At 38.3% G+C, this 72,089-nt stretch overlaps 1 protein-coding gene and 3 long non-coding RNA genes across 8 annotated transcripts; 3 read left to right on the forward strand and 1 right to left on the reverse strand.

Moving 5' to 3' along the window:
- The first annotated feature begins 12,166 nt into the window (after positions 1-12,166).
- LOC143715204 (uncharacterized) lies at positions 12,167-18,751 on the forward strand. The gene is made up of 3 exons (XR_013195683.1): positions 12,167-12,516; positions 17,818-17,919; positions 18,045-18,751. It is a non-coding gene; the product is annotated as an uncharacterized LOC143715204 (long non-coding RNA).
- A 6,878-nt stretch (positions 18,752-25,629) lies between these two features.
- LOC143715225 (uncharacterized) lies at positions 25,630-31,071 on the forward strand. The gene is made up of 2 exons (XR_013195693.1): positions 25,630-25,820; positions 30,558-31,071. It is a non-coding gene; the product is annotated as an uncharacterized LOC143715225 (long non-coding RNA).
- lhx2b (LIM homeobox 2b) lies at positions 30,526-39,681 on the reverse strand. Of its 5 annotated transcripts, XR_013195692.1 has the most exons (7): positions 38,998-39,681; positions 38,587-38,749; positions 37,101-37,303; positions 35,628-35,998; positions 32,627-32,832; positions 31,587-31,939; positions 30,526-31,447 (listed from the first exon to the last, which is right to left on the reverse strand). XR_013195692.1 is itself a non-coding variant. In XM_077206868.1 (6 exons), exons 2-6 carry the CDS (start codon positions 38,704-38,706, stop codon positions 31,649-31,651), a joined length of 1,191 nt encoding a protein of 396 aa, XP_077062983.1. In that variant the 5' UTR covers positions 38,707-38,749; positions 38,998-39,680; the 3' UTR covers positions 30,526-31,648. The 5 variants fall into 5 exon arrangements, 3 of the variants coding, with proteins under 3 accessions (XP_077062983.1, XP_077062984.1, XP_077062982.1); XR_013195691.1 differs by having other exon boundaries at positions 38,587-39,680; XM_077206868.1 differs by having other exon boundaries at positions 30,526-31,939; positions 38,998-39,680.
- An 8,052-nt stretch (positions 39,682-47,733) lies between these two features.
- LOC143715205 (uncharacterized) lies at positions 47,734-51,356 on the forward strand. Its single transcript, XR_013195684.1, has 3 exons — positions 47,734-47,916; positions 50,407-50,467; positions 50,542-51,356. It is a non-coding gene; the product is annotated as an uncharacterized LOC143715205 (long non-coding RNA).
- The last annotated feature ends 20,733 nt before the right edge of the window (positions 51,357-72,089 follow it).

A 72,089-nucleotide genomic window follows, 5' to 3' on the forward strand; every position in this document is an offset into this window, starting at 1 on the left:
ACAAATGCTCTTGGGAACATTCTTATGAACATAGAACTTTCTTAACTCGCTTCTTTAGGAGATTTTCATGAATCCACATGACATCTGATCGTATAGAAAGTTCCAGATCCAATTGCCTAATTTTCCCTGAGCACCTTTGGAACATCTCTTTTTATTAAACATGTTTTGTCTAATTTGATTAAGCTTTCAGATGCCAGTAGTTTAGTGAATGTCTCTAATTTTGTCACGTTTCATTAATTTCTGCAGATTTTCCCCCTGAAATGACCTCCATCCTAACTGAATGTGACAGAGTTGCATGTGCATCTAAACAGAATTCATGTATGTACTTGTAAGTACTTTAATCTCTTTCATGCTATGTTTGCATTAAATGTGCATTTACTTTAAATGCATGTTTCAATTAGTGCATGTTACTTACCTTCATCTGTACTTTACAAACATGCACTGGACGTATGTCTCATCTCTGTTTTACACTGTGGTTTTAGACACTGTATCAAGTTAAAAGAAGTTTGGAAGACCTGCATTATGTTGCACTCCAGTGCTGTTTTTACACATTCTGTGTGAGCAACCTTTAAGGTAAAGCATTATATTAACGCCCGTTCACACCAAGAACTATATAAATGTCCACATCAACGCACAACATCTGAGCCTGTAGAAAAGATTTTCTTTTCATGAAATATTTCAGATACCATTAGTGTAGTGCAGTGCTGTGAAACACATTTTACAATAACGGCTTGTTAAAGTGCAATGCTAAATGAATGCAAAGGTCTAAGAGATCAAATATCGAATCTGAGCTGCTCAATTGGTGCAGAAAAGAAGAAATCAAAAGCAGCTCCTATCAAATAAGTTACCCTGATGACTTTTTCACTGCATTAGCATTTTTTCAGCAGGGGGTTCTGGAGCTGGAGAGCGAGGAGAGTGCCGTCATGTGTCCGGGTCGGTGCTGTGATCGTCCCACTGAGGGTGTGGAGGTTTTGGCAGTTCTAGAGCCGCGGTGCCAAAGCCCGAGGCCACCTTCCATCTCACACAACATGACTTTCATGCTCAACTTGAGCTTCACACATATTGTAACCCAAACCATCGAATAAAGGACGGAGAGGAGTGCAGAAAGAGACGGAGAGAGGCCTGACCTACAGCTACACTTGGCAAGAGCAGCCGTGTGTTGCGTATGGAGAAGGATATAGCACATCTGTCAGCTCGGAGTTAAAGATCTTGTCGTAAGCCCCTCTCTCAACGGCTCTGTGTTAATGCATCTAGAATATATCTCACCAGATCAAAACCTCACTGCCTATGGCTCTACTTATACTATAGGCTCTCGGGCAACACGGCTTGAGTTTCCCCGGCTTAACGGGTAACCTTGACTTGGCCCAGTTTCAGGCGAGTCTGAGGGGAAGCGTAGAGGAATTCTGCCTCTTTAGGCTGAATTACTAATGTGAATAATACAGCGTTAGTGCAATTTCCATGTTCACTGTATTTGAGTATCAAGTTTAAACAATCTGGCAGTGTGTATAATCCCAAAGAAAACCCATTATAATGCAGGAACTTTAATTCAAATTAATGCAATTAGTGCATAAATGCTTTAAATAATAATGTCATATATATATATATATATATATATATATATATATATGACATTATTATTTAAAGCATTTATGCACTAATTGCATTAATGCACTTACAGTTTAAGCCTAGGCAAGCAAGCAACATCATGGATAAACACTATCAATGCACAATTTATATGCAACAATTAAAAACAACTAATAGAATCAAATTTCTTGAATTTATCTTAAAGGGGTCATCGGTTGCCCATTTTCCACAAGTTGGTATGATTCTTTAGGGTGTTCATGTAAAGATTGTAATATTTGGTTACAATTCCTCAATGGTTGTGTAAAACAACACCCTTTTTACCTCCTCAAAAACAGTTTTGTTTGCATCCGATGACCCCTTTAAGAAACATCTTAGCTCCTTTCTTAAGATGATTTTGTGAATTTCAACATTACTGTTGAAAGTTTTGCAGATTCAAATCCCTAATTTACACAGAACATCTTTTTCTTAACCCATCTGTTAACACATCTGTTTAGCTGTGCATTTACTGAATGAGCACTGTACCACTGTTTGTCCGACTGTTTGTACTGTATTTTATTTTATGTTTTAATTATTCTGATTATAATATTATATATATTTTGATTATTTCTGTATTTTATCTTTTATTCTAAACTGTTTTAATTATTCTGATTTCTTTTGATTATTTTAATTTCTTCTATGTAAAGCACTTTGAATAACCATTGTGTATGAAATGTGCCATAAATAACTTGCCTTGCCTTGTCTAACCTTTTAACTGTCAACAACCCCCACCCCCCCCCCCACCCCCCCCCCCCCCTTTCCGCATAGACATGAAATTCACTATCCAAACTTAAATGGTTGTAATTCAGGAATGCTTTTGGATTATAGACATATGGTTGGTCTTGTTTTAAAGAAGACGTTTGGCAGATTATTGTAGAAGTGAAATAAATTATGAAAGTGAAACAGAAAAATTTTATGAAAATGTACAATGTAAAAATATAATTATTTATATTTTATATAAAATATATATTTTACTCTAAAACTGCCAGAAAATAAAAGCCAAAAATCTCAACAAGTTGTGTTCCAAATTTTAGGTTGATATCTCAAAAAATGAGCTTTCAGTAAGATTTTATTTAGGCGTAGTACCAAACTTCTTCACTAGATGGACAGCCAAGCTTCCTTACAGACCATATAAGGGCGCTTCAATTTTCATTTATGTTTTGAGTGATTTGAACCATGTATTTCCATAATTTTCATACAATTTATGAAGTAGACATCCTATTCAGAAGTAGTATGGGTGGTTCGGCAGTATTGATTTGAATTCGACCTCTAATAAACGCATGCAAAGAGCACATCGAGAATCCATAATATTTTTCTTTATATTTAAAACATTTTCAGACCTTTTTTCCCATAAAATTGAATTGTGTTATCTTTTAAACTTTTGGCATGAAAACAAACTGAGGTTTCTACCAATCGTTTATGATTTTTCATGTTTATTGCTATTTCAAAATAAAGGGCTAAACACGCCTAATAAGTATGAAATATTCTTGTTGCAAATTGATAAATTACTGCTCCTCTGTAATTTATTTTAAAAAACAGCCACCAAATTTGACACCAAGAGATTGTAAGCTTTCAAATGATATATATATAGTTTGTCAATATTACTTTAGGTTTTTTACTAAGATATTATTGTTTTAAATATATAATGGCAACCGGTGACAGTTAAAGGGTATGTTTTGGCTAATTTGATTACACTTTCAGATGCCAATGTTTCTTACCTCGCACGTCATTGTTTCAAGCATTATGTTGCACTCTAGTGCTGTTTTTATATACATTCTGTGTAACATGTTATTAGTGTCTGAGCTGATTGACAGAATGCCACTGATGCATTACAACAATATTAGGCTGAAGAAAAAAAAAATGGAATATTCCTTTATTAGATAAGTGTGAGTTATTAATTGTTGTTTCTCTCATCGCCAACTGACCTCTAAATATGGCATATGATTCGTTTTTCACTGTGTATTTCTTATTGTCGGACTATTGTCTGAACTGTTTCTGAAGGTCTTTCTGGCATCTTGTAGCATTTCACTAAATTATGGAGTTTCTGCTACTCAAATACATCCAGAACACTTTCCACACATGCAGAATCGAGTAATGCACTAAACGTAGCCAACATACTAACCATGCTGTACGTTTCTGTTAACAGACATGGTGATTCTGTGTTTATAACGCTGCATTTAAATGACCCTGAGCGGCGGCTTCTGACTGTAAGGTCATCATGTTAGCAGAGGATGAAAGGAAAGCCATGTACATCCCTTTAAAATTTTATGTCAGATTTATAGACTTCAGTGCTTTTCTTTCATGTATTAATAAGCCTGTGAACATCTGAACATCAGATATTAAACTCATTATGAATGTCTGCTTGTGCTAATGTGATTCAGACTCGTCTGAATGTTGCAGCAGAAATCCATCAGACTCATCAGACCAGGCAACGTTTTTCTGGACAATCTTGTATTTTCCAGTTTTGGTGTGTCCGTTTGAAATGTATAGCCTCAGTTTGTGTTCTCAGCTGACAGGAGTGTCACCGGTGTGTTTCTTCTGCTTCCAGGTTTGGTGTGTTGTGTGTTCAGAGATGCTCTTCTGCTTCCAGGTTTGGTGTGTTGTGTTATCAGAGATGTTCTTCTGTTTCAAGGTTTGGTGTGTTGTGTGTTCAGAGATGCTCTTCTACTTCCAGGTTTGGTGTGTTGTGCGTTCAGAGATGCTCTTCTGCTTCAAGGTTTGGTGTGTTGTGTGTTCAGAGATGCTCTTCTGCTTCAAGATTTGGTGTGTTGTGTTTTCAGAGATGTTCTTCTGTTTCAAGGTTTGGTGTGTTGTGTGTTCAGAGATGCTCTTCTGCTTCAAGGTTTGGTGTGTTGTTTGTTCAGAGATGCTCTTCTGCTTCCAGGTTTGGTGTTTTGTGTGTTCAGAGATGCTCTTCTGCTTCTAGGTTTGGTGTGTTGTGTGTTCAGAGATGCTCTTCTGTTTCAAGGTTTGGTGTGTTGTGTGTTCAGAGAAGCTCTTCTGCTTCAAGGTTTGGTGTGTTGTGTGTTCAGAGATGCTCTTCTGCTTCCAGGTTTGGTGTGTTGTGTGTTCAGAGATGCTCTTCTACTTCAAGGTTTGGTGTTTTGTGTGTTCAGAGATGCTCTTCTGCTTCCAGGTTTGGTGTTTTGTGTGTTCAGAGATGCTCTTCTATTTCAAGGTTTGGTGTGTTGTGTGTTCAGAGATGCTCTTCTGCTTCAAGGTTTGGTGTGTTGTGTGTTCAGAGATGCTCTTCTGTTTCAAGGTTTGGTGTGTTGTGTGTTCAGAGATGCTCTTCTGCTTCAAGGTTTGGTGTGTTGTGTGTTCAGAGATGCTCTTCTATTTCAAGGTTTGGTGTGTTGTGTGTTCAGAGATGCTCTTCTGCTTCAAGGTTTGGTGTGTTGTGTGTTCAGAGATGCTCTTCTGTTTCAAGGTTTGGTGTGTTGTGTGTTCAGAGATGCTCTTCTGCTTCCAGGTTTGGTGTGTTGTGTGTTCAGAGATGCTCTTCTATTTCAAGGTTTGGTGTGTTGTGTGTTCAGAGATGCTCTTCTGCTTCCAGGTTTGGTGTGTTGTATGTTCAGAGATGCTCTTCTGCTTCCAGGTTTGGTGTGTTGTGTTTTCAGAGATGTTCTTCTGTTTCAAGGTTTGGTGTGTTGTGCGTTCAGAGATGCTCTTCTGCTTCCAGGTTTGGTGTTTTGTGTGTTCAGAGATGCTCTTCTGCTTCCAGGTTTGGTGTGTTGTGTGTTCAGAGATGCTCTTCTGTTTCAAGGTTTGGTGTGTTGTGTGTTCACATGCTCTTCTGCTTCCAGGTTTGGTGTGTTGTGTGTTCAGAGAAGCTCTTCTGTTTCAAGGTTTGGTGTGTTGTGTGTGTTCAGAGATGCTCTTCTGTTTCAAGGTTTGGTGTGTTGTGTGTTCAGAGATGCTCTTCTGCTTCCAGGTTTGGTGTGTTGTGTGTTCAGAGATGCTCTTCTGCTTCAAGGTTTGGTGTGTTGTGTGTTCAGAAATGCTCTTCTGCTTCCAGGTTTGGTGTGTTGTGTGTTCAGAGATGTTCTTCTGCTTCAAGGTTTGGTGTGTTGTGTGTTCAGAGATGCTCTTCTGCTTCAAGGTTTGGTGTGTTGTGTGTTCAGAGATGCTCTTCTGCTTCCAGGTTTGGTGTGTTGTGTGTTCAGATTTGCTCTTCTGCTTCAAGGTTTGGTGTGTTGTGTGTTCAGAGATGCTCTTCTATTTCAAGGTTTGGTGTGTTGTGTGTTCAGAAATGCTCTTCTGTTTCAAGGTTTGGTGTGTTGTGTGTTCAGAGAAGCTCTTCTGTTTCAAGGTTTGGTGTGTTGTGTGTTCAGATTTGCTCTTCTGCTTCAAGGTTTGGTGTGTTGTGTGTTCAGAGATGCTCTTCTATTTCAAGGTTTGGTGTGTTGTGTGTTCAGAGATGCTCTTCTATTTCAAGGTTTGGTGTGTTGTGTGTTCAGAGATGCTCTTCTGCTTCCAGGTTTGGTGTGTTGTGTGTTCAGAGATGCTCTTCTGCTTCAAGGTTTGGTGTGTTGTGTGTTCAGAGATGTTCTTCTGTTTCAAGGTTTGGTGTGTTGTGTGTTCAGAGATGCTCTTCTGCTTCCAGGTTTGGTGTTTTGTGTGTTCAGAGATGCTCTTCTATTTCAAGGTTTGGTGTGTTGTGTGTTCAGAGATGCTCTTCTGCTTCCAGGTTTGGTGTGTTGTGTGTTCAGAGATGCTCTTCTGCTTCCAGGTTTGGTGTGTTGTGTGTTCAGAGATGCTCTTCTGCTTCAAGGTTTGGTGTTTTGTGTGTTCAGAGATGCTCTTCTATTTCAAGGTTTGGTGTGTTGTGTGTTCAGAGATGCTCTTCTGCTTCCAGGTTTGGTGTGTTGTGTGTTCAGAGATGCTCTTCTGTTTCCAGGTTTGGTGTGTTGTGTGTTCAGAGATGCTCTTCTGCTTCAAGGTTTGGTGTTTTGTGTGTTCAGAGATGCTCTTCTATTTCAAGGTTTGGTGTGTTGTGTGTTCAGAGATGCTCTTCTGCTTCCAGGTTTGGTGTGTTGTGTGTGTTCAGAGATGCTCTTCTGCTTCCAGGTTTGGTGTGTTGTGTGTTCAGAGATGCTCTTCTGTTTCAAGGTTTGGTGTGTTGTGTGTTCAGAGATGCTCTTCTGCTTCCAGGTTTGGTGTGTTGTGTGTTCAGAGATGCTCTTCTGCTTCCAGGTTTGGTGTGTTGTGTGTTCAGAGATGCTCTTCTGCTTCAAGGTTTGGTGTGTTGTGTGTTCAGAGATGCTCTTCTGCTTCCAGGTTTGGTGTGTTGTGTGTTCAGAGATGTTCTTCTGCTTCAAGGTTTGGTGTGTTGTGTGTTCAGAGATGCTCTTCTGCTTCAAGGTTTGGTGTGTTGTGTGTTCAGAGATGCTCTTCTGCTTCCAGGTTTGGTGTGTTGTGTGTTCAGATTTGCTCTTCTGCTTCAAGGTTTGGTGTGTTGTGTGTTCAGAGATGCTCTTCTATTTCAAGGTTTGGTGTGTTGTGTGTTCAGAAATGCTCTTCTGTTTCAAGGTTTGGTGTGTTGTGTGTTCAGAGAAGCTCTTCTGTTTCAAGGTTTGGTGTGTTGTGTGTTCAGATTTGCTCTTCTGCTTCAAGGTTTGGTGTGTTGTGTGTTCAGAGATGCTCTTCTATTTCAAGGTTTGGTGTGTTGTGTGTTCAGAGATGCTCTTCTATTTCAAGGTTTGGTGTGTTGTGTGTTCAGAGATGCTCTTCTGCTTCCAGGTTTGGTGTGTTGTGTGTTCAGAGATGCTCTTCTGCTTCAAGGTTTGGTGTGTTGTGTGTTCAGAGATGTTCTTCTGTTTCAAGGTTTGGTGTGTTGTGTGTTCAGAGATGCTCTTCTGCTTCCAGGTTTGGTGTTTTGTGTGTTCAGAGATGCTCTTCTATTTCAAGGTTTGGTGTGTTGTGTGTTCAGAGATGCTCTTCTGCTTCCAGGTTTGGTGTGTTGTGTGTTCAGAGATGCTCTTCTGCTTCCAGGTTTGGTGTGTTGTGTGTTCAGAGATGCTCTTCTGCTTCAAGGTTTGGTGTTTTGTGTGTTCAGAGATGCTCTTCTATTTCAAGGTTTGGTGTGTTGTGTGTTCAGAGATGCTCTTCTGCTTCCAGGTTTGGTGTGTTGTGTGTTCAGAGATGCTCTTCTGTTTCCAGGTTTGGTGTGTTGTGTGTTCAGAGATGCTCTTCTGCTTCAAGGTTTGGTGTTTTGTGTGTTCAGAGATGCTCTTCTATTTCAAGGTTTGGTGTGTTGTGTGTTCAGAGATGCTCTTCTGCTTCCAGATTTGGTGTGTTGTGTGTTCAGAGATGCTCTTCTGCTTCCAGGTTTGGTGTGTTGTGTGTGTTCAGAGATGCTCTTCTGCTTCCAGGTTTGGTGTGTTGTGTGTTCAGAGATGCTCTTCTGTTTCAAGGTTTGGTGTGTTGTGTGTTCAGAGATGCTCTTCTGCTTCCAGGTTTGGTGTGTTGTGTGTTCAGAGATGCTCTTCTGCTTCCAGGTTTGGTGTGTTGTGTGTTCAGAGATGCTCTTCTGTTTCAAGGTTTGGTGTGTTATGTGTTCAGAGATGCTCTTCTGCTTCCAGGTTTGGTGTGTTGTGTGTTCAGAGATGCTCTTCTGTTTCAAGGTTTGGTGTGTTGTGTGTTCAGAGATGTTCTTCTGCTTCAAGGTTTGGTTTGTTGTGTGTTCAGAGATGCTCTTCTGCTTCAAGGTTTGGTGTGTTGTGTGTTCAGAGATGCTCTTCTGCTTCAAGGTTTGGTGTGTTGTCTGTTCAGAGATGCTCTTCTGCTTCAAGGTTTGGTGTGTTGTGTGTTCAGAGATGCTCTTCTGCTTCAAGGTTTGGTGAGTTGTGTGTTCAGAGATTTTCTTCTGCTTCAAGGTTTGGTGTGTTGTGTTCAGAGATGCTCTTCTGCTTCAAGGTTTGGTGTGTTGTGTGTTCAGAGATGCTCTTCTGCTTCAAGGTTTGGTGTGTTGTGTGTTCAGAGATGCTCTTCTGCTTCAAGGTTTGGTGTGTTGTGTGTTCAGAGATGCTCTTCTGCTTCAAGGTTTGGTGTGTTGTGTGTTCAGAGATGCTCTTCTGCTTCAAGGTTTGGTGTGTTGTGTGTTCAGAGATGTTCTTCTGCTTCAAGGTTTGGTGTGTTGTGTGTTCAGAGATGCTCTTCTGCTTCAAGGTTTGGTGAGTTGTGTGTTCAGAGATGCTCTTCTGCTTCAAGGTTTGGTGAGTTGTGTGTTCAGAGATTTTCTTCTGCTTCAAGGTTTGGTGTGTTGTGTTCAGAGATGCTCTTCTGCTTCAAGGTTTGGTGTGTTGTGTGTTCAGAGATGTTCTTCTGCTTCAAGGTTTGGTGTGTTGTGTGTTCAGAGATGCTCTTCTGCTTCAAGGTTTGGTGTGTTGTGTGTTCAGAGATGCTCTTCTGCTTCAAGGTTTGGTGAGTTGTGTGTTCAGAGATGCTCTTCTGCTTCAAGGTTTGGTGTGTTGTCTGTTCAGAGATGCTCTTCTGCTTCAAGGTTTGGTGTGTTGTCTGTTCAGAGATGCTCTTCTGCTTCAAGGTTTGGTGTGTTGTGTGTTCAGAGATGCTCTTCTGCTTCAAGGTTTGGTGTGTTGTGTGTTCAGAGATGCTCTTCTGCTTCAAGGTTTGGTGTGTTGTGTGTTCAGTGATGTTCTTCTGCTTCAAGGTTTGGTGAGTTGTGTGTTCAGAGATGCTCTTCTGCTTCAAGGTTTGGTGTGTTGTGTGTTCAGAGATGCTCTTCTGCTTCAAGGTTTGGTGTGTTGTCTGTTCAGAGATGCTCTTCTGCTTCAAGGTTTGGTGTGTTGTGTGTTCAGAGATGTTCTTCTGCTTCAAGGTTTGGTGAGTTGTGTGTTCAGAGATTTTCTTCTGCTTCAAGGTTTGGTGTGTTGTGTTCAGAGATGCTCTTCTGCTTCAAGGTTTGGTGTGTTGTGTGTTCAGAGATGTTCTTCTGCTTCAAGGTTTGGTGTGTTGTGTGTTCAGAGATGCTCTTCTGCTTCAAGGTTTGGTGTGTTGTGTGTTCAGAGATGCTCTTCTGCTTCAAGGTTTGGTGTGTTGTGTGTTCAGAGATGCTCTTCTGCTTCAAGGTTTGGTGTGTTGCGTGTTCAGAGATGTTCTTCTGCTTCAAGGTTTGGTGAGTTGTGTGTTCAGAGATGTTCTTCTGCTTCAAGGTTTGGTGTGTTGTGTGTTCAGAGATGCTCTTCTGCTTCAAGGTTTGGTGTGTTGTGTGTTCAGAGATGTTCTTCTGTTTCAAGGTTTGGTGTGTTGTGTGTTCAGAGATGCTCTTCTGCTTCCAGGTTTGGTGTGTTGTGTGTTCAGAGAATGCCTGATGCTCAGATTGAACTTCAGCAGATCGTCTTGATCATATTTACATGCCTCAATGCATTGAGTTGCTGCCATACGATTTGCTGATTAGATATTTGTGTTAATGAGTAGTTGAACAGGTGACCTAATAAAGTGTCTGGTTAGTGTATATAACATGGTATTTGCAGTGCTTCAAGGAATACTGTTATTTTCATGTTACATGTCCAAAGCATTACAATATTACCATGGTAGTTTTCGCCCATGCAGCCCTACTGTTGATTGTAGTATTGCAGGTGTATATCTTTCAGTTTAAACTCCTATGCAGGTCCCAGAATCGTCTGTCTCTCTTGGGTCTTTTTAAGATATTAAAAACCGATCTGCGTATAACACCACTGTAACATGCAGACATGAAATGGTAACACAGGAGCATGATGGGAATTGCTACAAAGACTGTACATGTTTCATTCAAATCAACACAACCACGCCGTTCCTCTCGAGACGGATGAACATCACACACACCCGGCAGATTGGGATGCATTTTTATACAAATATCTCACAGCAGAAGAGATGTGAGCGGAGCCTGGAGCGATTATCTGACTGATCAGCATCTTTAATATCTCAATAGTTTCTCCTGCACAGCACTGAGAGAAAATTCAAAACAAACGGAGACTTCTCTTTAAATCTACTTATGTCCTGAGAAAAAGATCGCAGTAATCTTACAAGAAATCACAAAACTGTCTCAAACTGTGCTCAGATTTGCCAAGATGCCAATTAAAAGTCAGAGATCTCTCTATAAACTCAAACATTTCTCATTTAAAGGTGCATTGTGTAATATTTAGGAGGATCTGTTGACAAAAAATGCAATATCATATACATAACTATGTTTTATATTAACAAGAAATAATATTCACAATAACATTGTTTTACTGAATAATTAAGTAAACCTAATTTCTTAATTTATCTTTGTAAAGAAACCTCATTGCGTAACATGCTACTCTCTGCTGTCTCGACGACGACATCTTCTCCCATTGGCCACCATAACTTCTGTTGGTTGCACTTCGCAACATCAACACTAGATGCCACTAAAAATTACACACTGCACCTTTAACACAAATCCACATTGATTTCATAGACTCATTTGTGGCTGTTTTTATTTCTCCACAGGACTTTTAGGAGAAACATCTGAGACACAGGTAAAATTCCAGAGCAGTGTTTTATTTTTGTATTATGTATGTAATATTAGAGTATTTATTAATATTTTGCTTTTATTTTATGCTTTTTGCTTTTATGAATTAGCTTTTATTTTAATATTTTCAGTTTTCATTTTAATTAGGTTTTAGCAATTTTATCAAGTGCTTTTTTAGTTAGTTTTTGTTGTTTTTTTAAATTGTTTTTTTTTTTTTTTTTTGACTTATTTTATTTTAGTTATCTAACATTTATATTTTATTTCAGCTTTATTTTACTGAACAAAACTTATGTTTAATAGTTTTAATTAACAACAACAACACTCTTCTAGAGCTATCAAATGGTCACCTGAGCAATGGAGAAAATCTTGGAGATTTTCTTGGAGAAAATCTAGTTTTAAACGATTTGTTGGACAAGACTAATTTTTCATAGTACACTACTGGTCAAAAACACTGATCAAGCACTATTTGAGTTTAAGTAGCCAAATGTAGTTGAGCGCCATGAATGTTGAAACCATAGATATATATACATAGATGCCATTAGTTGTTTCAATGGGTCGCTATCAGGTCAAAACCAGTCCGTGAAAACTCAAGAGCAAATTGTCTGAGCGTCTGCAACAGTTGTTTAATGCATGTATTAATATCTATATCTGCAATAGACTTCAGCAGATAATTTTGCTGAAATAACACAATACAAACAGATGGAGGCGTCAGCTAACCCAACATTAAAAAGTTACCATAGTTTGAAAACCTTTATTATTAAGTTACATATGCATATAAAAACACAAACCAGCACATTCTCAACTGTGAAGGTTATCCCATTTCTTCGGGAATTTAAATCTATAGGCGGTTTCACAACCAGAAGCTGTGCAGTGTTGTTGCATCATTGTGAGTAACGACACGCTGACTGTTCCAAGATGGTGGAAGCAGGCAAATGTGGATCTACATATACATATCTATGATTGAAACCATCAGTACAGTAAGTCTACCTGAAGGAGCGTCGTTCAGTCCTCATGTTTTTCTGCTTTTGTTTTTGCATCTCCTCCGCAGGTCATGGCTGGGGTTGGCGGGTATGAATGTTCAGATGCCTCCGTCTTCATTTCCATTTCCACAATTGTCCTCTTTCATCACTGAGCCAGTAGCCATTTACCTCCAAACATCACTTGAGTTTTCCCAGAGGAGCTCCGTCACAGGACCACAGGCCTGGCTTTGATCATCACAAAGACCCCAGAGTCTGTCAGGGGGACTGGTCTCTCTTTCACTCTTTCTTCAAATCTCTTGTTTTCCCCTGAGAAACGCTTGTCTCGAAGGACGAAAAGGGCCGTGGTGGTGAACAGTGAGGCAGAAGCGGTTTCTCCCAAGTAACAAACCAGATCGTTTTAGTCGTCTCTTCGTCACAGATTGGGTAAACTGAGAACATTTGTTTGTCACATTATGTCTTTGTTCAACATCATACACGTATTTATTATTCCCACTAGTCAAGGCTTTTTGCACCCAAAGCAATCGTATTTATATAATAATTTTCCCTCCACTTTCTGACCGTTTGATGCCATTGACTTGCATACGTTGTGTGTCAGAAGGTTGTTGGACGTTCGGAAACAAACCATTTTTACAGCTTAGTTTCAATAGATGGTGGTTTTACACAAGAATTGTGTAAAAATACTTTCTGTTCAAAAGTTTAAGGTCGGTAAGATATTAATGTTTTTGAAAGAAGTCTCTCCCATCACCAAGACTGCATTTATTTGATAATATAATAAATAAATATAATAATAAAATACAGTAAAAAAAGTAAATATTGTGAAATATTATTACAATTGAAAATAACTGTTTTCTATTGGAATCTATTTTAAACTGAAATTTATTCCTGTGATCAAAGCTGAATTATCCGCATCATTACTCCAGTCTTCAGTGTCACATGATCCTTCAGAAATCATTTTATGAAGATGATTTGCTGCTCAAAAAATAATTCTGATTATTATCAATGTTGAAAACATAGTTGTGCTTCATTTTTCACGTGATACATTTTCTTTTTCAGGATTCTTTGATGAATAGAAAGTTCAAAAGAGCCACATTTATTTGAAATAGAATCTTTTGTAACATTTTAAATGCTTTTACTGTCACTTTTGATCAATTTAATGCATCTTTGATTAAAAGTATTAATCTTTCTGACTTTTTATGTACACAAACAATGAGAAATTTCCCAAATCCCCCTTTATTTCATTAGTCCGTGCAGAGACGTCAGCTGTTAATGCTCTCAGGGCCTTCCGACGGTAATCAACATTAATTTCACACTGAATGAGCATGGAATTGTTACCAAACTACAAATCCAATTTGTCCAATATAATCAGTCCATGTAGCCTCCTAATTGTCATGCGTTTAATGTTTCCTCTAATCAGTAATTGACTGACAGTAGAATATCGGTCTCACTGTTTCAGTGTGATCTGGCGATGTGTTAAATTTGTTACTAAAAATATCTTTTAGTCTGTGATGCTGACATATTATGATGTGTTTGATGACAGACTTTTAGTATTTGGACTTGCTGAGATTTCTACCGCTTTCTCTTTCTCTAGCTGTGTTTACACAGGTCAGTTTTGTATATAAACAGCAAAAATCCCATTTAATTTAATATTTGTAATATCAATTGTATAATTGAAATTGAATACATTTTGCACTACTGATGTCATCAGCGTGAATAATAAATGTGATATGTTACATTCTTACAATGCCGTGAAAGTATACTAATTTATGAGTTGCACGATAAGTTGTATTGCACAGGAAATTGTCGAAATGTTTTAATATTTATGTACATAATCAGTATCAGGAATGCAATGTGGGATTGGTGCATCCCTAAAACTAATGCATAGATATGATAAGTTCTTCTAATTTCATATAATAGCAAATATTGTCGTGTTAAATGAACATGCCAGTTTTAGAGTAGCCTAATTTACACATGCAAGTCAGCCTAGAAGTATTGACTTGAAAAGATAGGAGAACCTCACATAAAGGGCTGATTTGAGCAGAAAATCATAACTTGGCCCTTTAGCTTCCAGTGTTTTTCTCTCTGATGAAATCAGACATGAAGTCTATGCAAACAGGATGGATGTCACAGCTAAACTTTGCAATATATAATAATAGCCAGTGAAGAAATCCGTGAAAGCAGATCTCGGGCCCTTGTGTCTTCTGAGATCATTATGTCCCATTATGTCTCTCAGGGCTGCTCACCGCAGCAGCGTTCGCCTTCAGCTGTATTTCAAGGTGGAAAAAAGGAAAGCTCTCCTTTATGAGAATAATTTATCACTATTAGAACAGTGCCTCTCCAGAAAACAGGCTCAAACGCTTTTCCAAAAGAATTATGTATCAGAAATTAAGAATGCAGTGGTTTGCCAGAGCGCTCCAGCCCGTGGGGAACCATTTACGGCCCTCGAAAGAACCCGCGCTGCCAGGACGGCGTAATAAAACATTTGTGCTTCTAAGCCGCTCAGAATGGCTCTCGTTTTCCTTCCTGTCAGCGAGAAACATGGTATAAACACGGCCGTGTGTGCGTCGCCTGTAAATGCTTTCATAATTCATATCGGTGCAACTGGAAGTTGTTTTGGAGATCTTCAGCTTTGTGTGGATAATATATCGCTGGTCTGCAGGTAGATTTGTTTAGTTAATAGCTTGATGTTGGAATTACTGGATCATAAATATATATCTTTCTTTGGAGTGCTCTTAGTCATAGTTTTATATGTCCTTCATGTTGCTGAAAGTAAAACCTGATTCTTTTTTAAACGTATAGTTCACCCAAAAAACAAAATTCTGTCTTTATTTACTCACCCTAAAGTCTTTCCAAACCTGTATGCATGCATTTCTTCTGCAGAACACCAAAAAAGTAGTTAGTTACTCAACAGTTTTGGTTCCCATTGACTTCCATTTGTATTTTTTGTCAATAAGAACCAAATCTGTTTGGTTACCAACATTCTTAAACATTTTTTCTTTTATGTTCCACAGAACAAAGTCATACAGGTTTGAAAGGACATGACAATTATAATTTATTTTATAATTTATTTTTATTTTAATATATACTGAAGAAGAAGAAGAAGAAGAAGAAGAAGAAGAAATATATATATATATATAACTTGTTATTTTGTCTTGTTTTCCAGGACAAATATCTAAACTTTCTTGAATCAAGATACCAGTACATTAACTTGAGAAGCAAACTGACCAAAGATATTAAGTCTTGTGTTTTGAACACTTAATATTCAACAATATTATTGATCTGTCTGCATTGACAGCATTATAAGGGAACTGAACTGAGTTGGACGATGTCATCACTGTTTTCTCCAGAGCGGCTGTATATATAAATTAACTTTTTTCAACAAAAATGAAACATCATTGAACTTATGATGCCATTTTCTTCTAGATTTGCTGTGCAGACGAAACAAAAGTTATTTCATTATTTTCCTGTTATAAAAGTAAAGCTGCTTTGAAACAATCTGTTGACTTTACTTTAAAAAATGTACAAAAAGGATTATGCTATGCTAATAAAGTTTATTTTTCTAACCCCATTGGCAAATGTTTTTTTCTCTCTCTTGTTTTAAAGGGATGATTCACCCAAAAATGAAAATTTGTCATCATTTACTCAACCTCACGTTGTTCCGAACATGAATGAGTTTCTTTTGAACACAAAAGAAGATATTTTAAAGAATGTTGGTAATCAGACACATTGACGGTACCCATTGACTTCCATAGTATTTTATTTTCCTACTATGGAAGTCAATTAGTGCATGCAGTCAAATGTCTGGTTACCAACATTCATTTAAAATATCTTTGATGATAGGCTACAATTTTCATTTTTTAGGAAACTATCTCTTTAAGCTTAAACCCACCACATTTTGATTGATTTTCTCAGAAAACGACTTAATATCTTGTCATTTTGTTTGTATCTTTATTTAAGAATGTTTCGATAATTGTACAATATTTTTTTTGCGGTATATCCCTTTAAATGATGATGTTGTTTTTGGTCAGTTTGGCGTAATAGTAAATGAAACTGAAGATTGCAATGCAGTATGTTTGCAAAACTGTGCAAATGTAGATTGTATTCCCTGTTTTACCTATTTTCTGTTTTACACCAACAATTGTCATAATCAGGCCAGTTTACACCAAGAACGATGACTGATTGGCTGTCAGTGTTTTTATCGTTCATCAGCTGGAAAAAGTCATTCCAACTATACTGTTCATTATCATTATAGTTGTGGTGTAGACTCATAGAACTAGAATAATGAATAAAACGTTATAGTTATTGTTAAAGGGAGTGTGAATGCGGCTTTAGTGTTTGTTAAATGATTTGAACAACCTCATAACCCTAACTGCTGTCCTTTTTGCATTCTCCATAAAATGTTAAAATATGCTTTTGTTTGCATTCCATACAACTTTTGTGACATTTTGCACTGTTGAGTGGTAATGTTGGTGGCAAGCCCCCTCTGTAGTGCACTAGATGAACTGCTCCGTTGAGTGCTTGGATCTGTGATACAGAGACACAGGATTGTGGATCTTCTCTGCCGTCAGCTGCTAATGAGAGATTTACTCGCATGTTCTTTAGTTTGATGCTGTAAATCACCAAAAGGAGTTTGTATTATACCATCTGAGTTTGTGTCTTGTTAGATTAGTCTTAAAGGGATAATTCACCCAAAAGATTAATATTCTGTCATCATTTACTCACACTTTATTTTTGGAACGTAACGGAATCAACATAACATTGTACCCTGTTGACTTTCAATGTATATGAACAACATCATTTTTCTAAATATTTTTTCCTGTGTTCCACAAACTATAGTTTTGAATTGCATGAGGATTGTACAAAGATAAATGACGACAGATTTTTCATTTTTGGATGAACTGTTACAGCAAGTGTGATCAAGTAAGATTGTGGTTTGCAGTTCTTTTACATTTTACAAAAAATACTTATGGACCGTTATGGACAAAAAATACTATCACGATTTCTTTTTCAACAATATTTTGCAATTTCAATTTAATCATGTTTTTGAAACAATATTTTGTTACACACACACTTGTCTATATAATTCTTTGGAAGCCGTGACAGCGCATGACACCGGCTTTATTGGCTTTATATTTGTGGGCACCATGTCTTTGCATAAATGCAGTGATGGCCTTTGCTATGTTTCACTTGAGACGGGCCTGGTAACAGAAGGTTATCACGTCACGCGAAACCGGGGTCTCTGTGTGAGTTTTGTTTTTAATATACATAAAGGATAGCTAGTTAAGCTATATTATGAGCAAGAGTGATGTTTTCCCGAATGTCAGCATGTTTGCAAACGTCATATTGTTTTTATACAACAGTTCAATAAACTGGAAGTTAATAGGTGACTTACATTTTAGACTGTTTTTGCTCTATTTTGCCAATAAAAATGATTTCAAACAAATCCAAGTCCGAGCAACACAGTGATGTTTCGTTCCTGAATGAATCAGCCGTTTTGAACGAATCATATGACTGAATGATTCAGTGACTCACTTGTTAAGACAATGAGTTGGTAGTTTAGTTTCATATTTAAAAGTATTATTTCATCTTGGTTAAAGAGACAGGATGCATTTATAAATAGACTAGTTATTACGAGTGAAATATGAGAGAACATTGTTGAATATAACAGAGATAATAAGTAATTGCAGTCGCAATGCATAAAATGCTTGTCCTTTTTTTCTCATATAGGGGGCTCCAACTGTTTCTTGGCCTCCGGATTGCAAAGGCCGATTTGATCAACACGCAGGATTTGAGGAATCATTCAAACGCTGCAGGGCGATCCAGTTAACAGTTAAGTATGAACTTGGCTTAGCAAAGACTACTAATTATTGCATTGGGTTGGAAGTGTTTAGTGGCGCTGAAGTGGCCACATACCCAAACACAAATCCTCAAAGCCTGTTGGGATTTCTTCGCAGAAAGGAAGCCTCGAAGTCACGCTTCTGTTTACAAACAGACATGTCTCTGAAAAGCGAAAGGATACACCTGGACGTCTTCGAAGGACACCCTTCCCGCTGAATGGACGCAGAAATCCTCCTCATTGTATTTTCTGCTACATTTCGGATGCTAAATTCATGAGGGAAAGGAGTTCGAAAGAAAGAAAGTCTGGCCTCAATAAACATGCGAGTCGTCGTCCATTCAGGCGGCGAGGAGCGTATTGTTTGTTTGCTATGGCCTGGTTTCCAGAGACCCCAAGAGTGGCCCAGTGAAGAGGGTTCAGAGAACAATGGTGCTCCTCATTGAACGGGGCGAGGACTGAACACCCTTTCTGGAAGTATGGCCCGGCCCGGCCGCTCTCTGCTCACGGATGAGTGACAGCTGAATCGCTGGGCAAGTTTTTCCCAAGCACGGGCTCATAGAGCTTCACTGCACAGGCCGAGTATGTGTGTGTTTGAGTGAGCGAGTGGAACTAGGATGAAAACGTGTGTGTGTGTGTGTGTTCAGGCTGCAGCTGCGGATCTGGGAGGTCCTTTGCCATTGTCAGCCACACACAATGGTAAGAGGAGCAAGAGATGTTTCTTTACAAAGCAACTGCACTCGCTGCCACAGAGCGCCGAGCGCCAGGAGAAAAGAATAAAGATGTCATTGATGTACAAAGAGGCTGCATGTGATGACTCATGTGAATCTGAGACGCTCACTGACTCAAACACACACTCGCAGAGAGGTGCGTCTGCAAACACTAATCCATAAGGAACGTACTTGGCCTTTTTCTTTCTTTGATTAAAGATGATTTTTGGAACTTAGTATTAGTTTAGAAGTAAAAGCTACTTTGAAAGCAAAGCCTTAATTTTACCGTGCCAATTTAAATGTTAAAATACTTTCTCATATCACAATTTATGTAATGTATATATATTTATTTATTAGATTTTGCTTTGATTTAAACTTTTATAAACCACTATATGTTATTTTATTTATATATGCTATCGTTCAAAAGTTATGGGTTTTAATGTTTTGAAAGAGGTCTCTTATGCTCACCAATCCTGCATTTCTTTTGATCAAAAATACAGTAATAGAATTTAAAACAAATGTTTTCTATTTGAATATATCTTCAAATGTAATTTATTCCGGTGATCAAAGCTGAATTTTCAGTATCATTACTCCAGTCTTCAGTATCACATGCTCTATACGAAATCATTCGAATAACTAAATATTTTATGTTAAAATGCTTTCTCATATTGCAATTTAATATGCAAACTCAACTATGTTTTTGGGGCAGGACTACCCGTTATTCGACCTGTTGGAGACGGATGAGTGTTTGGAAGACCTGTATGAAAAACATCATTATTTTATCAATTATGCGCTGCAGAAATTACATAATTAAGATATAAAAGACTAAACAAATAATTTGTACCTCAAAAAACAACTCATCCAAAGCAGAAAACACTGTCATCATTTGCTCACCATTATTTTGTTTCTTCTATAGAAACACAAAGTTTAGCAGACCGTTTCATGCATGGTTTTTTTTCCATACAATAAAAGCATCACTAGCTGTCAAGCTCCAAATGTATCCTAAAAAAGTATTCTATAAAACTCCTGTGCTATATTCCAATTCTTCTGAATTCATACGATAGTTTTGTGTAAAAAAACAACAACAGACTGCCGTTATTCGCTCAAACTTTGCTCTTTGTTGCAGCTCTCACATGTCATTCGCCCTTCTGCATGTTCTTACTTGGGACGTCACAAGACACATGAAAGACGCCGTTCGACATCAAACCTGGTTTTCACCAGCTCAGGTATGATTACTGAGGTTTAAGAACTGTGACAGAGGGAAGATACCTGTCCAACTGCTCATTAACACAAATATCTAATCAGCCAATCGTATTGCACTCCTGTCAGCTGAGAACAGAAAACAGAGGCTACAATTTACACAGACTCACCAAAACTGGACAATACAAGATTGGACAACATTGCCTTGTCTGACGAGTCTGTATTTCTGCTGCAACATTCAGATGAGGGTCAGATTCAGAATTTGGCGTAAACCACATGAAAGCATGGATCATCCTGTCTTGAATCAGAGGTTCATGCTGCTGCTGCTGTAATGGTGTTATATATTTTCTTGGCTCACTTTGGGCCTCTTGGTACCAACTAAGCATGGCTTAAACGCCACAGTCTACCTGACTATTGTTGCGGACCATCTCCATCTCTTTATGACCACAATAGACAATCTTCTGACCCTAACACACATGTCGCAAAGCTCAAATCATCTCAAACTGGTTTCTTGAACATGACCGTGAGTTCACTAAACTCAGACGGCCTCCACCATCACAGATCTCAATCCAATAGAACAGCTTCGGGATGTGGAGGAACGAGAGATTTACATCATGGATGTGAAGCTGATAAATCTGCAGAAACTGAGTGATGCTTTCATGACAATATGGACCAAAATCCCTGAGGAATGTTTCCAGCACCTTGTTAAATCTGTGCCATGAAAATATAAGGCAGTTCTGGAGGCAAAAGGGGTTCAACCCAGTACTAGCAATGTGTAGACTACCTAATAAAGTGGCTGTTGAGTGTGTGTTATACTGTACAACATATAAATATGTTGTTTATCTTATGCATGTTTTTTTTTTAATTTCCATATTTATCGCTCTGTAAGGGTTGTAGGAACTATTTGGACAGCAGAGGGGCAAACTGACATGGGTGTTGCAAAAGTAATTGGACAAATGTAGAAATTTCTAAGTGTTTTCTCCACCCGAGACTCAAGCATGCTGCTCAAGTAAAATTCTTTCCCTAAAACCATAAACCACTCAGAAACATGAAGTGCATTTCTCCAGCTTTTTTTTTTTTATGGTTCTTCTTATTGTGCTGCTTTCGCCGTTACCCAGGTGATGTATGCTGTGGTTCTCCATCGGCCCGTCCTGACCTCAATGCAGCTCCATGGATCAGCACCAGCCTAATAGCAGAGGCAGCGGCGCATGGCCTTTAAGTGTGCGTGGGATAAAGTTCAGGTGTCAGTAGTTCAACTGATTTATAATGGCGAGGCGCATCTTGATTAAGTGCTGATGTCACCGGATTCCTCAGCGCTCATTTGCCGAATCAAGCCGTGCAGATCCAACAAACAAGACAAATGGTCGAGTGAGTTGTGGTAACCTTTGTGTTTCCCTTTCAGGCTTCATCCAATCATGTGCCAGCGGAAGTGCAGCGCTCTCCGATTTGTTTTATTTATGGCTTTGCTCCTCGCGTAATGCGCAGGGACTTTGGGCGGGAAGCACATACAAATGAGCCGTGTGTTTTCATGCACGTGTGTGTTTTCTGCTCCGCAGACCTGTCACGCAGACAATAATCAGCCATTTTTTAAAAAAACCTCGTTCTCCTCTAACTATCACCCCGCTATTCCCGTGTAGACAGACAACTCATCAACGTGTCGGTGTCTGCTGCCGTCAACGTTCAATTATTCTTCCCCTTCCTAAAGCTCCTACAAAGAATACATCACAGGCTCATTCGAGGGGGGAAGTATGAAAATACAGCAGCGACACCGATCGGTTGCCGGCAGTGTCATTTGTGAATAAACAGCATGTCAGTCTGACTGTTTTTTTCCTCTGGTTGCAGACAGGCCTGTCAGATCCTGGAGGAGAGACACCTTTCTCCTGACAGCTGGAGATAACCAGAGCACCATCACACCACTTCACCAGTTCGACTCACGCCGAGGCCTGGTCACTGATGATGACCCTGCTAACACGGATTAGAGCGGGTCAGTTTTTTTTTAATACAGTCTTTATTGTTTTCTAACCTGTTTATTGAAGACTGATGTTAAATGGATAGTTCTCCCAAAAATGAAAATGCATAAAAGACAGACTGGAAAGCAATTTGATTTGACTGTAGTTTACATATTTTTAAAGCGATGGTTCACCCAAAAATGAAAATTCTGTCATCATTTACACACCCTCAAGTTGTTCCAAACCTGTATGAGTTTCTTTGTTATGTTGAACACAAAAGAAAGTATTTTGAAGAATGTAGACGGTGGATGGGCCTCATTAGTATGGAAAAGAAAATAATTTGGAAGTCAATGGTTCCCCACAACTGTTTGGTTACCAACATTCTTCAAAATATTTTCTCTTGTATTCAGCGGAAGAAGGAAACTCATACAGGTTTGGAACAACTTGAGGGTGAGTAAATGATGACAGAATTTTCATTGTTGGGTGAACTATCCCTAAGAACTACATTCAAATCAGTAAACTGGTTTTTAGCTTGTCTTTTAGGTTATGTTGCCTAAGAGTAGTTGCGTTACATTAGAAAATTATGAAATTTAACCATGTGAAAAATTCGCAGCATTCTTTATTAAAAAATTGGTTTTTACAGAAATAATATACTTTAAAAGAATACACAAGTGTGAGCTAAATGTAATGTTTGGACACTTAATTGCATGTTATTTGCAATCAAATTAAAATGTATTATAGTTTAAATTTAGCCTATATTAAACGCAATTAGCTGAACTTTAGAATGCTTTTTTTTGCGGTTGACCAACTTAAGTACATGTATGTAATTTTATAATTAATTCTAGTGTCTTTGAATATTGCTAAAGCTGAATGTATTGACCAGCATTTATGGTAAACTCAAATATTCATCAATGTCATTTCTAGTGAAACTTGAATGTCATGCATTTAAATTTGTGATTACACGTTTTTAATGATGAAGTTGCAATTTAATACACAAAATATACTAACTTGTACTGTAATATCAAATAACACTGCAGTTTTAGCTTTACATTTATTCATTTTGCAGACGCTTTTATCCAAAGCGTCTTACAATTGAGGAATACAGCAACAACGAGTTATCGTGAAGAGGCAAACAAACAGTGCAGAAGTGCTAAAAATACAAAGTTTCAGACATTGCTTAGAGTATTTAAAACTCTTTAATTGCTTAGAGAGATTTAAAATGTACTTTAAAACTTTTAATTTGGCATTATTACAAAATGTGTTTAAGTGTAGTGTGTTAATCATATTCATTAAAGTGAACTTTTAGACTTATAAAACCTTTATTTCATTAATATTATCTGCAGATACAGTTTTTAAAATATATATATATTTAAGATCTGTACACGTTCAATACAATTAAGCACTTCTTTTTCACAAGGGCATGCATCATCTTACAATACATAAAGTATTATTAATACAAACAGATAGTTGGGATTTTCGTCTCAAGTGAAATTTGTCAGAAAGATGCGGAGAGGACTCGCCACTTAAACGCTCCCGTTTGGCTCCCATTGTCCTGTCTGGAGATGGGAATGACTAATTGGTCATAATTGTTGGTAATTCCCCATGCGTCCGTCTCCTTTAGGCCATTCCTGTGTGGTCAAGAAGGAGATATCCGTTATTGATGTGACAACGCAAAATTGAAAACCTTTGGCGGCGCGTCAACCTCTAATTAATCGCTCTAATTTCATCTCACCACGGCTCTTCAGCCATCAAATGAATGCGATTACGGTGGCGAGAGCCATTTTGTTGCTCAAGCACAGGAGGTTACTCATGCTAATTAGCGGCTAGCCTGGAGAAGACAAGGGCCTGAGGGTCGGCCAGAAGAGTCCTAAATAGAGCTAAACGGTCACATAATGACCTCAGGAACACGTAGCCATGCTCGTTCTCATTTTCATAATGTATTACACTCAAGTCCACTTGGACACAATGGGGCAAGAGGCGATTAGCAAACGCTGGCCTCAACCTTGAGGCCGTGCAAACTGATACTTAGCCTCCGTTGAGTCACACGGCGCTCATGTTAATGAATTTTGGTCTCATAAACTGGTCATTATATGAAATGGACGCCTAGTTTGATATTTAAAGTTCATTTTTAAACATGTCTATCTGAAAAAAATTTGTGTTAATACATTTATAGACTCCATTGGGATATAATATGCCTGTTAGAAAATGAACTGTTTAATTTGAGATTACAAAACACAAGGACAATTTAATGCTGATATTTCTACTATTGAAAAGTGTCCACTATTAAGTTACAATATTATCATATATGCATCTACTATGCAAGTTCATGATGACAGAATTGACATTTTAAAATCTTCCCATACTGACAAACATAACGTAACATACTGTAGAAAAACATAAGATAATGTGTTCAAAAGATTAGTTTTCTTGTTTTTTTTACAGAAATTTATACTTTTATTCTTCAAGGATGCATTAAATTGATCAAAAGCAACGGAAATGACATTTTGAATGTTACAAAACATTTCTATTTCAAATAAATGCTGTTCTTTTGAACTTTTTCAAAAAAACCAAATTGTATCACTATTTCCACAAAAATCTGAAGCAACACAACTGTTTTCAACATTGATAATAATCATAAATGTTTCTTTGGCAGCAATAATCATATTAGAATGATTTCTGAAGGATCATGTGACACTGACGACTGAATTAATGATGCTGAAAATTCACCTTTGATCACAGGGTATAAATTACATTTCAATTCAAATTTATTTGTATAGCACTTTTCACAATACACATTGTCTCAAAGCAGCTTTACAGAAAGTGCATTTCGGAAATGTACATAGAAAAATACAGTTAGTTAATCAAGTAGTAATTTATGGCATAACATATCGCCGGCTTTTAGTTGTCTCTTCACAGGCGTCGAGTCGTCTCTTCACAGGCGTTGGGGCATCTGAAGTCTCCGTGACAGGCTGGACATTTGATCATGTTCAGATAGAAAACAGGTATTTTAAATTGCAATAATATTTCACAATATTACTGTTATTTTTGATCAAATAATATTTATAAAGCTAATGCCTCCCATTTTGTGGAAAATATAGTGACATCATAATCACCTCATCCTTCCATCATATTCAAGGCAAAGTATCAGTTACGCACTATTGGTGTTTTTAATCACCTGATCAGATAATTACTGTACATCACGAACTAAAAGCAGCAGACAGGTTGAATCTCACAGCCGTAAATATGCTTCAGATATAAACGCTTTACACTGACCACATTAATGAACTTCGTCAAAGATCAATAATTGATCATGGCATGTTTATTTAATGTGCTGTAATGGAATATCAGTCTCTTCGCTTTACACATAGGCCAGAGTGTTTACCGCTTATCACCACATGATAAATATATCATGAGAACATCCTTCAATAATTGACATAATGCAAGTGCTCAGAATGCCGTGTGTGTGTGTGCGCGCGTGCGTCACACTGGTGCCTTGTAAACCCTAGGCTACATTCTGGGGACATATTTTGGTCCCCATGAGGAAAACGGCTTATAAATCATTCTAAGTTAAGTTTTTTTGAAAATATTGTAAATGCAGAAAGTTTTCTGTGATGGGTAAGATTAGGGGCTATTCACGCAGAGCGCGTTTTTCGTTCCACTGACCTGCGTCTCATGTTTTTAACAGCAAAAACGCGTTCTGTGTGAACCAGCCCTTTGGTGTTTTATATTGGTGGATAAAAAAATCATTGTCTATGGAAAGACCCCATATAACATGAAAAAAAGAGTGTGTGTGTTTCCCAGCCGCTGGGCTGCGGGTCAGCTTGTTCTGGCGTGTTGTATGTTGTGAATGCCCGTGTCAAGGTGGTGGCGTGTTCTGCGGATGAAAGCGTTTCGGCGCTGCGGACTCCCCTCAGAGCTGGAGAATGACTCGCAGAGGAAATATGAATGCTGTCTGTTTAATGATGCCCACCAGTCCAGCCAGAGCGCATGCAGCTCATGCTAAAGTTGAAGGAGCCCCAGCAGTGCAGAGTCAGACAGGTAAAAAATACCCACCACACATCAGCCCGATCTGTGGGATTCAGAGCCTCTACACAGGCGGCAACTCACAAAAAGCACATGACAGACTATAATCAACTGATTACAGTGATTTTGATAAGCATGTCGCTAAGGTAAAGTGCAATAATCTTATGAGCATAAATATATATAGGTAACGGCCTATTCAGACCAATGATGACTTGTTTACTGGCACGAGGGCGGGGCAACCTGTCACTCACATGAGATCCACCAATAGCAAACCACAATCATCCAATTAATCCCTCATAAACAAAATCAAGCCCCGCACTACTTTTGTTCTTGTTTGAGAAGCAATGTCAATTGAATATACATCACAATAGGGAAGAATAGGCTATCGCAACTTCAGTTTTATGCCAACTTTAAATGCTCAAGTTCTTTTAAAGCATCTATTACAATTCTATAGTGTAAGTGGTTTTCCAGTTAAATACCCAGAACCAGATGATGAATGAAGCCCCGGAGTCAGAATTATAGTAAATAAAATAAAAAATTTACTGAAGATAGTTTGCAGCTTCATCAGCAGAAGTCAGCTTCAAGACTCACACAGGAGTTTGTAGGCCGCCCCGCTTACAGTTACAAAGATCACAGCAATTATACCCTTCACTAAGGTCTAAGCTACGTTCTTGCTTCAGTTTGAATGATTCTCATTGGCTAAGAAATAGATAAATATAGTAATTTTCCACACATACAGATAGACTGAAGCATATCTCCATGGATTATGCAGCTGATACTCGGACCCTGAAGTTTGACCCATCATGACAACAACTCGGTCAATCTCCAATAATGCCAGTGGTTCCTTAACCTGTAACCAATAATACTAACACACACACCAACACAAAGCTTTTCTAAGGTTGGATTTGGCCAGGCTCTAGCTATAAACTGGAGAGTTTTCTCAAAACATCAACATTCTTCTTTAACTTCTATAACAAAGTAAAATCTCACAAGCCTAGAGAAGTCATTCAACTCATCTGATATTTAGAAGGAAAATATTGATTAATACCTTGATTCTAATCACTCATTATATACATTGAAGCAGCAGTTTATTCCAAAATCCACTCCTTCAATAGTTATTGTTAAAGTTATTGTCCTTGGTCTTACGGTTCCCTTCACGGCAATGGATACATGGAAGGATGAAGATTGTCCCACCTTTACATAGAGTACCTTAAATTGCTATTTAGTGGTGCTTTTCCGTACGACGAAGGCCTAACTCAGTTCTTAATTACCACAGTAGGATGCATCGTTGAAGAAATCAACTAGCTAGTCACGACTGTTTCCTGAAACTGTATTGTTGCAATTTTGGCGTTCAACCCATAGACTGTAAAAAAAAAGAACGTAGTGTCTGTGACGTCACCCATAGGTTTCTGAAGAGCATTTTTTAAGCCCAAAGTAGGCGGAGCGGGCCGTCGCCATCTTGGCAGCGCGCCACTCCCAGATCAACTAAAATGGGCAAAGAGGCAGATTAGCTGAGATGACGTGGCGCTAACAGAAAACAAACGGCTTGTAGTGACATCGGCAGCAATCCACCTGTCACTCAAGTGACTTCCCATTTATGGGATTGACTCTCTTTTGGAGCCTGTCCATAGTGGCCAGGTGATGAATTGCAGTTTAAGTGTTGGTTTCAACTTTAAGTGTCAAGAGTGTCATGTTTCATGCACATGGAGTAATAACTTCTTTTGAGTTCAAATTAATGCTAGTTTTTTTTTGCTATAAATTACGGACATGGCATCTGAGGACAAATTCTAATTTTTCTCAGTTATTTTGCTTTATTTCCAGATTCAATCTCCTCAAAAACAGAGCTTTAAAACTCTTGACTAACTTAAAGACGTAAGTGACACTTGTATATATTCTAAATAAAACTGTACTGAATGTCAGCTTGTACATAAGGATTTATTTAGTCATAAAGACAAGAAACTCTGCTTTTAACCACAGATCCAGAGCTGTTGTTCCAACCACACAACTTTGCGATGCTGTTTGCGAATGTTTGTTGGAACTATTGTTTCGGGAAAGACCAACTCGTTGAACTATGCTGTTAACGACAGAACTTGCGACCATAGTTGGCTTAAGTTGGTTCTTTTTTGTAAACGTACCATAGGTAAGTAGCTATTTGAGGAACTCAGATTTACTTGGAATTTATTGTTAGCAAATCTGAGATCAGATTAAGCTCTTAATCAACAGCGAGTGCGTCTGCCAGCAGCTACATGAGGACGGTTAAATGCAGCTTGTAGCCGATCTGTGCGAAGCATGGCCCAGGCCAGGGCTAAGTTTGTTGTTGACTGAAGTCAGTCTGCTCTGAACAGGGGTGGACTGTTGCTTTGCCAAGGGCTGAGGGTTTCGTAGCCAAAGGCAATGACCATCCTTTGCCCTGGGCAAAGATATGAGCGATGCAGCGAGTGAGGCCTAAAAGCATTGCTGCTTCCACAGAGCGGATCTCCTGTCATAACTGCTTAGGAGGCACTGCTTATATTAAGGAGAAAATTACATCTAGCTGTACTTTTTAACATACACATGCCATAATTATAATTTTTCTCGAATAACCAACCCCTACAGTAGCAAAAATCAACCAAAAATCAACCAAAAAAAGGAGCATCTTATTTGTTCCATTTTCCCATCCCAACTCTCTTTAAAGTACCATGTAAATACCATGATATATATATATTTTTTAAGAATATCAATCATTCAGTATCACAGAATACATTAAAGTAGCATGAAATTACCATCTGCTACTATAATTGCACATGTTTTGTGATGGATTTTTTAGATTTAATTAATGTTTATCTGCCAACATCACAATTATAAAAAGTTATGCTATCACTTTACAATGAGGTCAAATCATTTAATGTTAGTTAATGCATTGACATTAATAAACAGTCATATTTGTATCGACTAATGTTAACAAAGATTAATAAGTGCTATAACATATACATTGCTTATTGTTAGTCAGTTTATGTTAGCTCAGGTCCATTAAATAATATTAACTAATACTACTTTTTAATTTTAATAATTCGTTATTAAATGTTGAAATTAAGATTAATACATGCTTTAGAAGAATTTTCATTGTTAGTTCCTGTTAACAAATGGAGCCTCGTAAAGTGTTACCCTAGTTTTAAATGTATTTTCAGTTCTTTTATTGTAAGATTTTCCAAGTGAACACAAGCAGAGATTGGCATAGTGCACTTGTCTGCTATTTAACCTCTAATCTCAGTGATTTGTTAAGAGCCAATTCTTATGCATTTCTAATTGTATGTTAGTTGAAAGTTTCAATTGGCAAGGTCAGATCCAGGCAGCTCGAGCACAAAGAAAACAAGCTTTCGGAAAAGATCTGGGTGAAGCCTGTCGCCATAACGTAACATCTGCAAAAAAACAAAAAAAACTCGGCCACACTGTGCAAAGTCTTAAAGTCTTCGCTAGGTATAGGGCACATCACAAACATCCAAACCGATGTGATGAGCATCGGATTCTGCACAGTCATAATATTCCATATTAAAGTTTATTGGACCAGCTATTTCCAAAAGGGCTGTAGTGTGTTTTAAATAGCAGGCTCTCTCTCTATTAAAGCCTTCATCGTGTGGCTTTTTGTGGGAATGCGTTGTACATCTGGGCACCACATTGGCTTCCACGGTGGCTGGCTGGCTTTGGCACCCATATAAGCCCATTACAACCCCGGGCTGCCAGCCCTCCAGGAGCCCGAGCGGTGGGCATCATGCCAGACCACTCCACAACCCCACTCACACTCACTTCAACAAACAGCGGCGAGAGAAACCGGAGACGTGGAGAGTCACGGACCTAATGTTCACTGAAGGCCTTGTTTGCACTGGGAAACATTGTATGTCGAGACCGACGTGTTGATGTGCGTGAAAACAGGAGCTCCGCAGCGTTTCTGCTTCCATTGAGCGAGTGCCAAACATCCAGGTATCCAGAACTGGGTGACCATATATTTCTCATGGGCTGTAATAAAGTTAGATTCCAAATGCTCCACTGTTCAGCCATTTAAAAATAATTATCTTAATAAATTCCAGGTTCCTAGTCACAAGAGGTTTTCAGCTCAGAAGTAGCCTAACACACATAGTGTACAAGAACATACAAAACCAAACCAACAACCCAAGACACTTAACATAAGATATGCGTTACATTTTCAGCGCATTTCTTGTCGTTTAATACGTTAAAAGTTTAAATTATTTTATATCTAATATTACTATAAAGCATTTGTGTTCCTCGGTTTTATGTATAGAAGATAGTTTAGATTTTTACTTTTAAAATGTTTAATCAAAGCTATTTTCATATTATATCAGATTATTCATGCGATAAAGCCAAATACTGTTCAGGACCAAGATCCCTCTGATCATAAAGCTGCAAAAAGCTTTGCTTATGAAGTGTGTTTTTGATTGGTTATTTCTCTTTTGAAGAAGAAGAACTTAATATTAATGAATTTACTTATGTTTGTTTAAATGCAAGCATGTAGTGTGTGTAACAAGATGTGTAATATCAGATCACAGCAAAATGCATTAAGATTCTCAGTTATGAATTACCATGACAACACTGATCAAACTGGCCTCATCTTAATCTATTATTGTCTAGTGTTTGCCGTTGGAGTTCTAGACAATGTGCATTGCTGTGTTTCCATAACTCTGTTAAATGCTTTGAAATTGGTGAAATAATGAGGACCACAAAAAAATAGTGATTCATTTTTTTTAATATTTTTTACAGAACTGAAGATTTACATCAAAGGGGATACTGCAGGGAGTGGACTCGAAATTTCTCAATAATCTGTCAAAACTGTACAGCATTTCAACAAGCAGCCTCTGGTTACCATGGAAACATTTACCCTGTCTCCAACACTGTCACATCTTAATGGTTGAGAAAAAAAATCACCTAACCGAATGAGGGGAAAGAAGTGTTTCATTTCATAAATCAGTGTTTGTGATGAGCTCTGTTGCATGACACTCCTGCGATCCAGGTTTGTCTTCTTACAAACTCTCCGCGGCCATTTTCCCTCCCAGTGCATTTTGTCGTCTCGTGAGATTGAAACGTGTTCTCAGGTTTCATACGTACTGCTATCAGATCCAGTGATTTCTGAGTGAGGTAATATGTTGGAATGAGAGTAAATTATCAGTTCTTCCTCTGTATGCATGTGTGTGTGTGTGTGTGTCTGTGTCTGTGTCTGTGCATGTGATTTACTCAACCATTTTCATCATCCGACAAATTAAAATACACATTTTCCGATGTAGTTGGTTTAGCATTGCTAAAGGGGCTTCAGTGACTACACTGCAGGATAAGGCACGTGACAGTCGGGCTAAGTTTCGCTGTTCTCATCTCGTAATTATTCACATTATAATCCAGTTTCCTCACACTGACCCCTGTGCATGAACATAAATAACAAACAAATGAATTTCCCATAAACTGCAGCTCAGTCTCTCTCTGTAAACATGGTTGGGGAAAACGCATGGAAAAATAAAAATGCAAATCAGTCGTTTCAAAGACTATTATCAACAGATCCAGATGCCAAAAGATGCAACACTCTTAAGAGCCTCGTGGCCAAACAAAGAGTTTCTCTGAGTCTTGTTTTTCTCCATTCGTAAAGTCTGGATTGGCCACATCTGTAAAGGTACAAAAGATGCCCAGGTAGATTGGTTTATGTATCAGACAGATGTAGTATGCGAATGAGTATTTGTGTCAGAACGGTACTATGCTTTGCAAGCACGATTTCTGATTTCGATGGCTGTTGAGACGCCGCACCCATGAATGTTCTTCTGAGGAAGCAGACGAAGGTGACGTGTCTCTGTGCAAATGTGTGCGCATCAGAAGAGGCTGGTCAAGGTGCTCTGCGATGGACTCCGGCACTCGTGAACGTCCAGGCTGCCTGGCACAGAGGTCAGTACGGAGGTGACGGTGGGCATTGTGGGGTTGGTCAGGTCTGTGAGGGTGGTAGGGGTGCTGGACGGGCTCATGGAGGCGTTGGAAATCTCCGAGGCGGGTCCAGACGGTGTTCCTCCAGGCATGGTCGACCCGTCCGAAGCCTTATCCACACCCGTGTTCTCCTGACGCAGGAGGTTTCGTCTGAACTTGGCCCGAGCGTTCTGGAACCAGACCTGCAAACCGAGACGGCAGAAGATGTGAGAACGACGTGATGCTCAGGGGACGAACATTACTCATCAAAGAGGCTTATTTTTAATTCTTTAGTTCTTTCCGTTGTCCCCTGGTTGTTTTGCCACAGCATTTGTGAGCCAAATGCATTTCATTTTTTCTTGTTTCAATGATATCTGACACAGCTGGGTAACACTTAAACAAATGCATTGCTCATTGTTAGTTAATGCATTAACTAATGGGACCTTACTATACAGTATTTATTAATCTTTGTTAATATTAACAAAAATGCAACTGTTCATTGCTAGTTCATGTCAGCTCAGGTCCATTAATATTAAAACATTTTAATAATGTATTCATATAAATGCTTTCAAAGTATTTTACATTGTTAGTTCATGTTAACTAATGGAACCTTTACTTTAAAGTGTTCCCAGTGTTTTCTTTTATTTCCAGGTTCGTAATGCTTTATTTGTGCATGTTATTAATTCAGATTTCTTTTTTGTTAGAAGCAAATTAATATCATTCCATTGAGGAGAACAGGTACGTGATTTACATTTGATCACAATCTTCATTCCTCTAGGAATTTATTGCTGAAGTGAAGGAATTTGAAATGCTCTTTTTGACTAAATGTTAGTTTATATAAAAGCTAACATCTCTTGTACTGCAATAAGCCAAAACAATTGATTTCTGACCTGTAGGACGCGCTTGGTGAGACCTGTTTTCTGGGCCAGCTGTTTCAGATCCTTGGCGTCAGGATTGTGGTTGATGGCAAAATACGACTTCATGGTCCTCAGCTGATGATGTTTAAATGACGTTCTCATGCGCTTTGTCTTCTGGCTGGAGCTGTACTGAGAGTCTCTGTCCATCGGATCGCCATCATTCTCATTGCAGCTCAAAGCTGAATAAAGAAAAACAGACAATCGATTAGCTATGGTCCTGATATTGATCCCAAAGTGTTTTATAGTCCAAACATTTCAATAGCTGAACTACAGTATTAAAACTTGACATGCAAATTAAGTTTTTTTAATAGTGGAGTTCCACTTTGAATAAGTGCAGAAAGCCTAAACACAATGGGTCTTTTATTGAAGCTCCTTCACTGAGCAAACAGTAAATACACTGGATCTGATGACAGACAGAACGCTGTGGTGAGAATGAGGAGGTTTCTTCGATTCCACAACAATGTGTTAGTCTTGAATCTGACCACATAAAGCAGCAACAGCACCATCATGTTGCTGTGTTTGCAACTTACTGCATGCATAATAATCTGCATTATGCTGTAGTCTTACATCATGCTCTTTTTTTCTTTATTATAAAACACATCTGATTCGAAATGCAAATGTTTTAAAGCATGCAAGTCTGCATTATAATTTATTTCACTTTTTCATGTAAAAATCAACGTGCTCAGCACTGGTGGGTTTACCCGGTTTTATAGCATCCCCACCCCCCACATATGGCTCTATCTTTGTTTCTGTTTTTATGATGTCTAGGATTTGATGGTGGAAAAAGCCCACACTATCCATCTTTGGACACAAGTGTTTAGTAGATAGGCCCTTCTGAATGTGTCAGAAATGTGTTTGCGCCAGTTCCAAATTCTTGGCAGAAGTTTATGTGTTGCTAGACGCATGACAGTTCAGAATTATGTTTTCTCTGACAACTACAAATATTAGTCATTGAAAATGGTCTGATCAACACTTCAGATAATTAACCTTGAATGCTTTACAACGCCGCACATGGCGAACAAATGTTTCTTCCTGATATAAATATGGCCATTGAGAAATACTGTCACCTTTACTACAGTGATACACGTCAAGAACCGTTATCTTTACGGAACACAGAATTATTTATGTGTACTTAGTAACTGTAGCATTGCAATACTAAAAAGCTGTCTTTATTGTTCTTATTTCTCAGGGTTTGATCTTGCAGTCCTTGTATTAGTGCTGTTGTTTAAAGTGTGAGCTGATGGGGGCAGCAATGATCTGACTGTGTCAGAGAGACAGCAAAGTTCACTCACTCTGGTTAACTCCTGTGTTGTCAAAACGGTTGATCTGATTTCAAAAACTTTCATTTGACTTTCCTTTAACAATTCTTCACAAGCGGGTTATTCCACCAAACAAGACCGCAGTTGTTGTGATACTTTTGCCAACTTCAATTAACGATCCCTAGACAACAAGATTTACAAAGCAACCAGACAATTTGAGTATAAGTGATAAAGAAAACATCGCATTTACACATTATTAGTGGAAATAGAGCCTGGAGATATAATGAAAACTCCTGTTAAACTTGTATTGTATAAACTAGTTGTAGTCTTAAATAATAGCATGCGATATAGACCAGGACATAATCTGACTCATAAACGATTCTACATTTTTTTTTATTATCATTTCGTTCATTAATTCTGTATATCGCCTTATGCCAGAATATTTTGCATTATATACTACTTGAATATTCGTGAAGAAAAGGACTATATCGTCGTTTTTGATTGATCTTTTTGTAGAGGGTAAATTAATTCGTCTGAATTTGCCTGGAAAAGCCGAAGATTTTCTTTCTTTCTTTCTTTCTTTCTTTCTTTCTTTCTTTCTTTCTTTCACTTGTATTTAATCTTCTGGAGGTCTCGACTAGCATCTAAGCCATTTTCCACTTGTCAGTCTCTGTAGTCGTCATCATTCCTCTGTTTGGTCCTCAAGCAGGGGCCCAAATGCCCCGCTGAGGGGCCCGAAATGCCCGAGCGAACAAGTCACGTTGTTCCAAATTGTTCAGCACAAGCTCGAGTGCTTAAATAGAAATCTGTGTTGGGTGTCGATCGTCTTAAAAAGTGGCGCATTTTTTCCTTTTATGTAGTAAACAGGTGAACCTATATTATTTCTCGTTTCTTGGGCAAAACTTTTGTATTTAAAATAGGCCTACACTGTAAATACAAGATGACACGTTTAATGAATTAGGCTACTATGCTATATTGCTAATTAAGGATAGCGGGCTTTCGTAAAAAAAAAAACATCACCACATGCTTCATAAACGTAAGTATCTTCTCAAACTGATTAGAAAGACGGTGTCTAAAAAACCAAAACAATAGCAAAAAAATAATAGGCTACAGTTTATATATATATATATATATATATATATATATATATATATATATATATATATATATATATAAGGCCTCAATATATATATATATATATATATTATCTAAACAAACTTTTCATTTTTCTCATCGAGGACTGCATTTAGGGAATGCTATTTTAAATATTTCCCGGCTGATTTTCGTATTAGAAAACAGTTTATTTATTGCATGTGTGGTTGCAATTAATTAATCATACAATAATTTCTAACAGTCGCAAATGTTGTACAAAATAGCGGTAGTTAATAGTAGATATTGTTTAAACGAAATTTCACTGTATAGGCCTAGTTGCTTTTGTAAAGTCATCATGCAGTTGGCCTGGTTTCTTCCTTTGTCTTGCTCTGAAACGATTTCGTTAGTAGGCTAGTGCACCCCAAAAAGTTTGAAAAACCTGTAAATTCCACGAAAATGCGGTTAGTAGCCTATATATTAGGCTACTACGCGCTCTTAAAAAAGTTTTGCAACATCAGATAGGAAATCGGCTTGCACCTCGTGCCAAATGAAAATAAAAAGAATGCAAGAAATAAAACTATAACAGTTAACCAGCAACAGCAAAACGCCAATAATGCTCTCACCTGCATTATAAGCAGCCAAGTCCGCTCCGGGCCCAGGGCTCTTCCTCTTTCGGGGCCGGCCCTTCTGCACCGTGTTCACGCCGTTATAATAAGACAGTCCTAGAGGGCCCGTGCTGCCCAGTCCTTTATTAGACGCTACATCCGTGTGATTGAAATGCGTGGGGAAGTCTCCCTGGATGAGAGTTTCAAAGTGTAGCCTGCAGTACACCAGACTGTCTTTCATGCCGAAGTGGTCCCCAGTCGTCAGCATTTTGTTGCAAGTCGTGCAGGTGAAACAGTTCAAGTGGTACACCAAATCCCTGGCCCTCATGACCATTTCCGAGGCCGAGATCCCGAGGTGGCACCGGGCACATCTCTGCACCGAAAACCTTCTGCGGGAGAATAGAGCAGCTGTGACCTTTCAGATCACTTCAACCAGAAGGTGAGCCCACCACTCACCGGCCTGACATTAAATGAGCTGCTTCTCATAATAACCTTTGGATGGAATTGTAATTTGTAAATTATTGGGTATCTGAAATACACGTTGAAGAGGAGAGCACGTGCACTATCAGGCCTCAAACAGCAGGATGCATGAACAAATAGAGTTAACTCGTGCAGTGGAGTTCAGTCTCGCTAATAAATTATTGTTAAATAACCTACAATTTAGATTGACGTGTGCCGGAGCCTAATTTGATCGTGGAAATTAGTAAATCCTTCACTTATATGATTATCTTAATAGGCCTCTCGCCTCCCTCTGATTATTAAATTGTACAATTACATACAGAATCAGTGCACGGTCAGATAAATATCCAAACATCACACAGTGAGGCGCTTTTGGTTTAACTGCTTTCTTTTTTTCCAACAAAGAAAATGTTAAGATCAAGTAAATCGTCTCTGGATTTTTTTAGTTTTATAATGACGTTGAAAATCACTTTACACTGCAAAATATATGCAGACACAACTCGGGAATATATTTTTTTACGTTAGGCTAGTTTCTGGATTATTGAATTAAACGCAATTATTAAATTGCATCATGACGTCTTCACAAGTAGCACTATCTAGACAAAAAAAATCTGGCATTTTGCTATACAGGATGTTTCGTTAAACAAAAACGTTCAATTTTAGGGAAAAACCATGCCTTGAGGATAATATCATTAGTTTCTGTATTTTACTAATCAATTTAATTTAAGCTAACGACGTGTTTACATCCATTAATATCGTCTACAAAAAAAAAATATAGGCCTATATATATATATATATATATATATATATATATATATATATATATATATATATATATATATATATACAATAAAATTTGTTACTTCTTGTCTGGGTTATTACATTTTATAGGCTAATGACGAAATCACGTCACACACACCAAATATATTTTACAGACAAAAAGTAAGTATTTTGCTGCAACAAATTTAGCCTTTTAATTATGTATCCACAATGATAACGTCACTCTTGAAGCGAAGGAGGCGAGTTGCTCACCTGTAATAGTCTTCTTTGCAGTAGATGCTTCCGTCTTTGCTGAAGCAGGTGAGCTCAGACTCCAGGTTGAGTTTACACTCGCAACACTTCAGACAGCGCATGTGCCACTGCTTGTCCACGGCGAGCAGGTAATAGCGATCCGAGATCTTTCCTCCGCAGCCGGCGCACAGAGCCAGCCGGTCCCCGCTCATGGAAGGCATGTTCTGCACAAACAAACACAATCACACGACAACATTATCTCTAATGCTTTACAAATCATTTAATGGCATATTGGTAAAAGATCAAATAGCCTACATCGTGTGTATCTAAAGTGTTCTGTAAACTTTATACTGTCTACTTTACCCATTTGCTGATTAAAAATGTCTAAAGAATGAAGTGTTCACTTCTGTACAGAATGGGAGGGGCGTGAGATCAAATTCAGAATACAGAAGTGTATATTCACCATTGATAAGTATTTAATGTTTCCAGTTACAACGGAAAACCATGGATAAAAAAAGGAAATAACTGCAAGAATTGATTATGCATGCCTCCATGTTTTTTATTTTTTTTATTAACAAAGGCACAATTTTGGAAAAATGTGAGAATTATGTAAACAAATTAATCAAAGACTGCGCTCGTTTTATTGTGTTTACGTTCGGCGTGTTGTGTGGTCTTAAATACACTGCAAACACACTCGTATGATAGGCTATTATATATAAAACAGTTATATACGTGTGTAATAAATATATTATTTTGTTCTTAATAATTACTTTATTTGTAATGTTGGGTTTGCCTGTGTAAAAAAAATAAGATGCAGTGTTAGAATGTTTAAATAGTTTTAAGCATTCAAAGTTGATTGCTGGCAAAGAAACTGTTAAGAAGTAATTTTATGGCAAAGGAATTAACCGTAAGGTTCTACACAGTCTCTTTTTTGTTGGTAATCACAGATATTACGGCCCAAAACACTGTCAATTTATTTAAGTTCAATTATAACGACTGATAATTATTTTATCATAATTAACTCACTCAAATGTTATGAAAAAAGAAATGCATTTTTAAATTATGAATTTCTCATCTCTTAAAGTTGAGCAGTCCTGCATAAGGATTTGTAAAATAGGAATTTTCTTATAAATGTCAGTATCTGTGCAAAACCGAACAGGGATTTTCTTGCTCGCTAATGCATTGATATTTCATAATTTGTATCGAATAATCAGTTGAAATTAAACTGAATTGTACCCCATTAAAAACTGAAAGGCCTATTGTAGTATAGCCTATCGCAGCTTTCTAAAACAATTTGCAATCCACCCATGGCAAAAGATTTACAAGCAATGCGTTGAAGACCAGGCCTGTAATTTTGCTTTCGCGGAAGTTTGAAGTTTGTTTAAATGCACAAGATCGAATCCCATCTATGGGCCTCTATACCACTGTTTGGATAACGGTTCAGTTAACATAGGCTGTTATAATTTCCAAGCAAGCGCCTGGAGCGAGAGGCATGGCTTTCTCCTACCGTCTCTGTTTCCCCCATATCTATAGCCGAGCTGATAGTCGCCGAGTCGCTCTTTCCTCTCCGCTCCATTTCTTCCAGAACACCATGCATCTCGCCTCCAGGCAGACCGTGGAAAAGCATCGTTGCCGCAGATGAGACCGAATAGCACGTGTTTCCGTCAGATCTGCAACCCAAGATTTCCGTGAGACGCACTTCTAGCCCTGTGCAGTTCATATGACCTCTTTCTCTCACACGCTAAATAATTCCCGTTCGGAGAATCTGATCGCTCTAAACGCTATTCGTTTATCAGAAATGTCAACTCCTTATTCTGATAGATTCTTTGAAATGCATCAGAGGATGAGATAGCAGAGCATGCACCCGATACAGGATCGGTTTAGCCTATGAGAGCATTCCGGAGCTTTGAGGACATACCAGCTACCGAAGCCCCTCTACATGTGTGACACTGGACCCTCCTATTTCTTCCTGAGTAACTTTCAGTTACCACATTTTGGACGTGCATTTGCCAGTGTTAGATCTCAGTTTTTCTTTCTTGTCTTTTCAGAAATCAGTCTTGGAGCGTGTCTGCTGCCGCTCATAACACAAAAACAATCCGTTATTGCATCGCCGAAGAATAAAAATATATAATCCCGAAATGCTTGGGAGGAACGACTACAGTGACGATTCAGATTCTGCAAGTGGTTATATCTTCATCCTCCTCCACGACAGTTTGTCATCTCACACACACTCTCTCTCTCTCATACACACACACCAAAAATGTCCAACTTCAGTAGGCTTCAGCTTGGATACGGGTAAAAATCAGCTCAAAGGTTTGCTCTAACAAATGAGATGGTTGTCCTGACATAGCCTATAGAGCTGTTGCTGTGATAAGAGCCTGTTGTTGCTCGTCCCGAATGCAGTAGGATCAGCCTGTAAACGATTGAGAAGGAGGAGTTGAGGACACTTTTGGTTTGTATAATCCAGTGAAGACAGTGAGGTTCCCTGCGCTCTTCCCTCTCCAAACGTGAGCAAACCCAACGCGCCTTTTCTACCGGGACTTTGACGTCACGCCGTTCCGTTCGTGATTATTGGCTGTTCGAACTCTTGATATAGGCTACTCGCTGTATCGAATTGTTGCAGGGATTTTAATGTCAGCTGGACCATAATTTGATGGTAACTCAAGACTTTCTCAAATTATATTTTTCCAATTATTTTTTATATATATATATATATATATATATATATATATATATATATATATATATATATATATATATATATATATATATATATAGGCTACATAGCTTTAATACTTTGGACAGTTTCAATTGCTTTATTTTTTGTAAACATTAGCCTTAATATGAACGACTTGTTTTTATTTTGACGTGCAGTGAGATATTTAACTTTCGTGAAATCGACATACCACGTCTTTGTCTTAAGTGACAAGAGAATCGCTCCGATTTGTGATTTGATTTCATTCCATAAGCTTACTTTTTATGCGCCTATGTCTTATATGCGATGCATATCTAGTGCGATATGATCATAATAATTTATTTTCTTTTTAACTTTGGCTTGAACCCATTGTTTTCGGACTGATCTGCTTTACCAAACACCTCGGCCCCGGACAGATCCCCGTGACTGGTTAAAACAAAAGGATCCAGAAGAGCGGGAATAGCCTCTGTCTTACTGACAGCACTGGATGTACAACTCAGAGTCTCTGTGAGAAGAGCAATTAACGTCAGTGTCACAGTGAATTCGGCTGTTTCCTCAATCTAACCTTCCTTTTGCCCCTTTTAAATAGTATTCCTCTAAAAAACGTCGTCGAAGATGCATTATAATTACTAATAATAATTATTTCATGTGCATGATTTCCTCACATTCATATTTTTCACATTTGAATTATTATTTTTTTATTGTCATTCTGTGAGCATTTTATTTTCTCCAAAAACTCCTAAAATAAGCTTTCATTGATATAGACTATTATACTCGTTCTTTAAAAAAATCTCTATGAGGTGAGTGTTTAGAAAGCAATGAATATCTCGGATCATCCATTATTGATGGCCGCCCTCTTTTGTACCTCATAGACTGCTGTGAGCCACTGCTTCCAAATCCGAAAAGGCCACATATTTGTTTTACTTATTCAGTCCATCCAGTATAATAGGTGATTATTCTAACAACGCAAAGAGAGACACTTCTCTTATATGTGGACCATACAGGTGACGAAAGGAAAACGGACCGAAGCACGAAATAAATTTAATTTTGAGGATATATCAAAGTTTAGTCACATTTTTATTTGATATTTTGAACTAATTTTTGCGATGGTGTTTTCAGTTGCTCATTTAAGTTTTTGGATTTGTTTTTACGCTAAGAATTCATAAAGCACTCTTAATTGGCGCTCTGAACTTAATTGGCGAGACAGTATTAATTTCGAGCCCTAGAGAGCAGCGGACCTCAGAAACAAGCCAGTGGGAGACAAATTCATACAGCCCCCACGTGACTCGTGTTTTAACATATGAGAGTTCGAAGCAAATATCAATTGATTTTTAAATGGCACTGCATGGCAGAGTTAATATAGCTTTGATCCTCCGTAAAAATGTTTAAGTTATTTTATATGTTGTAGGTCTATTATGAAGTCCGTTTGTTAGCTTTCACAATACATAAACTTGCTTTATCAAAATTAAAAACATAGTTTTAAAGAATAAAAGTTTTAATAACAAACACTCAAACTTTGTTTGTTAGAACAGCAGGCGCATTTGCTTTCGGCTTCCTCTTTACATTTAGTGACACGGCTTTGTAGGTTGCACGAAAAAAAACGGTGCAAATATTTTTGTGCAAAAGTTTTGAAATCCTGTAAGGGGCCAAAATACTGAAAATGCTGGGCAATTCTGTTTATAATATTAAGTTTAATATTGAGTCTCTTTGTAACATTTTTAAACCTAAATTACAGTAAACAAAGTCATTGAATGCCACGTTTAAATCGAAATCCCTATTTCAAGAAGCTATAAGAAAAGAGCTTGTTATTTGCTCAAAATAAGACTGTTAAATCGTCATGGGTTCTTGTTTAATCTTCAAAAAGCTTCTGCGCCCTCCAATAAGACAACCTGAGAGTATGTTTCCGAGAGGCACAACAGATTAAGGATGGCATTAACTCAGACACATTATCAGCTTGTGTCTTATAAACAAACACCTGGCTTTTTGACAAGATCTCGAGCTCCACACACACACACACACACACACACACAAACACACACACACACAGTGCTGGGAAATGTAACCGCTGGGAATTGTGTATTTTAACTCAGTGCTGCAGACGAAGAAACTAACAAACATTCTTTAAAAACTGACCTTTGATTGTATGTGGCTCATAGTGATGGCATAGCTATTTTAAGGATGTAATCGATAGTCATTAGTTAGTAATGTTCTTGAAGGGTATGACACGGGTTCAGCTCATTGAATAAAGATATGTCACTGCTGCTTGTCTGAAGCATTCAAACGCTTTACGATGAAATTATATGATGAAATTTAACCCTTAATTTTCTAACAATTGAACTATTACTGATGTGTGACATTGTCGAAATATTCCTGTTTCCACGTAAATTCCATCAATTGTTTGTATTACACAGCAGTTTAATAAGAAGAAGACGGAAATGCAAGATAAAACAGCAGGATGGCCCTTAACATATAACTTGTTTTTGCAGTAGGATAAGTGTGCTAAAATTTCCAATTGTGGGAAATGAACACACTTTTGTCCGCTGATACAAATATTTAGGCTATACCCGCCATCCTTTCCAAAAAAAAAAAAAAAATTACACACTGGTCTGAGCTGACAGAAGAGAAACAGGTGCAGCTACTGTTTATGTAGAGTGACAAATATACCAGTGACAATTTGCCACAGGCCTGGCAATCATGATTGGGGCCAATTAAGCTGATCTGAACAGCGGTGGTGTAGTAGCCAATAGTAATAGCGGTGTAGTAGACAGATAGACTATAAATAAAAGTACCCACGGCATTGAAGGGCAGGCGTTAATATTAAAGTTTTATTGCACAAATATGAAAAGGCATGTTAAGCTCCCAAATCCTTATGCAAATGAAATTCTGTGTAATACCCTTAATTGAATAGCCTACATGCATATTAATAATGTGCGCTCTCTGTCTTATACATTAAACATTTCAGTGTGGGATATCTTGCGTGTGCGAAATATTTCGTGAATCTGTCTAATAATTTTTTTTAAAAATGCGGAAAAGGACAAAATACATACAAAATAGACTACATAAAACACTCCTAGCTACCCTACGAACCCTTTATAGGCAGTGTGCGAATTATGAATTAGCACCCCCCACCCACCACATCTTTTAGCTAAGGCTTGAATAAGGAAGTCAAACAAATAGGCTGTATGCGTCAGCAGGCTTTCAAACGATTCAGAAATGTACGACTACAAGTTAGATTGCACAGCTATTTTCAGCTGTCGCGAAATAAAATTCGCCAGTGGGAGGTAACCATAACAACAGTACACGGTGCACGCGCTTTCCATTAGGCTACTATTATCGCGTGGTGCATAAACACCACAAGTCATTTTGTATCACTTTATGAATTATATGATAAAATATGCCTATGACATTTTGAAATAGGCTATTTCAGAAACAACTTTGTGTTTTGTTTAAAAACTTTTAAATCATTTACCTTTACATTTACACCAAATTACAATGTGCAATGCGTATAAGACAAACCTCGGAAGATTATGCCCTAAAATTACTTTTACAGTTAGGCCTAGGCTACTGCATTTAATATTAGCCTATTGTAAAACAATAAAAGCGTAAAAAGATTGTAAAACACTACAAATTTAGCAGACGTTTAAAATTATCTTTAAAAGGTCGAACCTCTGAAATATACGCACACTCTTTATTTGTTTTGTCAGACACTGTCTCTGATTTCATAAACCTCTGCTATATTCCTCAGTGCTGTTTCAGTCAGATCTAATAACTGGAGCTCGTGTTTAATATGGTTTGTACTCAAACACCAGGGAAACCGAGCGCGTTTTGTCTGCCGCCTTTGTATCTCTCCCCGTGATAATTCTATCCGGCTCTGATCAAACCACAGACATTTCTGTGCTGAGATTTGGGGCTTTTGCCACGAACGAATAGAGCAACACTACCGACTTACTCCCGGTGAACAGATCGTTAATCTTTTATCCGTGGAATCTGGTATGAAAAAAAAATGTTAGTAGGCCTATATTTTATATTCTTATAAAAATTAAATAAATAAGAACAAATAAGGTAAAAGTCAAAGACATTCCAACTAGATACGAGGCATGAAAATGGACCATAATGTTGTGATCTGTCGGCTGTCTCTTGTGTGCATGTTCTCTCTGCTCTGGATTAAAAGTGGATGGATATTGCTGTTTCGTGGCCCTTCTTTTAACCTGTTAATGAGTTCAAGGTTTGCCCTTTACCTTCTGTCTGAATCAGATTCTTCCGATGAGGTGTGAGAACGGAAACTGGGGACACAAGACTGATGCTGAGTTCAAGATGGACGAGAACGATTATTTATGCTGGACTATTGCCGGAATATGTTATATTTGCATATCTCGTCTAAAGCTCTTTTATTTTAGTTGAAAAACAGAGAAAATTAAATTCAGATTGACTTTTAATTAGAGAAACAACAGTACATTCATATCTTATTTCATATTTATAGGCCTACTGATTATTAGGCTATTATTAGTAATAGGCTATTATATGCACCATTTTAATTTAAAAAAAGAATGCAGGCATAATTGATGAAAATCATTTGAAACGTGAAAAAATAGACGTGTTGAAGGAGGTCGTCGCTCGAGTCTTTCTGTAGTCCTGTTAATTATAGGGAGAGATCAGCTTCTCTCTCTCTCTCTCTCTCTCTCTCTCTCTCTCTCTCTCTCTCTCTCTCTCTCTCTCTCTCTCTCTCTCTCTCTCTCTCTCTCTCTCTCTCTCTCTCTCTCTCCCTCCCAACCAAATATTGTTGCGACTGGATTCCTCATGTTCTGACATCCAGGCTTTAAAAGATTGCATTGACACAGTGCAAGATCAAAGAATAATTTGTCTAAATAAGATTAAGCCGATTCAGAGATAGTACACGTCAGCTTTATTGGCATTTACTGCTAATAAAAGGGTTTGTACGCATAGCTTAGAGTTCACAATGAAAGTGTAGATAACCTAATTATTGCACTTAAGATAGACACTTCCATTGTGTGTATGTAGTCTGTTTTAAATCGAAATAAAGCATGTCTCTTTCAAATGCGTAGACTAATTAAAAGTGAAAAAGTGAAGTTCTAGTTCTTTCCCCAGGTATCGCGATAGTTAAGGTGTGTGATTCACGTCAGCTCGTGACCGAGGAGCGCGCGATCGACGTCCGTTTTGAGATGTTGCCTCATAATTTTATCAAAGGGAATTACGAAAAGTGAGTATCGAAAGCTATTATAAACATCCAAACTTCAAAAAGGTAATGTTTTAAACGCTGAGGGCATGGCAACCAAACCAATTAGATGTAGGATATAGTGACCATTCTGCTCGTGCCCATTAACGGCTGTCTCATTATATAGTCACACCATTTGGAATTGATTATAGATTAGCTCGAGATTGCCACTGCCTTCAACTTGTAATATTAACCCGTCAGTCTGGGGCTAAAAAACCAGAGGAAACTGAGGTTTAAGCGGATAGGGTGTACATTAATTAAGGGAGATGGTGAGCATGGACTTCTGGGCTGAATTTCTGAAATATGCAACACCTGTAGATAAACATCCCAATTGAACTAAAGTGAGGTTATGCCCATTCATTAATGGATATGACCAAAGTAAGTGTACTGTGATCTTTAAAAACATCAATAATTACCTGGAGTCTTATTGATTGTTTTGCAACTTAAATATCCTAAAACTCAGACTGCAATATGCTGTTCAAAACCAAGAGAGATGCTTTGAAAACTTTTAAGTTCGTTCTTCCAATCATTATTCATGAGGATAAACATGCACAGAAAGAGCTTTCCAAAGCAACATAAGCTTTTAGCCTGTCTTCTCGGTTTTGTCCCACACTTTTAGAGAACCTCTGGCTCAGTTTAGACCCGGGGGGGGAGAGAACATTTCTTTTGTTTGCCTCCATCCTTTCTCTGACTATTTGTCCCAGTAAGAGCAGTGAGCTTCTTTCCAGCATCTGTGGGCTGGATTAGCCAGAGGAGACGGAGCTTGTATTATATCCTGAAGGGGCTTGTACTGTAAAGGTTCACTACAAGTTCCCTCTCCTTGCTTTTCTCCTCTTAAACATACCGCCGACTTGAATGGGAGGATAACTCTTTGTTAACAGGGCAACTATTAACTCACATGGAGTTAATCAGAGTCAGTGGAATGGTGTATGTATTAACATCTGAATGGGCCATAGTCTCCACTCTGGTCTGCTTTATATGGTGGGTCCTCAAAAGGGACAAGGCTTTGCGCTTTAAATACTTCCTACTTCCCAGTATTGGTTGGCCTGGAAGAGAAAGCTGTGTTTAAAAGTAAACACTTACAAAAAAAAGAAAACCCCGCTTCCTGTGCGTGCTAATGTCACTGTTATCCAGATCCAGGATTCTGGATCCGAAGTAGATGAATTTTGTTTGATCTTTGACATCCATAAAATGCTCACATCCAGCCCTAACATGCTGTAAAAAGACTGTCCTTAAGGATTCTGTCTTTAAAACCACAGCTAGTGACTCCATTTACAACTGAGAGGAAATTTGGAGGAGATGGCGAGCAGTTTTGATTTCTTCCTAAAAAAAAGGACAGAGCCGTGTTTAATTGCAAAAATATTCCAGAGCATACATGTGCCCGCTCCCTCTCTCCCTCTCTCTCTCAGACAACGGTGCTAAGCCTTGGCTGGTCAAAGACAATGTGTTCTGTCTTTGTCTGAGCTTTAGGTGCACAGATAGTGTTGACCTCTTCATTCAGACCCCTGGCCCGCCGAACAGGAGGAAACACTAATTAACATCTTACAGCTCTCATTTGTTCTCAACACCACTGGAGAAACAGAGTGTGAAAGCGCCTGTGCGTAGTTGTGTGTGTGTGTGCGTGTGTGTGTGTGTGTGTGTGTGTGTGTGTGTGTGTGTGTGTGTGTGTGTGTGTGTGTGTGTGTGTGTGTGTGTGTGTGTGTGTGTGTGTGTGGTTACATATAAAGCGAGTAAACAAGTTATGTAGGAAAATGATAGTGACATGCTATGCTCGCTTCTAACGTGAGCATCTTTCTAAAACTTGAGCTTGTTTTGTTATAAATAACTCCACCGACAAAGTGACGTGCTTGATAATAATGCCTGATGTTTTTCTAACTTTTGCAGAGAGCATCTTCCAGAAGTTTGACCCTGTGCTGTACTCAGTTTGGCCTCCTGTAGAAGTTTCAGCTCAGGACGTCATGGAGGATTAGATGAGAACACTAATGTTGTGTAAATTTCCCAAATGTCTATATGGTATCAGCTCCTCTGTTCTCCTCTGATTAGCTCGGCATGGTCTATTTGCTAAACCGGTGGCCCCGTCCTCCCGAAGTCCTCGCTTATTTGTTCTTGATCATTTTATTGAGTCGCTGGATTGTTGTCGGGGGAAAGTAAAGCTGATGTGGAAACGTAGACTTAGTGGGATTTATCCATGGGAGTGAAAAGGGCCTTTTCTCTGGTTTTGTTGGTTTAAACCTTGTCTTACCACCCCCCCACCCCCCCCCCCCCCTTCCACCCACCAGCCTAAAAGCTTTTGACATCTTCATCTAGTTCACAGTGGGCAGGCTTTGTTTGCTCTTGTCAGGAGAGCGGATGGGGTTTTGCCCCTGTGAGCCTAGTGGCACAAGCGCAGGACTTTGCCGTGGACGAAAAGGGATGGGGGTTGGAGGGGGGGGGGGGGGCGGGTGGCTTCTCCGCTCTAGCTCGGGCCAAAAGCGGGGCACTCCCCTCCTACCCCCCTCCTCTTTCAGATCCCCACAATATGGTCATTGTCCGGCGGTGAATAACGTGGCCACTCCGGCGATGTGGGCCGCTTTGACTATGAACCAGATTTCTTTCTTCAACGTGAAAGAAGTCTAATCCATGTAAATATGGGAATTCTGTAGATAGAGGTTTAGCTGCGCAGGGGAGGGGGGTGGGGGGTGGGGTTGTGAGAGGGAGGGTCAGCAATTTAACCTTTGACCTGACAAATAAGGAGCATGAAAGTTCCAGAATTGGCAGACAAAAAGAGACTCCCGCGGCTGATTGAGTTTTCTTTGTGCCGCTCTGCCGTACAAGGCTGACTGACAGATGACATGATGACATGTTGTGAAGACGAAGACATACGCCACTGCTGGGGGCATCACTGTACATGCAGCACATGTACATGAGAGGTGAGGAAACAGCTGACGCCGTTTGTTTTTCTCTCTTTAGAGGATTTTATCGTTTAAGAGTTTGATCGTGGTTTTAAAGTGGATGGCGCAGGGATGATCTGGCCAGTGCCAAACCATGAAGCCTGTTTTCCCCGTACGCCTGTATCTTGAACACTTAAAACGGTTTTAGTGTTCTTTGAATAAAACGTTCCAGAAACCCCCACAAACACACAACACCCAAATGTCACTTGTAAAACATCAAGGGAGTCATAACATAGCTGGTAAAGACACAAAACATTGCTGTTAGCCCCGACGTGTGATATCGCTACGTTTACAATGGTGCATGGAAAAAAATAAGCCCTTTTTTTTCTGAAAAAAAATGGAGATGTATGCAAAATTGAATATATTAAAATACATTTTACTCTAGTGAGCTTAAAATATTCATACAGATCTCAATATGTTAGGATCATAAATACACTAAAAAGTTTATCATTTGTGCTAAATTTCCAATTTGGTTTCAACTTTTTTCTTTTTAAGGTTTTAAAGGAGAAGTTCACTCAAAAATGTAAATTCTGCCATCATTCATCATAAAAGAAGATATTTTGGAAAAATGCTGGTGTCTAAACAACCCTGGACTCCATTGACTTTCATTGTTTGAACAAAATATTTTTTGCTTCACAGTGGAAATAAAGTCAAACAGGTTTGGAACGACAGGAACGTAAGCAAAGAATGGCAAAATTAAAATTTTTGCAAGAACTATTCTTTAATATGGGCAAATAATTTGGTTGAAAACACCCAGGTAGTTGTTCATTGAATCTCTGACTAAAACCAGTGTGTGTGTGAGTGTGTCATAGTGACCCCACCTCATCCAGACCTGTTCCTTTCATGACTTCCTTCCTGCTTTTAGGGTTTTATCGTTTCCTCTGGGAGAAGACAGTTTAAGAGGGCTGTCTGATCGGTTCATGTGTGATGCGTGTACTAGATCAATCAATTAAGGATCTGTTCTAATGTACTTTAAATATAGATATGTATTTGTTGTGAATGCCATCTTGTGATTGATAAAGCATCATTACAAGCTTGTAATGTAACTTTGCCGGACAAAGCGCAGAACTAAGAGTGAGTATGTGTGTATCAGTGTGCGTGATTGTGCATGAGAGAGCGTGTTTGTGAGAGCCTTGATTGGCTTGTATGTTTTCTTTTCCTTTCATGTGTTTTTAGTCTCCAGTGCTTTGTTCCTTTTATAATTACAGCAGTGTTCTCCTCTGAGAGCACAGGTTGCCGCGGTGAGGAGCTTGCACACACACACACACACACACACACACACACACACACACCTCTCTCCTGCAAATACCCATTAACGTGTAGAGCGAAAGCTGTCTGTTTATACCTTTTATACAGGGGCACAATTAACAACAGAGCAAGATCAAAAAGATATTGAAGTTTTCTTCGGGGGGGGGGGGGTATGGTTCAAAAATGCAGATTTAGATATTGATGGCAAGCCTTCTTTTAATCATTAGGGAGATGATGATCGTTAAAGCTACCTCAGCAATTCAGCGTATACACAAACAATCTTAAACTGCTCCTTTTTTAATTTTTGTCACCTATTGTAATCGTAAAGATAATGCCTGTTTTCATACAGGTTTCCCCCAAACACGTCATTGGACAGACAAAGAGATAGTCCCGCCCCAAACTCGCGTCATAGGTTGAGCCAATTGTTGCTCGGAGAAATCAATTTTAGAACTTTTTTGTTGTTGTAGTTTCAGCATATTAATATGGGAAACATTGATGAAATTGCACACTTCAGCTTTAAAGATGAACGATAGATCTGGCAGACAGTTCTTAGAAATGCAATTGGACATTGAAATGATCTGCATTTTGTGCTGATTTTATACGTTTTTTGTGCTGATAATATCCAAAATGGATAGTATTGAACCATAATTGGGAGCTGAAAGTGTTGAAGTTGAAAATATCTAATTAACTAGAAAATGTTTAATAAGCAAGTATAAATGTAGAGCTTCAGACACAGATTACATGTGGGACTGATATCTGTAGGTTCAAGTAAACACATTAGCCCCAACATTTATCCATTGCTATGTTTACAATGGTGTGTGGAGAAAAAACATTTTAACAAACAAAATCTTTACATATCCATTTTACTGTAGTGACCTTAAAATATTCATACAGGTATATTTACCAATATTAATGTGCTGTAGGATCAAAATTACACTGAAAAGTTTATCCATTGTGTGGACAGAATACATGTGGGATTGATATCTGTAGGTTCAAGTAAACACATTAGCCGCAACTTTTATCCAAGGTGTGCGAAGAAAAAGTGTGTTACATCTAATATAATATTACAAAAAAAATATTATATTTTGATATCCATTTTACTGTAGTGAACTTAACATATTCATACAGATAGTTTTACCAATCTTAATATGCTTGGATCAAAATGACACTGAAAAGTTGCTCAATTGTGACACAGATCCCATGTGTGATTGATATCTGCAGGTTGAAGTAAATACGCTTGTCACAGTGGTTATCTCTGAATGAAATTAGCGCATGGTTTATGGTAAGTAACTGTGACTCTGCTGCATCTCTCAGTATGGGTTTTGATGACTGATCCAGACCTCTTTTTTATTCTAGGAGTCAGCAGTCTTGCCTTCTCCTCTCCAGTGTGACGGCCTGGGGAACCGTCAGCGTGGATCCGTCCTCCTTCAATTCACACTCATCTCCCCTGCCTCACGGGTGTGAAATTATAAGCTCCCTCATTCACATTTTACAAGACTCCAGGTTATTAGCCAAACAAGGCGTTCATACACTTCCCCGGTGCCACAGTTTTCACAGTCAAGGATTTGGACCTTTATTCTCGATCACCCCCTGTTTTTTCACCTCTCTACCCTCCTCATTTATGTCCTTCTCTCTCGAAGGGCTCACGGACGAGGTGTTACAACAGCCTGATGTGAAATAGGGTTTGACTTGAGTGAAAAATCAGGCTGAGATCATGCCCCCCTCTCTTCTCTTTCTGTCCGCTCTCTCCTGCCTCGCACCTTTCATATGTACTTTCATTCAGATCTCTGTCTTTTTTCCAGAACAAGGCAAAATGGTTTTTGCCACATCCATTTGTTCTCGAAAGAGGAGACAAATTACAAATGTGCTCACGAGCCTTTGTACTTGAAATGCCTTTTTCATACGCAGAGAGGAAACTGATGAAAAGCGTCGAGCACATCAAAGTGGTTTGACGGCGGGCCCATTGAAAGGTTTAGAAAGTTTTGCCCTATCGCAGGTCGCCCCACTCTTTCTTGTCCGATTTTCGTTACGGGCTCATTTAAATTAAGCTCGCCCGTCAATTAGCATGACTTTTACCCCAGCTCACTGGACTTCAAGGGCGCACAACTTTCCTAGTGCCGCGTGTTGTGTGAAAGCCTGGCATGCTGTTTCCTTCCTTTTACCAGCAGCTCGTAGGAAATGGTTAATGGCCTGCGTTTGGCAGGATGGAGGGAGGGGGGGGGGGGGGAGGGGGGGTGGAGAGGTATTTTACGGGGAGCAAAAAAGCGGGGGTGTGTGTGTGTGTGTGTGTTTGAGGGGGTAACAATGAGGAGGGCAGTATAGGTGACAGGTGAGTCAATCAAAATTAAAACATATGCTGCCCTACCCAAGACCAGATGCTCTGTGTTTGAGACAAAGACGGAGTGAGTTTGTGCATTAGTGTGTGTGTGAGAATAGGACAGAGAGTTTTTGTTTCTCAACAAGCTGTGTGGGGGCTGGTTTTGTGGCAGGGAGGGCGGTATATAGAATTAAAACTCGTAAAAACATTGACTGCAGCCTCTGAATCACATTTCCTTCATGACGGAAGACTGAATGTAGCCTTTATGGCGTGTGTATTGTTTTTCCTTGTTTAATACCCATGTTGGGTTTGAAAACAAATGTTGACTTAGTGTAACATTATTTTTTTATTATCATCATTTCTGTACACTATTGAACTAGACAATCTCTCATCAAAATAATTGAGTATATACAACAATATATCAATATTCTGTGAATTCTCTTCATAGAATTTTTTATACAAGGTAGCGCTGTATTGATATTCCATGGTTATTTTGGTTAAATAGGTTTTAAACCTTTTTAGTATTACATTATTTTGCTGTTAAAAGCTGCTAAACATGATTCAAACTTTGTTTTGTACATCATTTCAGTCTGTGCTGTCTGTTTTTGGTAATCTAAGCTTACCTAAAACTATAGGTGTGCTTGAAGTGGGTGTTGCATTCATATGCAACACACAGGTGAACGTTGACTAATAGATGGTATAAATTAAAATGTTGAATTTAATACTAATATTTGGTCATTTAAAATGTTCAAAGCCTAGTGTTAATGCCACACCTTTGCATTTATTTTTGCTGCCTTGCAAGCACTTTTGTTTCCTCCAGGAAATGCAAATTTAGTTGCAAGAAAGTGTATAGCATGCATGGCATTTTTCATTACACAAGTAACCATTTGAAGAATATAAACAAACTATATTTTTGCAATCGCCTATTTACTGCCCAAATGTCAAAAGACGTCGATGTGATACTACTTTTCTGTGTCTGATTTAAAATGAAGGTAAACACAAGTAAGAGAAGTGATGTATGCCAATAAGGTAATTAAATATTTGAGTGGACCATGAGAAGATGAGTGCAAGGCTGAGCAGCTGAGATGATGAAGAGTGTGAGAGTTAAACTGAAAGAGCTAAAAGAAAGAAAGGAGACAGAGGGGATTAAGCTGTGAGAGGAAGAAAAGGGAGGGAGAGAGAGAGAGAAAAAGTGTCTATTCGTGTGTGTGTGAGAGAGGGAGAGATGTGGTGCACACTGGGAGTTAAGGTCCAACACGACGACTAAGCTCCTCAGGGGGACTTTGGGCAATATCCTGTTAGAGTGGAATGCAAATCTGTGCGATTGTGACCAGGGGCCTGGCACCACAGTTCACATACACACGCCTGCCTCCCTTTTTTCACTGTCCTCCTTATCCCATCAAAAGCCCTTTTTACCTGTCAGGTTTTTTTCTCTTACAAACATTTATAGAAACTGGCATGTTCAGTCCAGGTACTTCCAAAAAAAAAAAAAAAAAAAAAGCCTGCACCAAGCCACCTGATGTAGCACAGTTTAGTGAGGCCCAAGGGGGGCGCCCGTGGCAAGACTGACCTGAATAGTCTTACAAACAAAAAACTACCGTCAGAATCTTTAGAGCATCTGCAGAAAAAGGGCCATGCCTTGCTCTTAAAGGGATAGTTCACCCAAAAATTATGTCATTGTTTACTCACCCTCAAGTTGTTCCAAACCTGTAAGACTTACTTCTGCTGAACACAAACGAAGATATATTGAAGAATATGGGCAACCAAATAGTTGTCGGACACCACTGACTACGTTTACATGCAGCCAATAACCCTTTCAAAACTTTCAAAATTAGCAATAACCCGGTCACGCACGGCCATGTAAACACTGGCGCCACCGTCTACATCGGGATATTGCAATTCCATGTATACAGGAGAAACTCTCTCTGCTCACGCATGTAAGCTGGTTATTCCTAATGTTTCAGAAACCCGAATAATGACCTTAACCCGACCATAACCCAAATATTGGCTGCATGTAAACGTAGTCACTGACTTCCATAGTATGGGGGGGAAAAATACTATGGAAGTCATTAGAGCCTATCAACTGACTGCAACTGTTCTTCAAAATATTTTCTATGATAAACAAATATGTGTCATGTGCTTATCCATAATTTGTTCCTAACCCAAGCATCTGATAAGCTCTAAAAAGGATAAAATAAAGGTGTATAAAATGGTGTTTTAATCAACGTGACATGGCGCTAAAACTTAAAACTACTTACCTGAAGCTCCATTTGCAAAATTCATGCCAAGTTGGCCTCTTTTCCCTATAGCCATGACTGCGTCCATATTTTGCCCTTTCACTTCCTCTTTTGCGATTCATCAAAGTGCGATTCATCTTGTTCTATTAGTTTACCACTAGCACATGATAAAATTTTTATTATTTTCTAACTTGCGTCGTAGCCTACAAATCAATAGGTATCATCATCTTACAGTCTACATACAGTACCCATGTTGTACAGTGTGATCTGTAATGATCTTATAGGATTGCTGAAATCACACAGTCTGTAGCAGGCATAATACCACTTGAATAATATAAACCAACCAAGTTGCTAGTAAATGTCACAAATAATTACAAAGAAATGGCAAGTAACACATTCAAATTAAAAAGAAAACTGAAATATAAGGGTTTTTTTTGCACTGAAACATTTGTGCTATGGCATGTTCAGAACTTTTATGGTGTTTTTTTGGCTTTTAGCAGCTTGATCAGTCTATGCTTTTATTGTTTGGAAAAGAGCAGCATGAACATCCTTCAGAAATGCTTTGGACCAACATGAGGATAAGTGAAAGATTTTTGGCTGAACTAAGTCTTATTTTAATTGCATTTCTGTTGTCTTATTTCTCACATTCTGTCATTTTAGTGCGATTAAGGAAAGCTGTTAAAGCTCAGATCTGTTGCGTGGTTTGTGGCTTTTCACTCTGGAGGTGTTTGGTGAGGTCTGTTCCAGACTGGAGTCTGTTTGAGGTAACGAATAAAAAAGCCGAGACACTTTCATCTGTGGTTGATATTGTTCAGTCATCTTAGTCATGCTTTCCTCTCCCACGTCTTCATGAGTCACGCCGGCTCTTATTTAAATGACCACCAGGAAGAAGTGGGAACCCAGTGGTTTACAAACTGACGTTCATGCACAGGAAACGTTGATGTTTTTTATTAGAAAATACCAAAGGAACCGTCTGGGACGTCTTCAGAAGAGTTGAGAGGCTCCGTTTCAAAGGGCCTCTCCGCTGGCAAACTCTGATAGGAACTGATCTCAAGTGCATGTTGGGAAACATGTTTGAGTCTAATGGGTTAATTAGCTCTGAGTGTTGCTCTGTCTTCTGAGATTTGGCCTGTCACTGCAGCCAATGTCTTAACATGACTGTTTAAGGGGGCTGATCTCTGCTTTAGAGGAATATTCTGGGTTAAATACTGCAGTTGTGTCAACAGCATCTGAGACGTGCTGTTGATTAACATGGGCAATAGTTTTCACACATTCCTCAGTAACGCATTTGGAGAACTTAAAGGGCAATCAGTGCCAAAAACTTTTTTTGTGCATTTTTGTCTTGTTTTCCATTAAAAATATCTCAAATTCATGCATTATGATACATTTACAGTACTTGGGAAGCTAAATGACTTAAGTCGTGTTTTATGAAAAGTTTGAGTCTGTGCTTAAAAAAAGACAAAATATCCATCAGTGAGTTAAGACAAATAATTCATTCAAAGGGGAAACAATATTCTTCTTACACTATGGACAAATATTTGTTCTTGTTTTAAGTAAAACACACTTAAGTCTGACCAAGACTTAAAATCTTATGTAGGCTATTTTTGCTTTTAAAGTAAATGTATCTTAAGAATGTTTAGATATTTTACTGGAAAATTAGACTAAAATTATTATTTAATTTTTTTTACTGAAAACAAGTCATTTAGCTTTCCAAGTATTGTAAATGTATATTAATGTATGAATTTTAGATATTTTTAATGGAAAACAAGACAAAAATACAAAAAAGGTTTTTGGCACCGATTGCCCTTTAAGTTCTCCAAATGTGTTACTGAGGAAGGGTGAAATTTAAAAAAAACAATTAAGTATTCTTGTTATAACATTCACGTGAGTTACGAGAATCAAACTTTTAGACGACTTTCTCTGGTCACGCTTTAGTTTAGGGTCCAATTCTCACTATCTGCAACTTTTGCCTCAACAAACTCCTAATTACTGCTTATTAATAGTTAGTAAGGTAGTTGTTAAGTTTAGGTATTGGGTAGGAATCGGATTAAGAGATGCAGAGTATGCCTATATGTTCATGCAGAATAAGGCATTCATATGTGCTTTATTTAGTACTAATAAACAGCCAATATCCTAGAAATGTGCATGTTAACAAGCAACTAGTTAATAGTGAGAATTGGACCCTAAACTAAAGTGTTATCCTTTTTCTATGTGGATGAACTTGTATGTGCTATTGATGTACTTGATTTAATGTAAACAGTACTTTATAGATAGTTGTCAAGCATTTATATGTGAACACACTCGTACTGAGAAACGAGTTGAAATCACTTTTCGTGATCGACAGCACACAGCTGCTGCTCATTGAGGTTTATTGCGCTTAACACAGAATATTGCTTTAATGTTAACTCCAGTAGCATGATTTCTTTCAATGGGAAGTTTTCTTTACTTTTTCCCTCTGTTTTGTATTTGTTTGCTTTTGTTTTGCATTTGTTTTTAAATTAGTGCTTGTCATGCTGCGGTTAATTGGATTGAGCCGCAGAATCCCAGATTTGGAGCTGTACTCCAAACAGAAGCACTCTTCAGTGTTGACTTGGTAATTCGGTCCAGCTCTGTATGGTTTGTATGGTCTCTGTTGCAAAACAGCAGCAGCACTCCAGGCCCTCAGCCCCTGAAAGGAAGCCCAGGGCCATGCTGGTTAGTGCAAACTCCCCGAGGATCAGAGCAGGAAGAAAACAAGCCGAGAGAACGTCCTCTGGTGTGATTGACACGGCGCTAGCTTGTCAGCTTCAGTCTGCTTGTGTCTAAAGAGATGGCTTAGGAAAATCAGTTGAATGAAAACACACCATGCGCAGTGTTTTGTGAGTGACTTCGACGGTGAAGCTCTGTGCTGCAAATGTGTCTTGATTCCTGTTTACTTAGTATTTTTGTCTTGTTTTCAGTTGGAAATTGCTACACTTTCTTTCAAACGGGAAAACGTCTCAGGTTACGACTGTAACCATAGTTCCCTGAGAGAGGGAACGAGAAAAGCATCGACGCATCGCGAGTTCCCTCGAAAGGGAACAGGATTATTTTTCTTACCTCAATGGCAGATTTTTGTCTCGTTTCAAGCATATACCAAACACTTTTTCACTAAACGCTTTATATCTTAAAGTGCGCCTGTGGTGAAAATCAAGCCATTAAAGTTGTTTATATGTGGTGTTTTTGATATGCTTTAAGACAAACCATGTGTAAATTCATAAGTCGACAGCATTGCTGAGTATTTTCTCCTTAAAACTGCAGTGAACCAAAGACAGTCTCAAAAAATTATTTGAAATCGCTGGTGTTTCTGACGTCACAAACTACCTTGTAACCAATCAGATCAACGTGTGATCGTCAACAAGTGGATCTCTGAGCTGAGCGAGTGAGTGGAGGCGGGGCTCATTTGCATATCCATAGAACCATATACTAAATGAGACAAGGGTGTAGAGTTACGTTAAAGCTATTTTAAGACATGTAGAATTTTTTTCCACAGAAAAAAATTTTAAATATATAATTTTGGTGATCAAAGATGAGTTTTAAGGGATACAATTATTGACTACAGGGGGACATTAAGTAATTTTGTGTCAAGTAAATACATTTTTAGATATTTGTACTGGAAAACAAGATGAAAATACTGAGTACAAAAATAAAATGTTATGCAGTGAAACACTGAAATGCGATGCACTGCGTTGGCCAGCTGCAAGTTTCCGTTTTCACAGTCAGTTTAATCATTTCTGTTCTACTTTGAAACTCGAGCTGTTGTCACCCTGCCTTCCCTTCATCCTACAGTTTCCACACAGTTCAGAGACGCCAACGGACGACGCTCCCTGTGTACATGTGTTGCTTGGAAACCAGCGCACTGGGACCGTGTAGTGCAACACACAGAGGCACTGGATGCAGTACGGATGAAAAACACGCTCAAAGCCCACGTGTGGACAGCAACCTCCAGACAGCCCGGAACATTTCCAACAGACTTTAAAAGTTTAGTCAGTGTCTACTGGATCTTTAAAGTGCTGGATTTTAACCAGCTATTTTAACACCATGTCTGCAATATTATAAGTAAAGGAATTATAAGAATGTAAAGTGATGATTAGCATGAATTAAAGTTAATTATTTAATCATTGCAATGATTAAAAATGCTCACCCTATAAATTAGTGCATTTTGGGAAGACATTGAAAATAAGATTAAGTTTAAATGTTTTAAGTTTATTAAGTTATTAAGTTTATAATGACGTTATAGGAGATCTGATAAATTTTAAGATTTGGACAATTCATGTCAAAGAAAAAAATTCGTTCACAATTCATATATAGCAATTAGGGCTGGGAAAAGATTAATCGCGATTAATCGCATCCAAAATAAAAGTTTGTGTTTACATAATATATGTGTGTGCACTGTGTATAATTATTTTGTATACATATTAATACACACACATGCATGTATATATTTAAGAAATATTTGCATGTATATACTGTATATATTTATTTATTATTAATATTATATATAAATATTTATATATAAAAAAAATTCTTATATGTATACATGCATGTATGTGTATTCATATATACAAACTAATTATACACAGTGCACACACATATATTATGTAAACACAAACTTTTATTTTGGATGCGATTAATCGCGATTAATCTTTTCCCAGCCCTAATAGCAATACAAGTTTCCACACTGCAAAAAATGACTTCCTTACTCAGTATTTCACCCCATTGGCAGATATTTGTTCTTGTGTTAAGCTTAAACTCAATAACTGAAAACTCAACAACAACAACAAAAATCAGAAAACAAGACTCAATATCTTAAGTAATTTTGCTTCTCATTAAATGTATCTTGATTTATGAATCTTTAGCTATTTAGACTGGAAAATAAGGCAAAAATACTATGATTATATATATATATATATATATATATATATATATATATATATATATATATATATATATATATATATATATATATACCTGTATATATTTAAAATTTGTTTCAGTATACATTTTTTAATTTTATTAGTTTATCCATGAGTTTCATGCTCTTCTTGTCAACATGTTTACCTTACGGATTGAGTGTCTTATGAATGCTTTGCAAATCGATTCAACTGAATCATTTAAAAGAACCAGCTCAAAAGGAGGATTCGTTCACAAATCTGACATCATTGTAGTTTGACCTTCCAACAGTTAGACCAGTAAAATGTGTTGTGTATCTGTAAGAAAGGACACTGAAACAAAGTTCTGTGTGCTTGCAGGTTCATCTCATGCATGGATCAGGGATGTCATCTGGTTGTCTCAATTTGTGTAGTTTGGACTTTGGCTGGCTTCACCCCCTCCAGCTCAAAGGATAAAGCCGGATCAAGAACACATCCCTTCTAGTATCCATGGACTTGTAGAAAAAACAGGTATACGGGACTTCCTTCCCTCTAGTCCAGTGTAAAAGAACTCTCTTCAATGAGAGTTGTCTTCAATGAGAAATGTCTTCAATGATTGCATTACTTTTGTGTTTAACGGAATTTTTTTTTTTTTTCTAGTGATAAATTATGTTTACGGGTTGTTTAATTCATAAAATGTAACAAATTATTAAAACAAAGTTAATTAAAACTGAATACATAAAATTATCCCATGATGGCAAACACTAAAAGTTTCTACACTGTTTTAGACCTGGTGTTAAGATGCGTTTTTGTCGATTGGATCACAAGTAGACGAGGGACACACATACCCGTTTACACCTGGTGTTTTAATCCGTCTCTTTTGTCCACGTTCAACCACTTCTGTCCTGATTTCTTCGGGGGGGCGGGGGTTTGGGGGGGTCTATGGGTGGGTAAATGTATGGGCTTTTCAGATCTTTTAATACAATGGACAAAATAGGTTTGTGCAATTTATATACGAACATGACCAGAGACGACCGAAAAACACACAGAGAGCAGCAGCTTTAGTCTCTGCTCTGACAGCCGCAAGATCATGCTGAACGCTGTGAATGTGTGTTAGAAATCAGGAATTGTGAGAGAACATTGAGCTTGGTACATTTTTCGTCTTCAAACCAAACTTCAGCCGACAAAGTTTTTCGAACACATTCGACCACATGAGCGTTTACACTGCGAAATCAATTCGGTCAAATTTATTTTCGACTACCTCTGGAAGTGGTCTCTGATGCTTCCATGAAGAAACTTTAACATCCATGGAATCTTTCCACTCGACAAAAGTTGTTTTAATGGTGGCTTTAGATTATTATAGTTATTAATAGAGGGGTGCAGGTATGTGTCATAGATCGCTCATCAGTGTCTCGCTCTGGTCATCGAAGAACCCCCTATCCTGAATATTGAACTACATTTCCCTCTGTCCCATTGTCTGTCTGAACCTCTCTCCTAATCACCTGCACAGGTGCAGCCACTCTTCTCCCCTCTATGAAAGCTGCTCTCTCTCTGTGCTCGGTGCGAGGTCTTGCATCTGCCACATCTATCTTCACTGTGTATTCTACGTTCCCTGGATTTTCCTGGTTTATCGATCCTAGCCTGCCCTCCTGGTCTCCGTGTATCTGCTGCCCGCCCCGACCCCAGCCTGGTATTGTTTCTGAGTTTGGATTACCCTTGTCACCTGTTATTCACTGTGTTCTCTCTGTGTGCTTTTCTGTTTAATAAAAACACTGCAAATGGATCTGCATGACTCTGCCTCTTTGTCACAGTATGATGTCAGAACCCGGAAGTCTAATTCGCCGCTGGACTGTGGGGGCAATTTTAGTACAGTGAACTCATTGTCATGTTCAAGAAACCAATTTGAAATGATTCGAGCTTTGTGACATGGTGCATTATCTGGCTGGAAGTAGCCATCAGAGGATGGGTACATGGTGGCCATAAAGGGATGGACATGGTCAGAAACAATGCTCAGGTAGGCCATGGCATTTAAACGATGCACAATTGGCACTAAGGGTCCTAAAGTGTGCCGAGAAAACATCCCCCACACCATTACACCACCACCACCAGCCTACACAGTGGTAACAAGGCATGATGGATCCATGTTCTCATTCTGTTTACGCCAAATTCTGACTCTATCTGAATGTCTCAACAGAAATCGAGACTCATCAGACCAGGCAACATTTTTCCAGTCTTCAACTGCCCAATTTTGGTGAGCTCTTGCAAATTGTAGCCTCTTTTTCCTATTTGTAGTGGAGATGAGTGGTACCCGGTGGGGTCTTCTGCTGTTGTAGCCCATCCGCCTCAAGGTTGTGGATGTTGTGGCTTCACAAATGCTTTGCTGCATGGTTGTAACGAGTGGTTATTTCAGTCAAAGTTGCTCTTCTATCAGCTTGAATCAGTCGGCCCATTCTCCTCTGACCTCTAGCATCAACAAGGCATTTTCACCCACAGGACTGCCGCATACTGGATGTTTTTCCCCTTTCACACCATTCTTTGTAAACCCTAGAAATGGTTGTGCGTGAAAATCCCAGTAACTGAGCAGATTGTGAAATACGGCCCGTGTGGCACCAACAACCACGCTCAAAATTGCTTAAATCACCTTTCTTTTCTATTGAGATTTTTCCTATGGGGTTTTTCAATTTATGATTAAAATAAAGCCTGTGATAAACTTAACTTGACGATACTTTGATGTTTTGTTCTACAACGTGAATTACATACCCATAGCGAAAACTCGAATTTTGAAACTGTTATGTTAATTTTTGATTAACTTAGCCTACTTTTTTTAAAAAAAGTAACTAGATAAGACAGCTTGGTGTGTGAGTGTGTGCAGTTTAAGTTGTAGAACAAAATGTCAAAGTTTAGTCAAGCTATGTTTACCACAGGCTTTATTTCACTTACAACCTTCGATGCCAATAAAGAACCTTCTATTATATAGAACCTTTTCTTCTAAGAGTATACAGTGGGTTTGCTGTTGCTGACTCGTGTATGTGTGTTATAGTATCATGGCTTTCCATTAACTAAAAGCAGAAAGATCCTCCAGGGAGAAAATAGTATTACTTAAAGAGCTTTTTCTTTCAGCTACCCTCTAATTTGTGTCTATTTTTCATATATCCTAGTTATTTTATTTCGACTATGTAACTGTGCTTTTTGTAATTTCTAAGACGACGTCCATAACTAAATCTCCACTTAGGGCAGGTTCTAGCTCCTTCTTTTAATGGAAGGATGTTCTGTAATCAGACTCACGAAGACGTTTCCCTAATGATGTTTACTTCAAACGGGTTCGGTTGGCTCCGAAATGACTCATAATGATCCTTGGCAGTAAGTTATACTATAGAGGAAATTGAGATTTAAAGAGCCATTTCAGAGAATGGGCTTTCTGTATTAATCACTGACATTGTTAAAGCATAGCTTCCAGTAAAATAAGCTGTCCTCTTCTCCTGAACACTAATGGCAAAACGTGGATGCTGCCTATGAAGTGTTCAAAGTGTGTTATTCTAAAGAGCTGTTTCCATCATTTACCTGCTCTCATTAAGAAAGTTTAATATGTTTTTGTTTCTTTCATTTATATTTAGGTTGTGTGTGTGTGTGTGTGTGTGTGTGTGTGTGTGTGTGTGTGTGTGTGTGTGTGTGTGTGTGTGTGTGTGTGTGTGTGTGTGTGTGTGTGTGTGTGTGTGTGTGTGTGTGTGTGTGTGTTGCAGTGAAGGAAAAGATCTTTGAGGAAGCATGTTATGGAAACTTAATCTACATGTCAGAATTACTATACTGGATAATATCATTTTATTTCTGGTTTAATATCATCTGTGATTTCGAGCGGCACTGATTTCATAACTATGATAAAGCACACAAATGTCTGTCCACATGCAAATTCAATTTCTATCCCACTTCAAACATGTCTTAAATTGAGTACCTCCATTAACTGAACGTTGCATGTGCATGCTTCTCATGATGCATTGTTAAAAAAATTACTGCATAGTCAATATTAATTAGTAGAATTTGTTTCATTAGTTTAAATATGTAAAAATCCTTGAAACAACAGTTATTTTTTCTTTTGCAGCAACACTGAATAAAATATGAAGAGTTGCTTTCATAGTTCATATCTTGAATATAAGTGTGTTTTGAGTCTTTTTTAAGTCTGCTAAATGCATAAATGTAAATGTATTTTGTCCAGCTGTAATGAAGGCTTTCCCCCTTGTTTGAAGTATAAACAAGTTCAACAACAAGTGGGATAAAAAGGCCAAATACACTTATATACTGTATATACAAGATACAGTCTGTGAAAACAAGTCTTAATATTTTATAGTGTCGCTTGTCTTGAACTAAAGATTTTTATATGTTTTAAATGGAAATTAAAACAAAAATACAAAAGAATATGATTTTTTTTTTCAAGTGTGTATATCTTGCAAAATGTAAAATGTGATTTTATTGAATTTTTGCTCAAAAGCATTTTGGTCCCCATTATATCTATTTATTTTGCCGAATCATCAGATCAAAATGGACAGATGTTAAGGTAACACTTTACAGTAATGTTCCATTAGTAATGAACATTAACAATGAGCATTACATGTTTTATAGTATTTATTAATCTTTGTTTCAGTGATTAAAACTAATGTTAGTTCATGTTAGCTCAAGTCCATGAAATTAACAGATGCAACTTTTGATTTTAATAAAGTATTAGTAAATGGAGGAATTCATTTTTTTAGGCTTTTTTTCACTGGTTGTTCAGGTTAACTAATGCAGTTAATTAATGTTAAGAAATGTTTTATTGTAAAGTTTTTCCAAAGTTAAAGGGATAGTTCACCCCAAAATGAAAATGAGCCCATAATTTACTCGCCCTCAAGCCATCCTACAGTATGACATTTTTCTTTCAGCCAAACACAATCAGAGTTATATTAAAAAAATATCCTGGCTCTGCAAGCTTTATAATGGTAGTGAATGGTACCTTGTTTTTTGAAGCCCAATAAGCGCATCCATCCATCATCAAAGTAATCCAAACGGCGCCAGTAGGTTAATAAAGGCCTTCTGAAGCGAAGCCATGCTTCAGTAAGACAAATAACTTTATAAACTATATTCACTGCTTCCGGTAACGGCCGTTCACGAGTCTAGTTCCGGCATAAGATTCAAGTCAAGTAAACTTTATTTAAATAGCACTTTTTACAATACAGATTGTTTCAAAGCAGCTTTACAGTTATAACAGGAAATTAGTGCAACAAAGTTTGTTTCGTCTGTACAGCAGATCTAGAAGAAAATAGCGTCATAGTCCAGCTTAAGTAAGTACAGGGATGGTTGTTGTAAAAAAGTTATTAATTCAGTTAATTTATATATACAGCCGCTCTGGAGAAAACATGGATGTCATCGTTCAGTTCAATTCTCATATAATGGTGTAAATCCAGACAGATCAATAATATTGTTAAATATTAAGTGAGAGTGACCTCTGACCTGACGCATGACGTATTGATGAAGCCGGAAGCGCAGAGAATAGAGCAAAACAAAACACCAGTCACGGATTAGAAGTCTAAAATGAGAATTTTTAAAGAGAGATGTGGGAGGAGCTTGAGTTTTTTGCCCAGCCCTGTTTGTTTGAACCGCTACTCTCATCTAAGCTTACGCTACTCCTACATTACCAAAAGCCAGTGATAATAGTTTATGAAGTTTATAAATGGATTTTTTTTTTTTACAAAAACGCATAGCTTCGCTTCAGAAGGCCTTTATTAACCCACTGGCGCTGTATGGATTACTTTTATGATGGATGGATGCGCTTATTGGGCTATAAAAAACAAGGTACCATTCAGTCCCATTATAAAGCTTGGATGAGTCCGGATATTTTTGTTATAACTCTGATTGTGTTTGACTGAAAAAAAAATCATACACCGAGGATGGTTTGAGGGTGAGTAAAACTAACCCTTAAATACCAAATGTGTACTTTCTTAAAATCAAAAGGTATTGATGCACCCATTCAATCATTTCAAGTTTTTCATGCTCCTTTTCTGTCTTCCTGCCATTGACTCAAACATGTATCTAAATGTGTGCCTTGTTTCTTGTTTCCCATCACAGAACTGAAGACCTGGCGCCCCAATCCAGGATTAACACAGCGGTGGTTTTTTCAGTGGAATGACTGGTTAAACCCTATGAAATCAGGCAATGAGATTACAGGGCTTGACTTTCCCAAAAGCGCTTACACAGTCTGCTTTAGATTCCCATCTCCATCCCTTTGTCCTGGATGGCCTCAGCCGTCACCGGTGGCCTCGGCTCTTTACTAAACCAGACTCTCACTGTTAAACAGTGGTCTAACATAGAACATGTGTCCTTGTGTTGACAACTGCACTTGACGGAGGCGGAGGCTTGTGGGAACACGAACGTGAGACGGGGGAATTGAAGTCTCGCAGATCTGTCACAAAACCAGGGGCTTTGTTTGGGATTTGGATCTGCTGTTCGGAGATCAGTGCTTGGCAAGGAGAGTATGTCGCGCTCGTCAGCTGTTGATTATTGACAGTGTCTCGAGGTGTCATCCAAATGAGAGACATCTGTGTAGAGTCGACGAGGGGTTTGATGCACGTTGACGTGCATGAATATTAATGCGACATGGCCATAAACAATGATGATATGGGTGGGAGAGAATCATCATGCAGTTTGTCCACTCAGTATTGAAGGGGAAAAACCTTGCTCTTGAGACGATCTGTTTAGCTCATCTCTGGTTTTGGCGTCACCACAGAAGACTGTTCAGCCATGGCACGTCTATCTGTGGAAACTTTGCCAGCGGTGTATCACTTGCTTAGTAGTTTGGTCTTGGTCTCCATTGAAAATCTCAAAAGATTCTTAATTCAAGTTGCATTTACTTTCTCTTCTTCTCTTGCTTCCTAATCTAGTTGTGAAATAAACCTTAGGACTATTGTTGGCGATTTGCTTTTCTTTCTTTGCTTTGGATAAAAAGCGTCTGATAAATGCAAAAATCTTAAATGGCCTTTTGAGTTTTAGATGTACTGTGTGTAAAGCTAGGGATATCCTCATTATGATTTCAGGGCATTTGACTTTCCTAAAAAAGCAACAAAAAAAACTCCTGTCCCATAATTCCAAGGGTTTTCCTCTGTGTGTTAGTCCCAAATAAATGTCGAGGTCTCTCAGTTCGTAAGACATCCAGGAGACCATTAAATGTCCTGAATTGAAATGCAGCTGAGGCTACGTGTGTCACGCAGAGTTCAGATCTGCTGAAGCCTGAGACTGTTAGAGCCACTCGGATTAGTTATTCAGAGAGGATGGAATAAAATTACTCAGTCACTTTAGTCCATATTATTTAGTCCAGCATTCCTGTAGCTTAAACAGTAAAGCATGGCGCTATAGGAATGCTAAGGCCATGGGTTTGAGAATGCATGAACTAATCAAATGTATAGTTTGAATGTAAGTCGCTTCTATCAAATGCATAAATATAAATATAATATTTTGAGTAAAATGCACTGCTCCTTGTCTCCCAGTGATGAGATTTTGCAAACATAACTGCGTTTAATGAACATTTTGTACTTTTCACCCTTGTGAACTTGACAATAACCAAAGTTTCATGTTTTTTTTCTTTTTCCCCTACAGATCGATAGATTCATAATCAGTTAAGACTTACACGGTGAAGAGTTTGGAATGATGAAGATTAATTAATGTTTAAAAAAAATATCTTATTCTCGCTTACAAAATGTTTCTTGAGTAGCAAATCATCATATTAGAATGATTTCTGAAGGATCATGTGACACTGAAGACTGGAGTAATGATGCTGAAATACAGCTTTGCATCACAGGAATAAATTACATTTTGAAATATATTCAAATAGAAAAGTTATTCTAAATTGTAATAATATTTCACAATAAATGCAGCCTTGGTGAGCAGAAGAGACTTCTTACAAAAGAGTTAAAATATCCTAATTATTCCGAACTTATGAACGGTACTGTACTTCTTCATATGCAAAACCAGCAAAGTGTGATTTGATTGCATGATGAGGAAATAGTTATTTTTTGTATGGACGACATCTTATGATTATGCATATTCGCTGGGTCTGTGATGTGATCGTCTTAGAGCTGACATCTCTAAACCTTTGCGCATAAGGCCCAGGGGAACGTTAGATCAGACTTGTGGGGCGATGCCTCAGAGGAAACGCCACCAACCGCCTGGAATCGCCGTCACTTTCAAGGGATTTGACTGAACAAATGACAGCATATGGTAGATGCAAGGAGAGCTGGGTATTGTTGTGACTGGGGCTCAAGTGTGTTTCTCTCCCACCCCCTCCAAAGCATTTCCTCATTGTGTTGTCACAGACGCACTCCTTCCAGCGCTTTAATTAGCCTTCAGGAGTTCAGTGGCTGGGTGTCCGTGTGCTGGAAGACTTCCACTCTGGAAAACCAGCCTCTTTCGCACACATTTTGGGCCGCTGCACCTCCTTCGGTCATGCCGAAACTATACAAGCGAAGGTAGTTTGAAAGTCAGTCTGATATCTTTTTCTTCATCTCAAATCATCCATCTGGCAATTTGCTGCCAGTGGGAGGTGAGCTGGTCTGATGCTCAGCACTGTGTCTGTTTCTACATCCCTGTGATTCTGGAGGGGGGCTGGTGTGTAATACACTGGAAAAAAGGATTTTCTTACTCGTGTTTCCCAGTACAAATATCAAAACATACACGATACATTTACTTGAGAAGCAAATTGACATCAGAATTTTAGCTTTGTTTTCTGAAACATTCATCAAAAATAAATGAGTTTGTGCTTGGAACAAGAAAAATATTTGCCAGTGGTGTAAAACATTTTTTGAGTTTATTTTTCTGACCCCATTGGCATCATTACACCAGTCTTCAGTGTCACATGATCCTTCAGAAATCATTCTAATATGCTTAAATTGATCAAAAGTGACAGTCAAGATTTCTATTCTAAATAAATGCTGTTCTTTTTAACTATATATTCATCAAAGAATCTTGACCAAAAAACTAAGTGCAAATAGCCCAGTTTGTTGGCAGAGGATATTTACAATAACTCCGCCCACTGACGTCTGATTGGTTCAGACAAAATTACGGAAGACGCTGGATTGTCAACAGTAGCAATAGTTTAGCGGTAAGACGCGTTGTGGAAAGTTTTGATGCAAAACGACCGGAGTGCGAATCTGCCTTTTTCCGAACTCGCTCCCTTTTCCCATCACATATCAGATCGGAAAGGCATTTATTTTCAAAAAAATTAAGAAAATATTCAAAAAGTGGAAATAAAGTGTCTTAACGTGTGTTTCATAATACGGTGTTTATCGGTTAGGGTAGGGAGGGCTTTATTGTCCCAATAAGGCGGCATCCATTTAAAAATTTTAATAAGTATAATCATCTGTGATTATTGCAGAGATTCAATGTACAACAACCTTTTAATGTATCTAACTACTATTTACACTTAACCTATTGCAAAGAAAATACAGCTATTTTTACATGGTGTGAATAGAATGTCACTTTTTGCTTTTAGCATAAATAGAATATTGCTATTTGCTGTTAGTGAAAAAAGTCACTGCCAAAAAAGAAAAGAAAAATATTAAGCTGCAAAAACAGTCATAATAATAATAACTTATTAATAATTGATTGTACCAAATCAGCATTTTAGAATGATTTCTGAAGTCATGAGAAACCTTTTTCAACCATTAACCTTAAGTCATTTTGCTTCCAAGTTTCTGCATGCTTAAAAAGAAATATTAGTACTGAAAAACAATGCAATAATACCAAGTAAGTAAATATTTTTTTGCAGTGTAGTCTGTATGGCACAGGCTCCGTCTCCACCTCACTTCCCTTTGCAGGGCCCTAATCAGCGAACCAGGCCCAGCTGCCCCTCCCAGCCCCTGCCAGGAGTCGCTATCATCTTCTGATCAAATATTAATGCCACGATACTCTACTTGCTCACTAATCCACAGCCAATTAATATTATCTGTCAATTATTTACTGATCCTGAGGTGTGCAGCCAGGTCCCCGGAGGCTACATCGACCAGGGTTCAGAATGCATAATTGACTTCCTCTCCTCTCGAACCCCTCCCTCCCCCCGGAGCGCCGTGTGCTCTTTTTATTTTCCCTTCCCCGTCCTCCTTTTTCATCTACTTTCATTTCTGCGCCCTTCTTTTATATTTCTCCTTTCCTTTTTTGTTTATGTGTCTTTTAAGTCTAAATGGCTGTCTTTGTGGTGTTTTAACAGGGTGTGCGCGAGGGGGAGCATTAGCATAGCGAGCGTCGGAGGTGCCCGGAGTGTCAGGAGGAGGGGGAATCTGGCGAATCTCGGCGGATAGAAGTGAACACGCATTATAGAACGTACAATAACATCCGCTGTGTTTCTTCAGGGTGACGTGCAGCTGAAATGTGAGACCCCCGATGATCCGAACACTCTGATGTTAAAAATAGAGGGTGAGTTATATTTGTAACATACATGTAGCTGAACTCAGCACTACATCAGCTGAGAGAGTTGAGATGGTAAAATCCCTCCTTTTTGGTAGATCGATACACAGACAGATGGATAGATCTACAGTATCTATCTATCTGTCTGTCTATCATTCTGTCTATCTATCTATCTGTCTGTCTATCATTCTGTCTATCTATCTATCTACCTATCTATCTATCTATCTATCTATCTATCTATCTATCTATCTATCTACCTATCTATCTATCTTTCTATCTATCTGTCTGCTGTTCTGTCTGTCTATCATTCTGTCTCTATCTATCTATCTATCTATCTATCTATCTATCTATCTATCTATCTATCTATCTATCTATCTATCTATCTATCTATCTATATATATATTTCTCTGTTCTGTCTATCTATCTATATCTATTCGTCTTTCTATCTATTGCTCTGTCGCTCTGTTCTATCTATCAATCTATTTCTCTATCACTGTTCTATCTATACATCTATCTATCACTCTATCTATTTCTCTATCGCTCTACTCTGTCACTCTGTTCTATCTATCTATCACTCTTTCTATCTAATACTCTTTCTTTCTATCTATCTATCTATCTATCTATCTATCTATCCATTGATCTATCTATCTATCTATCTATCTATCTATCTATCTATCTATCTATCTATCTATCTATCTATCTATCTATCTATCTATCTATCTATCTATATATACATATGTCTATCTGTCTGCTGTTCTGTCTGTCTATCATTCTGTCTCTATCTACATATATTGCACTGTTCTGTTTTGTCTATATCTATTGCCCTGTCGCTCTTTTCTATCTATCGATTGCTCTTTTTATCTATTTCTCTATCGCTCTGTTCTATCTATCCATCCATCTATCACTCTTTCTATCTATTTCTCTATCGCTCTACTCTGTCGCTCTGTTCTATCTATCTATCTGTCTATCGATTGCTCTTTTTATCTATTTCTCTATCGCTCTGTTCTATCTATCTATCCATCTATCTATCACTCTTTTTATTTCTCTATCGCTCTACTCTGTCGCTCTGTTCTATCTATCTATATATCTATCAATCTGTTCTATCTATCTATATCTATCTATCTATCTATCTATCTATCTATCTATCTATCTTCTACTGTGTAATGAGAAGATTTCCCCTTTACTCACCTACAATAACAACAAAGATCACCCCCCTCAAACACACACATCTCTCTCCATCACACACTCTTTCTTTTATCCCTACTGAAGTAAAAACAGGGCTCTGCCTTTGTAAGTTGGCAGACGCTGCATATTTGTGTCGTAAAGCTCAAATCACAAGCTTCTATTGTCATTTGTGAGGAGTCACATTGGATGTGGACTCGTTTGAAGTGCCGTTGATGTGCTGCGGATTATTTGAACTCACTGACACAAATGCCTCAGTCAGCTCTAACTAGTTGGACATTTAAATTTTCGACCTCCAACTAAGACAGTGGCAGAAATCAGCACAGTAAAGGGTTTAAAGGGATAATGCATTCCTCTATTTAATGAGCTGTGTGGAGGTAATTGTCTGTTTTGCACACATAAAATCTTGCTGTTGTCTTACTGGTGTATTTCACACTTTTAAGAGTGTCAGTGAAGATTTTAGCAACAAAGCTTCTTTGCGAAGCGTTCTTAGGAATTGTATGTCCGTGTTTTGCATGATGGCGCACCAGTCCACGGGGAAGTCGCTGCTTTATTTTCACGAACGCTTCACCATAGCCAACACCCCTGAGAGTCTCCAGCACCAACACTCACACACACAAACACCAGCCATGGGAACCTGCGAGCTTGAATCACCTGTGTGCTGATGTCGTGGTTAAGACGTGCAATGAAGGATTCAATTTACCAGACAGAACACCTGCTTTCACATATGTTTGAGGAGTCCCAGCGAAGGGACCTGGCAAGAGAGGAGAGAAAACCGAGACTCGTGAACAAATGAAAGGAGCGCAGATGAAGATGAGCAAACCAGAGGTCACATCAGTTCTGTTTGATAGATGCGTGACAGGGCCGTCTCTGAAGTTGAAATGCTGAGGGATGTATAAGCTAGAAGCTTTTAGTTCTCCCGAGATTGACAAATGGTAGAGGCTCAAAAGGAGTGTGTTTTAAGATCTACTGGGAATTGCAGCTTCTTTTAAAGATCTTGTTTGCCAGGTTTTAAAGTGAAACAGCATCCACAATACATTCGACTTTCAGAGTGACGATACAGTGGCTTGAAAAGTATTTAAATCACACTTTAAAGCATCGCTTTAAGTACAAAGTATCAAACTATCTGGAATCTGCAAACAAATAATACTAGAGCTCTTCTCAGAACTAACCACACTTTTCTGAGCCATCTTGTCTTTTTCAGGTCAAAGACTTGTATCTATCAGGAAATGATTGGGTTAGTGACGATCCTGACAGACAACGATCAGAGGCACTGCAACAGTCTGATAAAAGATTTGATTTTCTCTGGAATAACATGCACTGTATGAACATTACATGACTCAATGACACCGGTTATGTGTATTAAGAAACTAAATAATGTTTTACAGTAAAAATGATTTCATCCAAATACTGTAAATTCTGTCATAATTTATTGACCCTCGTATGACTGTTTATTCCATGAAAAAAATAATTAACTGTTTTTGTTTTTGCATGTCAATGGGTTCCACAGAAGAAAGTAAGTCATAAGGGTTTGTAGGGTGAGTAAATGATGTTAGAAATATTTTTTTTGGGTGAACTGTTCCTTTAAAAATTCGTAAAGAGATCTTTTGTCAACAGCAGTGAATGCAGTCGTATCCAGGGTCAAATGACATCAGCAAAGTTATGCAAGTGCAACAAGTCTTGCGGTGACATGACCGTATGACTCCAGTATCTCAACAGTCCGTATCGTGTTTCTCAGAGAGCTCTGAAGGCGGAGAGAGAGAAAGAGAAATCTTTAGGAACTGACGGCTGCTGTTTTATACCACCTGCGTTTCCGGCGGGGCTGTTGGGGTCCTGAGAGGGCTGCCCCACCAGCTGCCC

This window comes from Siphateles boraxobius, unplaced genomic scaffold (genome assembly GCF_051911475.1).
Source record: "Siphateles boraxobius isolate OS27281-9 unplaced genomic scaffold, OSU_SipBor_1 57, whole genome shotgun sequence".
Taxonomy (NCBI): domain Eukaryota; kingdom Metazoa; phylum Chordata; class Actinopteri; order Cypriniformes; family Leuciscidae; genus Siphateles; species Siphateles boraxobius.

Coding starts and splice junctions, on each gene's coding strand:
- lhx2b (XM_077206867.1), bottom strand. CDS start 38,799: ATGAACTGCACAGGGCTAGAAGTGCGTCTCACGGAAATCTTGGGTTGC. Junction 37,304..38,586: donor ATATGGGGGAAACAGAGACG/GTAGGAGAAAGC, acceptor TTGTTTGTGCAG/AACATGCCTTCCATGAGCGG. Junction 32,833..35,627: donor CTTGGCTGCTTATAATGCAG/GTGAGAGCATTA, acceptor TTCTTTATTCAG/CTTTGAGCTGCAATGAGAAT.